At 43.9% G+C, this 60,948-nt stretch overlaps 4 protein-coding genes across 7 annotated transcripts in view; 2 read left to right on the forward strand and 2 right to left on the reverse strand.

The window, feature by feature from the left end:
* rtn4ip1 (reticulon 4 interacting protein 1) overlaps positions 1-2,006 on the reverse strand; it is a 23,799-nt gene extending 21,793 nt beyond the window's left edge. Inside the window, exons 1-2 of the mRNA XM_030044065.1 lie at positions 1,481-2,006; positions 494-645 (exon numbers count right to left, since the gene is read on the reverse strand). Of these exons, the coding sequence (XP_029899925.1) occupies positions 494-645; positions 1,481-1,763 (435 nt within the window). The 5' untranslated portion in view covers positions 1,764-2,006. The remainder of the gene's footprint in view (positions 1-493; positions 646-1,480) is intronic.
* A 54-nt stretch (positions 2,007-2,060) lies between these two features.
* Positions 2,061-7,722, forward strand: qrsl1 (glutaminyl-tRNA amidotransferase subunit QRSL1). Its single transcript, XM_030044064.1, has 11 exons — positions 2,061-2,200; positions 2,595-2,754; positions 3,125-3,223; positions 3,308-3,404; positions 3,601-3,762; positions 4,049-4,224; positions 4,540-4,652; positions 5,054-5,246; positions 6,230-6,347; positions 6,576-6,781; positions 7,263-7,722. The coding sequence occupies exons 1-11, from the start codon at positions 2,177-2,179 to the stop codon at positions 7,478-7,480; spliced, it is 1,566 nt and encodes a 521-aa protein (XP_029899924.1). The 5' UTR covers positions 2,061-2,176; the 3' UTR covers positions 7,481-7,722.
* A 17,104-nt stretch (positions 7,723-24,826) lies between these two features.
* On the forward strand, positions 24,827-36,043 carry iars2 (isoleucyl-tRNA synthetase 2, mitochondrial). Of its 3 annotated transcripts, XR_003930364.1 has the most exons (24): positions 24,827-25,234; positions 25,795-25,917; positions 26,188-26,341; positions 26,428-26,576; positions 26,804-26,853; positions 27,000-27,106; positions 27,220-27,307; positions 27,444-27,559; positions 27,656-27,825; positions 28,148-28,238; positions 28,479-28,630; positions 28,754-28,914; positions 29,042-29,144; positions 29,486-29,579; positions 31,100-31,180; positions 32,273-32,381; positions 33,008-33,110; positions 33,376-33,498; positions 33,702-33,833; positions 33,949-34,055; positions 34,144-34,289; positions 34,502-34,691; positions 35,138-35,282; positions 35,476-35,617. XR_003930364.1 is itself a non-coding variant. In XM_030082023.1 (23 exons), the coding sequence occupies exons 1-23, from the start codon at positions 24,968-24,970 to the stop codon at positions 35,616-35,618; spliced, it is 3,027 nt and encodes a 1,008-aa protein (XP_029937883.1). In that variant the 5' UTR covers positions 24,827-24,967; the 3' UTR covers positions 35,619-36,043. The 3 variants fall into 3 exon arrangements, 1 of the variants encoding a protein (XP_029937883.1); XR_003930366.1 differs by lacking the exon at positions 31,100-31,180; XM_030082023.1 differs by lacking the exon at positions 31,100-31,180 and having other exon boundaries at positions 34,144-34,293; positions 35,476-36,043.
* Positions 36,044-36,464: 421 nt separating this feature from the next.
* On the reverse strand, positions 36,465-59,133 carry rab3gap2 (RAB3 GTPase activating protein subunit 2 (non-catalytic)). 2 transcript variants are annotated; one of them, XM_030082020.1, is made up of 36 exons: positions 58,731-59,133; positions 56,947-57,032; positions 55,716-55,833; positions 55,547-55,628; positions 55,096-55,143; positions 54,902-54,977; positions 54,083-54,184; positions 53,872-53,971; positions 53,710-53,730; positions 53,239-53,337; positions 51,640-51,788; positions 51,445-51,524; positions 50,952-51,041; positions 50,220-50,359; positions 49,135-49,330; positions 48,652-48,795; positions 47,708-47,790; positions 47,553-47,617; positions 47,335-47,425; positions 46,924-47,045; positions 46,432-46,645; positions 46,196-46,293; positions 45,741-45,849; positions 45,416-45,576; positions 43,386-43,560; positions 42,915-43,115; positions 42,658-42,764; positions 41,840-41,906; positions 41,577-41,647; positions 41,452-41,487; positions 41,239-41,313; positions 39,822-40,037; positions 39,224-39,313; positions 38,767-38,991; positions 37,766-37,930; positions 36,465-37,635 (listed from the first exon to the last, which is right to left on the reverse strand). In XM_030082020.1, the coding sequence occupies exons 1-36, from the start codon at positions 58,837-58,839 to the stop codon at positions 37,483-37,485; spliced, it is 4,164 nt and encodes a 1,387-aa protein (XP_029937880.1). In that variant the 5' UTR covers positions 58,840-59,133; the 3' UTR covers positions 36,465-37,482. The 2 variants fall into 2 exon arrangements, with proteins under 2 accessions (XP_029937880.1, XP_029937881.1); XM_030082021.1 differs by lacking the exon at positions 53,710-53,730 and having other exon boundaries at positions 37,483-37,635.
* Positions 59,134-60,948: the final 1,815 nt, after the last annotated feature.

Below are 60,948 nucleotides of genomic sequence, written 5' to 3' on the forward strand. Positions count from 1 at the left end.
ATCCATTTTGCCACAAATGGCAGTGTTTGTAATGACATGCATTACTGGAAAGGCTCAGGTGCACTTAAGTGGAGCTGAACATTTTGTTAATCTCATCAGTAACACGTGTGTCCGCCCTGCTGTTTCATGTCAGGACGGCTTACGAGTTTTGCTGCACTTCAAAAGTTTTGATGTTTCTAAATGCACTTCTGCACGCCACTGTTGCACTGAGATATTCGCCTGTTTGCCTGAACAAGTCTCACCATCCTCCTCCAAGCTCTCTTTATCGACGAGGCGTCCTCGCCTACTGTTTGTGCCACTAGATGTGTTTTTTTTTTTTTTTTTTTTTTTTTTGTTAATCTCCTCATACTTTATTCATACATGACTCACTGTCTGAAAGAACAAGCTGTTTACTTGCTCCTGCAGGGACGTGTATCTAATAAAGTGGGTGCTGAGAGTACACATCGCAACTCTGCTGCTGCTTTTTTTTCCTTCTCTCTCTCTCTTTCTGTACCTCGTCGCCCTCTTTGAAGTACTTCACATCCAGGCCACACTCCATGATGACCCCGGACACGTCCCGGCCCAGGATGAGAGGGAACTCGCTGCCCGTCTGATTGATATTCAGCGGGTCTCTCTTCATGGACAGAGTGGCAGCCCCATACCCACCTGCGTGGACAGACAGCCAAAGCCTCAGAGGTCTACTACTACCACAGCATGTGCCAGTCAGTTTCTATAGCAACAACAGGCCCAAAACAAGTGGGTTTCATCTGTGATCATCTCCCACCTGCTCGGTTACCTTGATCTCACTGCTGAGAATCATTTAGGAAACCGGGCCCTGGAAAGTGTGAATGGCACGTAGGTCAACTGAACACAAGTGAGACGCAGATACGACGACACAAGCCGCAGCTATTTATTGCAACCGGGACTTTCATCTTCACGTTGTGTCAGCGTGAGCTCCAACGCAATATCAAGGCCAAACATCGCTGCTGCTGCTGCCCCACGCCACCCAGCTCTGGCCTCGCCGACGAGCCTCTCGATGATTTCGGTGCGGTTTAACAGACGCTGGCTGTGTGGGAGGGAGTGAGAGTCTGTGTGATTCATTTTGAATCTCATCAAACCACGAGAAACATCAGCCTTCCTTACAAATGAACTAAATTTGTACTTTCGCCATACAGTGTCACAACGTTTTGCTCACAGAATGGAAAGTTATAGCCTTTCAACATTAATGGGATCCCACTTGTTTTTTAATTTTTTTTTAAATCTTAGCTCTTCAGTCACGTGTCAGACTTCATTTCCAAACAGCGTCATTATTACCATTAGAAATGATTTTAATTGTTCTTGACCTCAGCCTGCATGCCTTTCTTACTCTCCAGAGCTAAATCTCAACAGTGAGATCAAGGTAGTGGATGAAGATGAAGATGATTTTGGATGTTTCCCCGTGCAGCAGCAGTGTAAAGGCCACCCCCAGTGTGCAGATGCAGACACGTGACCTGTCACTCACCTCTCATGCTGACATCAATCGGGTTCAGCGCTGCAGCATGCACTTTGACGATGACCTCATTGGGGTAGTGGATGATGGGGAAGCTGGCGTTTTTGGTGAACCGCAGGACGTCACTGCCTCCGTATTTGTCAATGACCCAGGCAGGCATGACTGTCATGTTGCTGCTGGTGGTGCTGAGCTGTCTCCTCCGGCAGCCATGCCTGGACACTGATGGGTTTCCAGTGAGTGTCTTACTGACATGAGGCAGCCACCTGCTGCACACGAGCTGTCTCACTGAATTCATTACTCACGTCTATAAACTGTTATAATAAAACACTGGAGCTGAAGATCAACATTTGCCTCTAGTTTTCTGCAGGGCAGCCAAGCTGCAACACTCCAGCCAGTCACGTCAAAGGAAGTGCATCTGTCTGCTGTGTGCTGACATTGTCTCCTCTGTATTAAGTCATTTCAAAAACCAAAGGATAAATGACAACTTAGCTCCGTTCCCTCGCATGCCGCTTCCTCGACTGACGCTCGCCACCGGGGGCTCCGGCGTCTCCACCAATCAGAGCGCTGCTTCCTCAGCCGTCATCCAATCACAGTCCGCGATGCTCGACGCGGATTATGGAAACAAACATGGCAGCTTACTAGTGCCGCTCACACCGCTCCAAGGTTGTGGTCAGTTTGAGAGGCTCGGCAACGAAAAATAGAATAAATATGCTCAGCCTGACAATAAGGGAGGTTAGTACGAATGGTACTTGCTTTACGGCATGAACGTGGCTTTTTAATATTGTTTAATAAATATATTAAACCTCATTTCATGATTCATGCTTGCTAACTTTAGCTTAATAAATTTAAATGAGAACAGCTTTCAGTGAGCTATAGCCACATTTTATCAGGTGACAATACAAAATAATAATAACTATTATTATTAATAATACAGTTGACGTCTTGTCCTTTCCTCAGTGCAGTCAGTAAAACTCTGTGTGTATCTAGTTGAAGATATGTATTTTATAAGATAAGGGCATGACAGTATGGCTGAACTGCTTGTCTGCTGGTGTTGTCATACACCCATCAGTCCAGAGTGCACAGGTCCCAGTATGATGGCTGAGCTGTGTGTGTTTGGACCCTGCAGGTGTCCCTGGCCCTCCGAGAGGGGAGGATCTCAGCCACCGAGCTGTGCAGGAGGTGTCTGAACCGCATCAGGAGGACCCAGCACCTCAACGCTTACATCTCTGTGACCGAGGAGCTGGCACTGAGGCAGGCGCAGGAGGCCGACAGCAGGCTGCTCCAAGGTGCAGGCATGGGTCTATTTCCACCCACTCAGAGTAGAGTCACAGCTGAACTGTTAATCCAAATATGATCGAAATAGCAATAGCTGCAACCTTTTGAGAAGTAAGGTAAAATAGAGGTAAAATATGTAACAAAACATTGTTTAGATGAAGTATTATGATGTTACAGACATGCCCTGGTGTGCAAATTGTGCTCTGTAGACTTAAAACAAGAAAAAATGTTTGGTATAGACCTTACTAAAAATGTCAGTATCACTGTATCATCAATTTAATATTTTTTTTTTCTTCAACAAAAATGAAAATCATGATGCATTTTTTTTTTTACTATATCATTAAATCACAGGTGTTCCTACCTGATCTGTGTCATCCTCAGGTGCTCCCAAAGGTCCTCTAGATGGAATCCCTTTTGCTGTCAAGGACAACTTCTGCACTGAGAGCGTCAGGACCACGTGTGCTTCCAGGATGCTCAAAGGTCTGTGCAAAAGGCGTCATGTCTCACTTTTCCCTGTGTGCCACTAGAACTGATGGTGACACTCATCCCTGACTTGTGTTGCAGATTACACTCCACCATTCAACGCCACGGTGGTCCAGAAGCTCCTCGATCAGGGGGCTGTTCTCATGGGAAAGACCAACATGGATGAGTTTGCTATGGGGTAAGGCCGTCGGCATGAAGGTCGGGATAACTGTCACTCACCTCTCATGCAGGAATTATTTTAGTAACATCCACTAAGTTTCAAATCCAGCTTTGAGTTAGTGAAGTTGCTTTATAAAGCTGTCACAACTACTGATAACACATCTGTAGGATTTCTGGCTGTCACTACATTCCTCTTTCCCTGTTCCCCCCTCCAGTGCGGGCAGTACAGACGGGGCCTTCGGTCCGGTGAGGAACCCCTGGAGCTACGCTGCTCCCTACCGAGACCGGACGGGGGCGGATCCAGACTCTGATTGGGTCATCACTGGAGGAAGTTCAGGAGGAAGTGCTGCAGCTGTGGCATCGCTCACCAGCTATCTGTAAGTGAAAAAAATACAGAGATGGGGTCAGATCCCAGAATGCTGATGAGAAACTCGAAAAGAGATTGTTTGATAGATTGGATTCAACAACGTATAGCAACTGGAAAGCACAGTATAATATGCAATATTGCCACATCATTTATTTAATTTATTTTGCTTATTTGACCTTGATTTAATCAGGTAAGTAAACTAGACTGTTGCAGTAGCACAAGTCATAAATTAGGCATCATGTCTGTCCATTCATGCCCGAAGTAAAATCATTTCACCCTCGGTGTCCCCCTGGCAGAGCTCTGGGCTCGGACACCGGTGGTTCCACGCGGAACCCAGGAGCTCTGTGTGGTGTTGTGGCGCTGAAGCCCTCCTACGGCCTGGTGTCCAGGCACGGCCTCATCCCGCTGGTCAACTCCATGGACGTCCCCGGCATCATAACCCGCAGTGCCAGTGACGCAGCCATTGTCTTGGGTACGAAACTGGTGGCCGGCTGCCATGTCTCCACCATGTCTTGTTTCAGAGTTGTGCTTTTACAAAGACAGAAAAAGAACCGTTTCTTGTCTTTGTCTTTTTTTTCCTTTGAATAGTCAGTATTATATAAGGTCTATTTTTCCTCAACCTCTTTGAACCTACTATGTGCTCACCCACATAGCCTAAAGGCTAACCACGTCAGAAGTTGTGCATTGATCAAACTTGTGATATTGAGTCAGTGATGCATCATTGGGGCGTAATATGTCTGCCGTCAAATAGAGATCTCACGGTGGATTTTGTTGAAATGTCACACAGGTGTCCTCCAAGGCCGAGATGTCAGAGATTCAACAACAGTGCCTAGTCCCTCGTCGCTGACAGAGCTACCTGAAGACTTTGACATCAAGAACATCTGTGTAGGCATCCCAAAGGTGAGCTTCGCTTTATACTGAGTCATTATTGTCTGATCGCTCACTGTGGCTGCTGTTGTTTCCCTGCCAGTTTGTCATAATGAAACTCTTCATAGACCCCAAGCATCTCATATATCATGGCATGCTATAGACCTTTGTCTGAAGAATTTTACACTAGAATGATTAAAAAAAGTGAAAATATAGAAGTTAAAAATGCTGTACCATCATTACTTTATTTGGAGAACAAAGTGAAGACGAATATTTGTATTCCTGCTTTTAGCACTGTGCAGACTCGTCTTGCTGATAAATTGCATATAGTTTCTTAATAATATACCTGTATGTGGTTGTTTGAATAAGCAAACATGGAACGAAAATGCATTCGGTTTGTAAAGCTGCGCGTCTGATTTCCCTATGCGGCTCAGGAGTACCACGCCCCGGGACTGTCCCAGGAGACGCTGGCACAGTGGAGTCGTGTTGCCGACATGTTTGAGAGAGCGGGTGCGAGAGTGGAGCAGGTGTCCCTCCCCCACACCCAGCACTCCATTGTCTGTTACCACGTCCTGTGCCATGCTGAGGTGGCATCTAACATGGCCCGTTTCGACGGCCTGCAATACGGTACGGGCCAGTCTGCCTCTTGCACAATTACACAATGTAAATTCTAGCTGTATGTTGCCTGAGAGAGAAACCATAATTGCCCCGACCACTCTTCAGGCCTTCAGAAATTAACAATATGAGAATGAAGTACACATACCAGCCAAACTAGTCAACAAAAGCCAAAATACACTCTTGCATGCTAGATGTTATGTTGGGGTGTGCAGGTCGTCCTGGACAGCAAATCCCAGTTCGTGACATAAAACAGTTTAAAGCTGCCTGACCATCACTCGCAAATATCACATACAACGCCGGAAATTTATCAGCCACATCAAAAATGTATCAAAACTGACTCCGGCACAGGAGATGTAGCAGTTTACATTGTGTGCCACTCCAATTTTGCAGGATATCTGCTGAGTTACTTCATAATGCATAAACAGGAAGATGATGAGCTCAGGCTTCAAGAGCTTCCTGCAGCTGCAAATGGTGGCATAAGCAAAAGGCTGATGGAAAAAAACACTTTGGCACTTATCAGCTCTCATCCTCGTTTCCTTCTTACTGTTAAAAACAAACGCGTGCAGAGAAACATTAGTGACTAGCAACAGAAAAAAAATATGGTTTATGAAAAATGCAGTACTAATTTTTTGGTAGCAGTAGCACTACGAATGCCACTGGCGAGAGATAGAAGTTACCTTAATGGTACTTAAACTAAGTTGCCACAATTAATTCTGCATTGATAAATCGGTGTTTAGAAATGCTAGATATAGGACACTACATGTCTCTCATTTACAGTGTCCAAGAGGCATGTAAATATAAACAAAATAATGCTTTATAGCTTTCTTGGATCCACTGAACTGAATTAGATCCAAGCTGCAGACCCTGTCCAGCATGTAACCCACACAGACTAGAGCAAACTAAAAAAAACTCTAATGATGATGAGGGGATGTTTGGATGTCAGAGGATGATGATGACACTGGCGTTGCGGTCTCGTGTCCCATGTCTCTCAGGCCACCGCAGTGAGGTGGACAGCTCGACGGAGGCCATGTACGCCTCCACCCGCCACGAGGGCTTCAACGATGTGGTGAGAGGCAGGATACTGTCAGGGAACTACTTCCTGCTCAAACAGTAAGACGGCTCATTCATTTTTCTCACGGTGTTCATATCACCCAGGGCTTCGATTCAAAGCGCTGCGCTATTAAGGGCTGTTGTGTCACTTTATAGCTTTAACCTTTCCTCTGTTGTCAGGTGGCTATTGTCACGGGATGAGCTTGCCAAGTGGCCTTTCTTGAGATTAAAAAAGTGTGGTGGCAGGGCAAGAATAAACTATTGAGACAGTCATAATCCTTGTTCCAGGAACTACCAGCACTACTTTGTGAAGGCCCAGCAGGTCCGCCGGCTGATCGCAGACGATTTCAGGCACGTGTTTGAATCGGGTGTGGACGTGCTGCTGACGCCCACCACCCTGGCTGACGCGTCGCGCTACTCTGACTTCATGCAGGAAGACAACCGAACACGCAGCGCCCAGGAAGACATCTTCACCCAGCCTGTCAACATGGCAGGTACACAGAGAGAGAGAGGCCCTGGTGTATGTCGCATGTGTATACAGGAAGTGAAAGTGTGTGTGTGTGTGTGTGTGTGCCTTAATTTACTTATACATGTGTTCTCTGTATTGGTGCAGATCTGCGCCATCACACACCCATTTCATTTCCAAACAACATTTGGAAATGAAATGGGTGTTTTCCTTCCCCCATATGACTACAAAGGCCTGTTGATCAAACGTTATCATGAGAGCAAATGGAGAGATTCGTGCTTCTGTGAGCAAAGGCACTTCATTAAAAGCTGTGCAAACTTTGTTTTGAAGTTTCCCTCAAAACTGATCCTTAAGCAGCGCTGTTAAAGTTTGAACACGGTTAAAGTTTCACCCTCCTCTTATCTCTCTGCAAACTGGCCTTTAAATAACCTTGAGATTCTTTTCTTTTCTTTTCTTTGAACTTTCTCTCAACCTGCTTTTTTCCCCGTTGTTGTTGTTGTTTGCTCCAGGTCTGCCTGCTGTCTCCGTGCCAACATCTTTATCAAGCCGAGGCCTTCCCATTGGTCTACAGCTCATAGGCCCCGCCCTGCAAGACAGAAAGTTGCTTTCTGTAACCCAATGGATTGAGCAGAGGGTTGGATTTCCCACCATCAGTGACCATGGAGACGACAGTGAGGGAAGAGGTGACACCGAGGTGACTAAAAGGGAGCACAGCTCATCTGTGTGAGGAGAGCTGCGGGCACGAGTAGCCAACTATTGACCAAGTCACGAAACACAGACCCACTTAATGGTCTTCTGAAAGCATAATAGACATTTATTCTCTGTAAAATGCCTTTTCAGCGGCAGGCTTTCATCCACCGACCATTAGAATCATGCAGCACATTTTTAAGATAAGGGTGATTATCCTCAATCCATTGCAGTGTTTGTTACCCTGGGATGATGATGGTAAATAAATTAAGCTTATCTTGATGTGTGATGGTTATTTTTTAACAAGGTGTCTTTCTTCTAAAATTCCTGCTGCAATGTCTTATCTGTTCTTGTGCAGCCTGAACCTGATCATAAATGCCAAACCAAACACAGGAGCACCGCTGGTTCTGTTCACCGCTGTAAACCTGCTACCCACCTGTTTGTTTTACTCTCTATAGACGACTTTAATGATTAAAGATCTGTGGCAGCTGAAAAACTAAAATAGATTTCATGCAAATGCTTGTCAACCAAGGATGTAAATTTTTGTTTATATCCTCCTAACCACAATGACGCACACCAGTGCCAACACTGATCTCAATTTTTGTAAAAACTGGAATACAGGTTTAGTTTTTTCAAACAGACATAGCCTAAAATAATTATATGTTTTGTAAATAAAACTCCATGTTAGTTTTATTATGTTGCCATTTTGACAGTTGTTTTAAAGACACACTCCCAGAGGATAAAGGGTTGCAACATTGGCAAATTCCATTCCATCATCGCCAGTAAAAATAATTTTTAGATCAATGCCAATATTGCTTTTGAAGCCGATATCAGCCGATACCAACAGTTTGCTGTTATATCAGACAAACCCTATTGTCAGCAGAAGGATTATGCTCTGCTCCAACTTTGTGGCACAATTATGGCTCTCCAGCTTAGAAGTTTAAAATGACTTTTCACATCTTCAACCATATTCGCATGCATGTATTATTTATTATTTCAACTCGAAAACTGATCTCCAAAACATCTCATTCTGGTAAAGATCTTTGTATGAATATTTTATGCGGACATAAAATGTCATTAGAACAAATGCATATTTTATGTGTTTGTGTGTGTGTATGTGAGAGAGTGAGAGAGAGACTCAAATGAGAGAATTAGATAACTACTTTGCATCTTTCAAACACAGGCGCACAAATATCTTGGCTCCAGCAAACACTTTCCCTGAAATACTAAGATTGTGCGCATTAAAGCCTCAAGTGAAATTAATCCACTCAACCAATTAGCGTGTTGGACACAAGCCTAAACTAAGGCGCCACACGGTGTGCTTACAGAGCCCACAATAACTTCTGCTTTCCAGTGACTTCGTCTAATCCCGACCCATTTCTCTATAACTGTCACGCTACCGGCCCTGATGATGCAGCAGAGTTCTCAAGAAGTGACCACAAGCATTTAAATCATCAGCTGTCTCACGTAAGGCGGTGTGGCCCTGCGTGGCTGGTGAATTCTTGATTAAATAACACCGTATGTTGATAAGAGACAAGGAATGGCTGCCTAGAATTGGAATTGATAGCAACACTTGTAGCCTTCAGCAGAATATTGGAGGTTTGGCTTGCGGCCCGTTGAAACTTCCACTGATAAGATGACAAAATGCCAAATGAAAATGGCCGCCTCGATTTTATTGCTGTGACTATGTGTTCTTCATCCTCCCTATTGCTTTTTGAACAGTGTGCTCAAATAAAACTCGCAGCCATACCACAAACAAGGGACATCAGCATCTATACAGACATAAATGGTGCCTGAAAGTTGGTGAACCCTTTGCAGTTTTCTCAGTTTCTGCATAAATATGACCTAAAACGCATTCAGATTTTCCTAAAGTCTTAAATCTAGATAAAGGAAACCACATTTAAAAAATGACACAAAAAACATTAAACTTAATTCCTTTATTTATTTATTTAGGAAAATTATCCAATCTTACATACACCAATGGCTTCTGTACATTTCTCATGATTGACTGGCGTACGTCCCACAACAACCCCATGCAGACAGGTTGGTGATGTCTTGGATACACAAATCCAATCTGATCACTTGCAAATAACGGTGCGGGCTGTCTGTCTCAAATATCTGATTTGAGAAACAAATCTGATTTGCCTGCAGTCTGAGCAAGACCAAAGTCTGATCTTCTCAAGGACATTGTGTTGGTGTGCCCACTATTTACACATGGTGAAAATTCAAGCATCCCTATAGATTTGTGTCTCATTTCTTTATTCCAGTTCCACTTATCTAGTTTTAGGACCTCTGATCACTTTGTAGGTCATATTTATGCAGAAACAGAGAACATTTTTAAAGGGTTCATTTGGGTGTATTGGCAACATAAGTCAACATCAAAATTGATGTGTTATTATTGTTATTACAATGAAAAGTAGCCTACATTGTCTATTATGAATATACTGTGAGTCAGTGCCTGCTGTGCATTTCCTGCTATAACATCATCTGTTCTTTATTTTCTCTTTTTTCCTTGGTATTTTAGTGCCAAAGAAAGAACAGCTGCTCGGTGATTCATGATTGTATTGTGAGATATGGTGACTCTTAAGTGATATACTGGCCTCCCATCGCACACTCTGATCACAGGAAGACAGATGGAGAGAGATACTGAGAGATTGTGATCGATAAGTCGGAAATGATTCATGCGTAACCATCACACATTTGATCGGCTCCATATTAGGCTGCAAGGGAATAACATTTTTAGTATTGTTAGAGATAATAAAGTTTTCAGCTGGTTAACGTCCCGTCAGAATAAAATGTCTAACCCATAAAGAGGCAAAGAAATGTCAACATCTGATGCTCCAGTGGGTTAAGAAGTTGTCCTCATGGCACCAGGGTCCCGTCCTTCAACATGTTACCTAAATACACAGCTTTCACCCCACTTGATCACCAGTCACCATCATCCTCTCTCTGTGACCTGAGGGAGCCTTTGTTGAGCGAATGGGGTCAGCGATGAGGACAAAGCACTGCAGCCGGCGTGTTTGGTGGTATTGTGTCAGCACACCGTTCAAGGTGGAACTAGGCTGCTTCTAATTCCAGCAGGAGCCTTGCTTTACTGTGTTGGAAAGAGGGCTAAAGGGAGAGAGTGGAGAATGGCACCGTGCGTCTTCCCAAGGGTTGAAAATAGTTCTGCGTCCAGTGACAAGCATGGCAGGCCGAATTAAAGCCTGTAATAGCAACATTTACATAAGGATCCTCATGATCCTGCCCATCCATGACAAACAGAGGTCAGTCCACTGGTTGATGTCGCTCTCTGTGGTTCCAAGAATGAAGGAAAAGTTGCAAAATCACCAATAACAGCCTGACTGTATCATCAAAATGAAATTGCAAAGGAGCAGTTCAGTGAATTGGCGCTAATGACGTTGAGTGCAGCATTAAGATAAATCCCCTCTGCTGGTACTTGTTTTGGAAGTCTTATTTCTCACACACACAACACAGAGAGCCCGTAATAGGCTCTTGTTTCCCTTGACATTCTCTCTCCCGGATGTGTGGATTTGTGTTTTATCCCCCTCTCCTCTCTTTCATCCTCAGCCCTCCCTCCTGTCCACCAGGCTCTTTCCATTGCCTCCCATTTGATCCTGACCCCCCGGGTTCATTACGCAAATGTCGCCCATGCTCGCACCGCTGACAGCTGAGGGAGAAGGACGTGCTAATGAAATCTCGGCAAAGCGAGGACTCGTCCGCACATACCTAAAGCCTTGTCTCACACACACACACACACACACACACATACACACACACACAAGTACACATACTGCAAAGGCTCTTGTATATGTATGTGTGTGCCCAATATCTGGGTGGCACTCACAAACATGCATCCACCACCTTCCTCTGTCCCTGTCACACTCAAGGAAAGACAGCAGGATTCCTGTGCACACGCCCTCTGGCTGAGTCAACTGTATGTTCCATAACGGGAATACAAACCTATTTGGTTGATGTGACCTGGGTCATGGCCTCGCTTTTACAGCATGCTGATATATGATGCACATAACAGGATGCTGTGAATCAGCCCCATTCATAGTAGTTTTTGCATATTGTAAACAGTAAGGGCTAACATATGATTATTGCTTGTGTTTTTCCTACATCAGTGCCTTCAACTGAAAAGCCTTTGTGTTACAAGCACCCTTCTCTGAAGTGGACACAGGTGCCTTGTTGCAAATACCTGAGCGGGCGGCTATGCATTTGACGCACAGTGTTCCAGTGCAACGAAGGACTTTGAGAGGACTTTGAGCCTGACATAACACATCAGCTGTCGGCCATGTTGGAGCTCCTCAGCTCCTGGCCAACAGTGGCTCATGGCTTTCTCTAAATTAAGAATTTAAAGAATCTGACAGAAACCAATTTCATCACTGATTGCTACATCTGATGGATTCCATTTTGTGTTTTGATAAGCTCATAAGCGAGCCACCATACCATCTGGTTTAGCTAGCTGTCACTGTCTGGTTGTGAACGCATTTTAATTAAAGAGTTGCTAATGTCATTGGTAGAGGCTAACAGTGACAAATAAGAACATTAAGTCATTTTCTCGCAAGCATTTCTTAGCCCTAGGCAAAGGTTAGCCCCAGCTCACACTCATGCTTATTAACCCTGGCCTCACAGTAAAGGATTGACCTTTGAAAATCACAGCCTGCTGAGCATCTCAGGCCAGCTGTCGCCACAGCATCCAAATGCTGTCTCATCGAATTGATTGAACAACATCATCCTGATGCTTTTGTTCTAACCCTGACTCACACTGCAGACCAGAAGACTGACTTTTTGGGCTTATCCCTGAAAAGCTGGTGTTCATCGACTTTTAGTGAGTCCTGGGCAAAGTGTGGGGATATTCAACATTCAGAGTTGCAAGTGTGAAATAACTGTAATCCCAGGCCTAATGGGGGTCTTAGCCCAGGTCTATGCTTCTGTGGGGTTCATTTGCTTTGCTAAATTAGCCTCACTTTCATAACATTAGTAAATGTTATGAACCATCACATGATATGTTTTTTATTATTATTATTACAATGTAAAGTTCGTAATCTACTATGAATATGTTGTGAGCCAGTGCCTGCTGTGCATTTCCTGCTGATATCCGCTGTTTCTTAGTGTTTATAGTGCAGAAGAAGTACAGCTGCTCAGTGATTCATGATTGTATGAGAGATATGCTGACTCTTAGGTGGCACACTGGCCTCCCATCACACACTCTGGTCGCAGGAAGACAGATAGAGAGAGAGAGACTGAGAGATTGTGATTGAAAAGTCAGATTGGATTCATGCCTAACCGTCACACATTTGCCCGTAATCTTTACCCTGACCACGCTCATGAACACAAATGTACACTAAAATAAAAATCAAATATGTTTTGTACATTTCAAAAAGGCCTTTGACTGTATGTGGCATGACAGGCTCTTTTATCAGTTAATAGGGAGTGGCATAGGGGGTAAAAGTTGTGATTCAGTTGAAACAAAGTATTTGAATAACAGATGTGCAATTAAAATTGGAAGCGAAGGGACAGATTACATTGAGAAATGGAGCATACAAAATGTTATACATATTTAGGCCTGATTATCAGTTCCACTGGGCATTTTGGCATGGGTGTTGATGAGCTGAAGGAGAAGGCAAGACGGGCTTTTTAGGCCATCAAAAGAAACATTTCCATTGACATTCCAAGTAGTACCTGGCTCAAAATTCTAAATTCATTAGTACACCCAGTAATACATCATGGTAGTGATGTGTGGGGAATCTGCATGCAGAAGTGTGCAAAAACATACTTAAAGTTCACAGACACATGGACAATGCAGGCAGGACAGAACTCAACCAGAACTTGCCCTTTAATAATTAAAGACCCTCTCCACTCAAAAAGCGTGTTTTTTTATGTTTATGTCCTCTAAAATGTCTGACTTTGACAATACTGATGTTTATCTGTGCACTGTTTTTCACTACTGGCGTGCCCACACACCTCTGAAGGTGGTGGTGTCTGTGCACTTACCTAAAACCTGAGATTCAGACAAACCCCAGGCCAGCTAGACTTGGTACGTCACAAATCCAGCAGCCAATCCCATCAACTGACAGGATGAGGCTTTACAAATCATGAGCACCAGCCCCGGTGATGTTGTTTCATTTTCAAAAAAAAAAACAAGACCAACTGAAAATGGCTGCTTCACATGGACAGTATAACCAAGAGATTCGCTGAAAAATATTTATTTTTTAATGGCTAGATTATGAAATATGGCACAATTTTCATAAGTGCAGCAGAACAGGTCTTCCACATTCTGTGAACCGAGCTCTGGTTATGAGATGGGGGCATTTACATATTCACTGATTTGCACATTTTTAATGAGGGCAAGATTTAAAGTTCCATTTAGGGAACTAAGGGATGTTTTTTTTTTTTTTTTTCATGGAAAAAAACTTTTAAATATGTAATATTGATGAACCAAGATTATTTTTTAGGGACATTTTAGGGGCTTAATAAAAGACTGGAGGGAGACTTTGAAATTCAAAAGGGAATCATCAAATCCTATGAAGCCCTCCAATCTAGTGACCCACAACCCAACCAGAACAAAGGCCTTCAGTGCTAGAAGGTGAACAAAGATACACACACACACACACACACACACACACCGGGGCTTCAGGACAGACACTAATCAATATGGCCCAACCAAATCATCTCACAATAAAAACAAAAAAGAAAATTATACAGTCAAGCCCAAAATTATTCATACCCCTGGCAAATTTTGACTTAAAGTTACTTTTATTCAACCAGAAAGTTTTTTATTAATTGGAAATGACACAGGCATCTCCCAGAATATAATAAGAGGCATCTTTTTTGAAAGAAATATTTCTCAGCTTTTATTTACATTTGAACAAAAAGTGGCATGTCCAAAATTATTCATACCCTTCTCAATAATCAACAGAAAAGCCTTTATTGGCTATTACAGCAATCAAGCACTTCCTGTAATTGCTGACCAGCTTTTTGCATGTCTCCACTGGTATTTTCTCCCATTCATCTTTAGCAATGAGCTCCAGCTCTTTCAGTTTGGAGGGTCTCCTTGCCATCACCCTGATCTTAAGCTCCCTCCACAGATTCTTTATTGGATTCAAGTCACTCTGGCTGGGCCACTGCAAAATGTTAATGTTTTTGTCCACTAACCATTTCTTTACCACTTTTGCTGTGTGTTTTTGGGTCGTTGTCGTGCTGAAATGTCCACTGGTGCCCAAGGCCAAGTTTCTCTGCAGACTGTTCGATGTTGTTGTTGAGAATCTTGATGTATTGCTCTTTTTTCATGGTGTAATTTACTGTGATTAGGTTCCCTGGTCCATTGGCTGAAAAACACCCCCAAAGCATTAGGTTCCCACCACCATGTTTGACAGTGGGGATGGTGTTCTTAGGGTTGAAGGCTTTTCCTTTTTTACGCCAAATGAAGGATACATCATTGTGGCCAAACAAGTCAATTTTTGTTTCACCTGACCACAGAACAGAGGACCAGAAGTCGTCTTCTTTGTCCAGATGAGCCAGATGAGGTCCTCAGTGAGCTCCTTTGTCTTAGCCATGACTGTCCAAAAACCAACTGCAGAGAGCTGCTGTTTTTCACCTGTTGCTGTCTCACAGCTGTTCCCAATGAATCAGGGTAATTAGGATGCTTTAGAACAGCTTGGACTATTTGGAATGGTATAGAACTTTGGATTCTCCCATAGAGTGTGACAGTTTGCAAAGGGTGTGAATAATTTTGGACACGCCACTTTTTGTTCAAATGTAAATAAAAGCTTAGAAATATATCTTTCAACAATGATGCCTCTTGTACATCGTCTTATTATCTTCTGGGAGATGCCTGTGCCATTTCCAATTAATAAAAAACTTGCTGGTTGAATAAAAGTAACTTTAAATCAAAATTTGCCAGGGGTATGAATAATTTTGGGCTTGACTGTATGTCAAATGTTGGAATGAGACCTCCAAGTCAAATAGAAAATTAGAGTTCTGTTTGACCCTAAACAGATGGTACGTGGTGCCAGAGTACCTGACTGCTGTGACTGATGGAAAACAAAGGTAAACAAAGGAGTACAGACTGAGTGGACTACCCACAGAGGCCACACTGTGTTCACCTTCATATGGACTGTGACAAATATAAGATAAGATAAGATAAGATACAAATATAATGCATCTTAGGGTTAGGGTTAGTGGACTTATTATTGGGTTATATAGATATGACTGTCGATATTTGCATATTACTGTAAACTTTATTATTATATAATTGAGAGAGAGAGAGAGAGAGAGAGGGAGAGAGAGATAGAAAGAAGAAATGGCCATGAATAATCCAAACTAATGTAATATTTTCTTGATTTAAGATTAGGGAATTTGCATTGCAAAACACAAGATACATTTTCCTGGTGCACCTTGTCAAAAAACAAGGGAGGAAAGGGGTGTGTGTGTGTGTGTGTGTGTGTGTGTGTGTGTGTGTGTGTGTGTGTGTGTACGTGCATGTGTGCGTGTGTGTGTGTGAGTGTGTGTGTGTGTGTGTGTGTGTGTGCATGTGTATGTGTGCATGTGTGTGTCCAGAGCCTGTTCCATTTAAACCAGGGGATTACCGGCACAGCTGGGTGGGGGCCAGGTGAGGGGATTTTCAGATGTAGAGTTTGGTTTCTTCAGCTTACTGCTCCCTCCAAAGATAAACTTCTCGTTGCATCAGGCAGATTTGTCATCTTGTTCTAGGTCAAACATGAATTCTTGTTGGGTTTCTTTTCCAGTTTCTGTACCGAGATTCTTACGCCTGTTGGTTTGAAATGTGTCCATGCTGGAGAGACTTTACTTTTTGCCTCCAACAACAACAAAACCATCAGAGCACTATTATAGACCAATAATGCACTTCAAAAGCCGCATTATGGGTAAAGTGGCCATCACATCTGTCGTTATAGCTTGGCAAATTGTGTTAGATTACTTCCTGTTGAGTTTGACCACATTTCAGTGGAAGTTTTCATGATAATGACAAATTAAACGTCGATAATGGAAAGCTAATTCCATTGTGTGTGTTGTGACTGCCAGCGAAAAAGCAGGGCATTTGATTTGTCTGTGTGTCTGTGCCTAACAGGATGGGTCTAATAGCTATGTAAAAATGCTTTGGTGTGCCAACCTGAGATAAATTTTATATCAAAGTTGCTTCAAAACCAGATGAACCCAAAATGAGATTTAAAGAAGCACTTTGGCTTGTGCAGTATGTTTATCCACACTGCGCAGTAGCTATCCGACCAGCTATGCGTAACAAATCCAGCGTTGTGCCCCTCTCATTTCCATGTCCCGCTTAACAGTGACATCAGTGTGGTCAAAGTGTGGCGCACTGTGGTAAAGCCATTCCCACTTGGCTCAAAAACCCATAACCCTTCATGCAAAGGAGGCCACGCAGGCCACTCCACAGCGAGCTGCAGAATGTAGCAAGGAAATGGCAAAGGCTCAGATGAGGTTATCACTGCGATCTAGTCACAGCGTAGCCTATCGTGCGCTGCAATCACAGTGCTGTGTTGGCTAAAATGTATTCAGAGGGGCAGTCGGTAGATTTGGGTTTGCAAAGTTGACAAACGCATCTTCGTGTAACTGTGTCGTGGTCTGTTTGTACATGCATATCACTCCTGTGTCGGAGAGGCTGTTCACACATGGTTAAATGGCAAAAGGTAACCATAGTGACTTGCAAATGGTTGCCTGTGACAACTGGCAAGAGCAGATAATTGGATGATAGCCCTGTCATTAGCAGCTTGGTGTCCCTTCTTCATTTTTGAAGAGGTTTTTCGTCAGGGATGTTTTTCTTGCCCCTGTTTGGTGTTTAACAGACAGGGGGGGAACAGTGGCTCGCGACACCGTCCCGGACCTGAAAGTGTGCTTGGGCCAGACTCTACACGCCTGCCGCCTTATCATGTCTGTATTTCACTCTGCATGGGAGCATCAATGTGTAAAACAGAAAGAGGGAGGTAAAAGGCCTTCATGATGTTTCAGCTGGTGACTCACAGACTCACTCAGCTGAGGCTCCCACGGTATTAAGATGATTGAAAAGATTATTAACCTGCGCTCAGGAACTGTTCAATGATTTTTCTCAGGGTTCAATAGCTCAAGTTCCTCATTTAAACAGGATATACTGACAAAGATCATATCAGAATGTGCACGAGGCTGTTTTGCTCACCACAATGCCCCTGTCAGTGTTGGTATAATAATTTACAGGAATGTAAATAATTATATTATAAAAGGAAGAACATGGTGCAGTCAGTATGACTATACAACCTCTGGAAGAAGGACAACATCCTCACAGGTATGACGGATAAGGCCGCAGTGATGAGAGTTTGTGTCAAGGCGAGCATCATAAATGTGCCGCTAATGCGATCATAAAAAGAAATGTGTACACATTGTGTGACATGTCCTAAACATAGGTCACATCCAGTGCAATGCGCGCTGATGCCGGCTCTCTCTCCCCAGTGCGCTCATGCTCTGGATCTCAGGGGTTGTCACGCATCAGCTGGTTTCAGTGGAGGGAGACAGAGTTGCTTTCGAAACGCAGGAAAGTCAACAGGGAGTTTCATTTCTTGGTCTCCCCCCCTGTACTTTTCTGTGCTGCCACTAAGCTTTCAGCAGGCTTTGAAATTAGACCTCTCTCACTCTGGCTTTGATGCACACACATACACACACACACACACACACACACAAATGCACACTCACTGTGGATGGATAATGAGCTACTCACTACTAAGGCACCCCCTGCCCGTATTTCTCTCTCACAGGGGCTGTAGGAGAGCGGAAATCTTATGCCCCATGCACATGCACAGTTCTCAGTATATACATCCATTTCAAATACATGTAGCATGTTTGTTTGGCTCTCTTTCTCTCTCTAATTTCCAACAGACCACCAGACCTAGGTCAAGCTACACCACGCACTTTTGACCAACCGCATATTTAAATTCATATTTTATTAAAATATTTTCAAAGTCTTCTTCTTGTTCCACCAGGAAATATGACTATACAAGTGCAAGTACAAGTGCCTCCACCTGAATTTGCAAAGCAAACAATGCTGATTTCATTGGAAGATGTCCATCCTGGCAACACCATAAAATGCCAGATAGAATGAAATAAACATCATAATTCACAAATATACAGTATGTAATAAGAGGGGCAGAAATGGAAATGGCTGCATTATTAATTCAGAGATAAGATATGCAAAGCCTGCAACTTTGGCCTCTGAGTTAAAAAATAATGAATTAATAAGAACAACGTAGTTGAATTTATTGTTATTTACTGTTTATTGTTGTCCATTTGTAATTAGTTTTATTCCCTGCAAAAAAAAAAACAAAAAAAAACCTCAAATACATGACACATCCATGACTACATGGTTCCAGTGTCAGTATTCCAGTTCCCTCAGTGTTGTCCAAGCTGGGAGTGTAAATGCAATCCTAGCCTCAACCATAAAGGATGAAAAAAAAAAAAAAACATCAACGGCCGCGACATCAGTTCCTGGAAGCTGCCCGGTGCTAAGCAACATGGGGGAAGCCACAGAGATGGTGTGAAGAGATCTGTTTCCACTGCATGACAGTCTCTGACTTATTGATGAGCAAACAAACACCGGAGAAATGTGGCGAGGCCGAGGCTGAATCAGTGTGGTGGGAAAAAGCTCAGGAGCTGTTATGCCATAAGATTATTGACAAGATTGTATTAATCAGAAATAAAATAGAGAGTTCAGTGAAATTGGTGGGACTATTGCAAGCTTCAACAACAGTTTTGTCTGTTTTTTTTTTTTTTTTTTTTGGAAAACTGATTCCTGCTTCAGTGACTGTTGATGGAGGGGCTGCATGGCTCAGTGGTGAGAGCTGCAGAGTGTCTTTCACCTTTCTGTCCTACAACCAACCCCCCTGCCTTTCCCTGCTCCCCCTCCCTCTCAGGCTCTCCTCTGTGTTTTTACAGACACACACACACACCTGAACTCAGGTTTCTCCTTACATTTCAGCTGGCCGGCAGGAGATGGGTGGAGTGGCTGGAAGGAGGAGGAGGAGACTTGAGAAGTCACGCTTTGACGGCCAACTAAAGGAGAACCCTTCTCTCACTCACCCAAGTCCACTCCACCTGCATTAAAGTTTCATTTCCACATTGCATAAATGTAGCGAGCACGATGCCGAGCCTCTTTAACTGTGGATTATATGAAGTAGTGAAAGAGGGGAGAAAGAGATTGTGGCACTGAAGCGGTGGAGGGAAGATGAACTTCCTCTACAAAACAGAAACTTTTTTAAGTAATGAATGTTTATGACGAGGGGCGCAGAGAGGGACGCAGGGGAGTCGGGACAGAGGTGGAGCAAAGGTCCTGAGCCGGGCCCTGCTCTGGAACAGATGAGATGAGCCGGACAATAAAGCCATTGTCATGTGATCAGGGCGGGATGCAATTCCCACACTGATCAAGGGTGCATGAGTGTTTGCACGGGGGTTATATGTGTGTATGTGTGTGTGAGTGTGTGTGTGGAGCTGGGGTAATGGTGGGTGGGGGGAGGCAACAACAGGTGAATTCCACCATTCAGCCACAGATAAGGCCCTTGTGCTGGCAAAGGGTGCAGGGGCCCTTAAATTATTTACCTGCTCTTAATGAATAATTGAGGTGTTTTTATTTGTCTGCTACTCACACCGTCTGTGTGTAGTAAGAAAGTTACTGGTTAGTTTTTTTGCATTTTGAAGTGAGCAATCACTAACTTTCATGCTTACTGTTGTAACTTCAGCATTAGCTGGCCGTTTATGGGAAATGGATTACATTTCCAGTATCACCAGAATAGGGTTGCTCATGCCGTCTGAAAATTGAGCAAGCAGTGCAGAGAATTTTGAAAGATTGGTTCATCCAAAACATGCGCTGTGGCAGAGATTATATCTCTTGTGGAATTTAACGGAAGCATGTCTTTAAAATGTGTTTCCTGTGAAGGCGTTTTGATATATATTTTACACTGATTTCAAACACTTTGTTGTTAGATCAACTTTCCTTGTTTGACCAGTATAAAAAAAAATAGCACAAAATCTGGCATTTGAATTTTGGAGGCCATCACATGACCTTTTTGCCTGGGTGTCCTCTTTCTTCAATGGACTGATTGTCACCCAAGTATAAAAACTGGCTTACACACCAGAGAGCTTTTTGTGTGGAGGTGATTGAGAGTCTTGAATGTTCTGCTTTTGAGTGGCTCCATTAACATGTTTGGCAAGCTGGATATTGTGCCCAGTGGACCTGCAAAGTCCATCAGAAAACAACCGCTGTATGTAACGGCTGTTTATATCCGATCACAATGCAAGATATTTAAACTACTTAGTGGACCTTATCTAAAGCCTTAACACTACACCAGGAAGCTGTGAGAGCTTCATGGAAACAAGTTAAGGAAGCAAATTAGCAGCAAAGTTCTGTGAGCAGCTGCATGCTACAGTGGACATTTTTACTGGGTGTTTGCCGAAATAGCCTTTTTCTAGTCTTGATTCTAAAAATGCTGAAGACGAGGGCCATCAAGCCTCAAGGTTCTTCAGTTTGAAGAAAAGGGGGACAGCTCATCTTGGGTGTGCACTCATTAACCATGCATTGCATGCAAGTTACTCATTATACATAATTAGTGGTGCTGACTAGCCTATTTAACCTCAAATTAACTCTGACCAGATTAGAATAACCAAAGATTAACCTTAGTTGAGCCAAACAGCCTAAGACACTAGATTGGACTTCTTAAGAGGCAGCTATTCTAGACACCCTGGCCATCAAAATAAACCCACTAACGCTTACTCAGCAGCTCTGGCACAAGTCCAGTATCTAGAGCCAATGGCATTGTTTAATCAGCTTTATGTAGTAGTTTCAGGCCAGGTTGGTAGCTTTCGCCACATTAAGTTTTGATATCAAGTTCGTGATTTAAGTCAGTGCATGGTGCCCAAACTAAAAGCAGAGGGTCACATCCCGTGTATATACACATCCTGAGATCAATGCCAGTCTTGATGGCTACTGACAAAACTGAGGCGCTACTGGCTTGAAGCAAGTCATCTACGTGTAGGCCTACTATGAAGTGCCTGTTGACTTTATACCCCCTCTGAAAACCAGCTAAGTTTCACATTAGTTCTTTGGACCAAGAGCCGAACAACTGAAGGAGGTTTAATTTTTTTATTGTCAACTTTAACTGTCACACATTTAAAGCTTTATTCAACTTAGAAAATAAAAATCTAAAAGCATAATCACATTTACAATCACACTGATGTCGGTAATTTGTATTACAAAATTTTCAACTTTTACAATCACTTCTTTTAGGCCGATCAAGCCTCTGACATCAAGTAGGCTATCCATCGCGTGTTTTTAGAGCGCACAGTGAGTGGGAACATGTGCCACAGAAATATTAAGTTCTCCTTACAGAGATGCTCCAGAAAGTTACGGCGGTGATTTCCCGGTCACGGGGCAAAATTTAGACTTCTCCAGAAGTAGAGTCCAAACGAACCCAGCAGGGAACAGCGGGACACGACGAGCCGAGAGCAAAGCGCGTCCCCGGTGGCCTGTGCGCGACAGGGGAAGCCAGTCCTCCGGTGTACCTGAGGCTTGGGGAGAACCCGCTCCTTCAAAATTAACCCCGTTGAGGTCCACAAGTAAAGACTACTCAGTAAACCTCCCCGCAACATCCCGGGGGTGCGCGCACTGATAGCCTGTTGGAGAAATGCTCTTAGAAAACGCTTTGCCCCCCCTCACCACCCCAGCACAGCCGCCGGTTGTTACAGTCTTGACGGTGTGTGAGATCCACTGCCCGGCCATCAGAAGCGACCGTGCACGACAGAGGCCACCAGTGCCACCGGGAACAGCAGCGCGCAGGAGTCGGCTCTCAGGGACGCGCTCGCTCCTTTAGCCGTGACGTTCGCGGAGGTGCCGCCCGACACCGTGGGCGCCATGGTGTAGTTTGTCATCATAGTCGAGTTCATAGGGCTGTCTGTGGAGTTCTGAGTCTGAGCCTGGACCTGGGGCACACAAAACAAAATGAGCTGCAAAGATCTCGGACTCCGGTTCGAGTGCCCCTCCCCACACTGAGCAGTCATGCTTTACAAAAAGTCTAACTGTCAAATGAACAGCTAAAAAAGATAAAGTAATTCAATTTTAACAAACAGAACCTCCATTCCAAAAGACCAAAATAGTTTAAGTTAGGCTACTGAAATTGTGAATAAACTCATTTTAGGAGACTCGCTGGCTCAGATGACATTAATGCGGCATCGCTGCAAGTCTGATACACTAAACCCAGCACTGAGTGGGAAGAAATCCCCAAAGAAATTCCTAGAATACACGGAGGCCAGATTCACTGGCGGATGAGAATAGTTTGCGGTAAATTAGGTCCTACTGCGTCTTAAGTTCTGCGTAAGGGTGGCGGAGGAGGGCTTCGCCTCTTACTACCTAGGGCAGGGATCTTAGTGAGTCTGGTGCAATGCACTTTTATCCTAGCCTACATATAGGCTATAAGTTACCTCTTGGCACCTCAACTCTGTAGGAAATTAACATTAATTTGGTTTAATGTGTAGGATATTCTACAGCATTATGAGGGCAAATTAGTGTGGGAATTTGGAGGAAAAAAGCGTGCCCTAATTAGTCATAATGAGGCGCAGCTGTGACTTGGCACTTTTCTCACCGGGTAATCTGAAGCCACTGAAGACTTATGTTAGTCTATTCCTTAAATCACCAGAAAACATGTTTACAAGTCAGCGTTATTCCAATTTACAGCAGATATTAAGACTGCCGCTCTGAACTGAGTCATAATTGAAATAACAGAGTAAAGCAGAGGGACCAACGCACCTGTGATGACAAATGCAGAGCCAGCAGTAGAAGTCCAATGAAAGCGGTAAACATCTTATTCATGTTGGCGTCGCTTTTTTTTCCTCCTGCGAGACTTAACAAACTTCGGGCTGGCTGCACCGTGCGGGTCCTCTGGAGGTGAATGAATGAAACGGGAGAAGCAAAGAGACACTTTATATGCCCATCAGGCTGACGTCACCAGCGGCAATCTCCACCAGCTTGCGGTGTCTGAAGCTGCTTTCAAGGCTGTCGGAAATGTTTATTGATTATTTGAGCGTCCAGGAACGAGTAAACAGCGGTCAGTAGGCCTACGACTGGGAAAGTCAGATGAGCAGTGATGTTTATGGGATGTAATGCATGGAAGCTGTTTCACTAAGTAAGGAGAAAAAAAAGTGTAGGTAGCCTATGTTATGTCAATTTTATGATTATGAAGTACCAATCACATGCTTGGGGCGTGTTTTTTCCACTCATGTTGTTTTATTTATATGTCATCTTTATTCGATTAATTTCGAAACTAAAACAATCAGCCATCAGGCTGGTATAAGGTCCAGAAGTAGGCTACGTGCATTTGCGCCAGGACATTTGATCACGTCTGTACGAGGAGAGCATGAAGGGAACATTCTTAAAACCCTGTGGAAACTTACCATGTCCCACTTATTTTTCTACAGTGATATCAATTTACAGAAGTGGAGATACAGCGCTGTTTGCCAGGCTGTCCACCATGGTATCTCACCAGTCGGATTACCCTCTGGTTTAAAGGAGCTGGCATGAAGGCAAAAAAAAACAATCAATAGTTAGATATCCAAAGCATCGTGATAAGACGCCAGATTGCAATTTCTAAATCCTATGAACTCAGATTTTAGTGTAACTAATAATTTGAACTCTTTAGTCACTATAATGTATCCTGTCAGAGGACTTTTTGTTCAAAAAGTATACTGAAACACATTAACTTAAACTGTGATGATATTAATCATACTATTCTATTAGTCCTACATGCAAATTATACTGTAATGATCCGATTCCTTAATGTATCCACAGAGAGTTGTGGGTAGTAGATGTGCATGTTTTCTCTTATAACACTGACTTTTCTAATTTGTTATGAAGCTGAACGTCTCTGATTGATCCTCTTACACAATATCCCCATTTGCTATATGAGGGTAAGAATATTGCAGGTCTAATGTAGATTTAGCTTGTTATTTAGCCAGTCACAGTTCACAGATCATTCATCTTTCCTGCAGCATTCCTCTAACTTAATGGTTCCTGAAGATAAAGAGGTTCCACACATGAATACACCTGAAGGACCCTCATGCTGCTGGGTGGGATCAGCTGAGTGACTGCTGACACTGTTGGGAAACACAGGCATGCAGAGTGAGAGAGCCATCTTAAGAATAATCTAAAATACTCGTGTGTCCTTATCTCAAAATAAAAAGTGACATTAATCTTCTGACTTTCTCACAATGAACTCTGCGTGTAGATGTTGTGTAGATGTGGTTGGTTTATATTGACCCCTTGTGGCAAATGAGTGGCACAAATAGCAAAACGCCGAACACGGTAACATTTTGTCCTCTTTGCGTTTCCGTAGTTGTCCTCTCTCATTTCTTCCGGGAGAAACATAGCGTTAGCCGGAGTTTGGAAATACATAACACTTGAGCTATTAAAGCAAGCACAACATAGAAACAAGTAGGTAGTGTTTTTTACTTTTGGTACTTTAGGTCCCCTCGCCTCTCCATGCTGCTTTGCCGAGTTTCGACAGTTACTCAGGCGGTAGCGAGATGGGGACGGAGGTCACACCGGGGAAGCGGCCTCCTCCACCCCGCTCTCTCCTTCAGCTCCAGCCGCTGTCACGGTGTCAGTTCAGGTGAGGGCAATGCCCAGCCTGCAGAAGCGGGACCTGCCCAGGGACAGTACCGAGACAGTGTGCTCCTCCCCCGGACTGACTTCCCCATGAAACTGACGGGACAGAAGCTGCTGGACCGGGAACTGGAGGTCCAGCGGGTAAGAAGAATCTAGTAAACAGGCAAGGGCGACGTAGCCCCAGCAGAGCGTCATACGAAACTCCGTTGAAATATCTGACTTTTTAAGTTTGTCTAGTGTGTTTTTAGCTGAACACAAAGCGTAAAACTTGACTCAAGATCTTAATTAAATCGTTAAACCACACTCTTTTAATCGGCATACATCCAATACGTCAAACAGTAGAAAATGGATTAAAATAGCAACTTTTAAAATCGTCAGGGCTGTTACTCCAACACGCCCCTTCCACCTAAATAACGACCGCTGTGTAAGTACTTGATTAGGGATAGCGCCACACACACCACCTAGCATTTGTGGGGTGAAAGCTATCTTTAATGTTTTAACGAGAAATATCTCTGGATAATAGCCAAGTGAGTGCCACACCCTCTAGCCCTGTGTGTCTGTCAGTGTCAAGTTATTTGCACCGAGCAAATGCTAAACTAACAAGTGAGCATTAAGGTCAGACAGCGAGCTCAGTGTGCATGATGTGTTTTGTGTTGTGTGGATTTACAGCGGTTCCCTTTCAATTCACTGTGTGAATGTAGGAGTGTGGATTTGCAGAGCTGTACTCCTGGCAAAGGCAAAGAAAAGCCAAAAAGGAGTTCTGCCTTCATGATGGACCCCCATATGCCAACGGAGATCCTCATGTTGGGCATGCACTCAATAAGGTGATCTATGATATTATTAACAGTTTCAGTTATATCTTACCAGTATGGAAATTACTGCAGTGCAATTGCTAACCTAACCTGTGATTTAATGGATGTTGTAATTGTTGAAAAGAGGCTGAGTGGTGATGTACCTGTAAATAGGTTTATGCTAACTGGTGGTAGTTGCAGATAAACATCAGCAAAGCTTCAAAATTGTCCTTAAGCTACTTCTGCAGTTACTCAATTCTTAGACCCTGTGATTAAATTGTGCTGCTGCTTTGGTCCATCCAGATCCTGAAAGACATTCGTAATCGTTTTGAGATGCTGAGGGGGAGGCAGGTGCACTACATCCCGGGATGGGACTGTCATGGCCTTCCCATCGAGCTGAAAGCCCTGGGAGAGCTGGGAACCAGTGGCCTCACTCCTCTACAGATCAGACAGAAAGGTGAACAGGAACGGAAAACGGGATCAACATTAGTACCTGTCAGGCGTGGGTTTTAGTTGTTTTTTTAATGCATTGTCTTCCTCCAGCCCGGGAGTTTGCGGAGCGGGCCATAGCCCGTCAGAGAGCTGCTTTCCAGCGCTGGGGTGTGATGGCTGACTGGGACAACTGCTACTACACCTTCGATGGAACGTATGAGGCTGCACAGCTCAAAGTCTTCCAGGAGATGCACAGCAAGGTGCACAGTGTTCATGTACTGCCTTTGTAGTATTTTTTGCACTGGTACTGACTCAGTTGCTGTTTTCCTCCCTGGTTCATGAAGAGTATTTATTTGTTCATGTGGCTAACATTAACATTGTGTCATAAATGTTAGTTGGAGCTGGACTGTATGCTCGGATATATGCAGCTGCTGGACAGAGCAGTGTAGGTGTGCTAACATGTTGATCCCATTGTGTTGTTGTTCAGGGACTCATCTACCAGGACTACAAGCCAGTCTTCTGGTCTCCTTCATCAAGGTACTGAGTTTCCACACCTATATTATGTCTGAGTTTGAATAGCTTCTCTTCCCTTCTCTTCCCTTCTCTTCTCTTCTCTTCTCTTCTCTTCTCTTCTCTTCTGTTTTCACTGTGTACTTCAGTCCCATCTTTCTGTATTTTTCCAGAACGGCCCTAGCAGAGGCAGAGCTGGAGTACAACCCTGAGCACCTCAGCACGGCCATCTACGCAACATTCCCCCTGGGCACACTGCCGCCTAAACTGGCAGAAGCAGGTAACACATAGGCATAATCCAGATTATTTTAATGCACAGTTTACCTTGCACAGGATAACACATTTCTAACTGTTATTGGGTTCGTTTTTCTCTTGATTTGTGTATCTGGGCAGACGTGGGCAGTATCTCTGTGTTGGTGTGGACCACGCAGCCTTGGACCATCCCTGCCAACCAGGCTGTCTGCTACATGCCCAATGCCCAGTAAGTACCTTTGCCACAAAATGGCATTTAATCTGTGCTAACCACCAAACCTCTTCTGTGATGTAGTGCGGTGGTGCTGTCATGTGCCGCGTTGCTTGTGGTAGGTGTCTGTCAGCTCTGTGGTTATTGTCTGCAGGTACTCGGTGGTGAAGAGGGCAGACAACTCTCAGCTCCTCTTGGTGGCCACCGAGCGTGCAGCCAGCCTGGCAGTGTTACTGGGCACGGAGTTGGAGAGTGTTGGCACTGTCACAGGTTGGCGCTCACCCCCTCGCACGATACAACGTCACACATGTTCTCTCTGTTTGGCCTTGTTAAATCCACATTTAACTCTTGTCTTCCCCTCTGAAGGCTCCCAGCTTGAGGGCGGGATCTGCAAACATCCCACCATTCCTGACAAGGAAGTGCCCCTGTTGCCGGCCAATCATGTGACTATGGGAAAGGGAACAGGGTTGGTCCACACAGCGCCAGCACATGGCATGGAGGACTACAGTGTTGCTTCACAGTTTAAACTTTCTGTGGTACGTTCCATGCGTTATTTTCAAAATAAATGACCCTATGTTGTGGAGCCATGGGAAAAACTTTTCAGGAATCAAGAAAAAAAAAAAAAACAGTTATTTGCAGCAGTCATGCATTTTTCACTAGATCGTTTATAATGTACATTTAAAATATCTGCCAAGTCCCATTGTTATGAAATTAATTTATCATGGAAGCAAATGTCAAAAGTGGTGGCACAATTCAAGATCCAAAGTGTTCTGTTTGTGTTGGACACTGAATTTGTTGTTCTGCAGTTGTTTTACTCTTGTTGAAGTAAAGAGTGTGTGTGTGATGCTTTTTGCACAGGAGTGTATGGTGGATGGGGAGGGCAAGTTCAATGAACTGGCTGGCCCTGAGCTGCAAAATCTGTTTGTGATGGGAGAAGGGACAGATAAAGGTACAAACAGTGTGTGTGAAACAAACTGTGTGTGTGTGTGTGTGTCACTATGTGAAAGGGTGGAAATCACATATGAAAAGTCCATTAGCCCGATAGAGTCCATGCATATGTGTGTGTAGGTATGTTTAACGTTTGTGGTGCGGCATATCTGAAATACATTCATCTTTTGTTTGGTCTGTGTCTGTTTGAGCTCTGTTTCTGGACTCTCTGCTTATTTATGTGTGGAATTGCTTGCTCTAGTCATTTCCATGCTGAAGGCGTGCGGGGCGCTGGTGAAGGAGGAGCATTGTGTGCACAGCTACCCGTACGACTGGAGGACCAAGCAGCCCGTCGTCATCAGGCCCAGTAAACAGTGGTTCATCAACACCGCCTCGCTCAAAGACAAGGCCAAGGTAAAATGTCGTTATGGAATAAGCAGAAGAAGAGCTGTGCTTTCCCTCACTCATTTTTTTTTTTTTATCTCTTTAAAGCTGCGACATCATTTTGCTTGTGTGTGTGTGTGTGTGTGTTTCCAGGAGGTGCTGCAGAAGGTGCGTGTGCTGCCGGAGTCGGCGAGGAGCAGCCTGCTGGCCATGCTGGACAGAAGGACGTACTGGTGCATCTCCAGACAGAGAAGCTGGGGCGTTCCCATCCCCGTCTTCTACCATAAAGAGAGCGGAGAGCCGCTCATCAACAAGTGAGCAGAACCAGAACACACACTGGCACGCACTAACGGGCTTACATGCATAGCAGCGCACACAAACGCATGCACCCGCACATTTTGAGAGAGATTTTCGATGCTGTCTCTCTTCTGCCCTCTGCAGACATACAGTGTCCCATATAGCACAGCTGTTCAAAGAGAAGGGCAGTGACTGTTGGTGGGAGCTGCCTGTGGAGACTCTGCTGCCACCAGAGGTGCTCAAAAAGGTAAGTGTGTGGTCGCCTTTGGGAATCCCTTAATTACAGCTGATGCAAATATGACATTTTGCTCTTGAATATTTATCATTACGTCTGCGATCCGTACTCTTTCACAGGCTAGTCAAGGATGCAGTGCTTTTGGAAACACTGAATATTGGTGGTTTTGTTGGCAGAAATACAGTGAAATTTTTAAGCTACTGAGTGTCAGCGCAAAAGTTTGGGGTAGTTTCAGTCCAAATACAATTGTTGCAGCCTTCTAAAACCTGTCAGCTGAAGTGTAGTTTGAACATGCGGTTCATAAATCCACTCTCGCTCTGTGGCTGACGTGTCCCTCTGTATGTCCCCGTCAGAGTAAAGCAGGTCCGGTGACAGACTACGTTCGTGGAGAGGACGTGCTGGACATCTGGTTTGACAGCGGAGCGTCGTGGGCTGCCGTGTTAGAAGGTAAACCTGAAATCTGTCAGGCTGTCCTAACTTTCCGTGTTGAGACGGCTTTATTAGAAATCCAGTCCTTTGTTTCATTGGCTGTCACAGCTCCTGCATCCCCTTTAGCACAGATTCAGTTTAATTTATCGGCTAAATGCAACCCATGGTGTTCTGTATCTATATTAAGGAAACTTTACCGTGCATTTGCATTAAATTGTTGAATTCCTTTAAGGTATGTTGGCGCATGAACAATAGAATAGAGCACGAACAGATTCTGCCCGGTCCGATGGTAGTTTAAATAAGGATACAGAGTTGGCCATTTGTGACTAAAGTTGTTCCCAAGTTTCAACACACAGTCAGCGTTTGACTTCAGTCTTGAGCTGGAGACGCCCTGAAGGTGTTGCTTTGTCTGTGGATCTTTTTGCTTATTGGGGAATGAAGCTCTGCAAAAAAGACAGCCAAGAAATCATTTGCTTCAAATGTAATAAAACCTTAAGTTGAACAACAGATGTTAATTGTTATTTTCAAGCTACTGTAATGATGCTGATGAAGTTTGATTGCTCCCGGGTTAGAGGAGACAAGCGTACAGTCTACAGGAAAGTGACCACTTTGTTGTTGGACTTTTGTAAATCCTTCTCACACCGCTGAGCAAACGCTGCCACTCAATCTCCTCAATGCCACTGATGTTGTTCAGGGTTGTTTTTGAAGCAATAGTGATTAGCTCTCTATCTTGCAAAAGGTCTTTAATTAAGTCTCTTTTCATTAGTGTTACATAAGAGAAAGCCACTTAAACATGTCGTATGCAGTCTGCAACGCCAATTCAGCTGCCTCGCAAAGTGTATTGTAAGCAACAGCAGCAGCTGGATTAGCACGCAGAGCTACGTCAGCAGAGCTGACTCATTTGCTGAGGGTTTTCATTAGCAAAATGGCTATTGCTGTTTCAACATTATAAAAGCAATGACAACAAGCTGGAAGAAGCTATTTTTATGCCCACTGTTAAAATTGTCCATCTTAACAGGGCTTTTGTTTATCACTGAGTCTTAAAAGTCTTGTTTTCCTTGAAAAAGTTGAAAAATGTAGCCATGGGTTGTATTAAAGTCCCCTGTTTCCAGTGCAGTTTCACCTGGTTTTAATTTTCTAGAAACACATCTAATTATCCTAAAACATGGCATGATAAGGCAGACGATTAGTTTGTAAGATAATGGCACTTAAGATAATGGCTTATTACAGCTTATTTTTCACTTATTTTAATAGTAACAGCTTTAAAACACAACGCAAAGCCAATAATTTGTTAAGATGGATACTTTACTTCACTTTGATAATTGCACTTTTTGTTTCTGTCTCAAAAGAAAGAAACAAGTGGAATACTCTCAGCCTAGTGTCACAATTTGTTACTTATTTGAATAAAAAGGACTTGATAAGAGAGAGAATGACCTGCTAAATTGGATATGTTTTTATATATATTTCCAGTGTATTTTTTTGGAAGTGTGTGTTCTGGTGTAAAGCACAGCAGTGTGTGGTTGTGTTGTCATTTCCAGAGGAGGAGGAGGGAGACGCTGAGGGGGTGGAGTCGCGTCTCAGCTGGCTCCCCGCTCCGCTCCGCAAACCCCTGGTCACAGGTTACTGAAGTATCCACCTACTGGCCCACACACCTCCCTCTGTCCTCGACTGCCTCTCATTTTCCCTCTCAGTCTCAGTCTGCCTACACTGCTGCCTTTAAATGCTCTTGGAAGTATCAGAAGAACAAGTTGAGTTGAATCGCCCATGTTTGCCCTTTGGTTAGTTAATAAATGAATAAAAACCTTAATTAGATGCTCAAAGCAGCTCTGTGCAGCTTGGTTTCTAAAATAAACCAGCAGCCACCAAACACTGCTTTTGTTACAGGCTCCATTTCCAGCGTAAAGCATTTCAGTGTGCAGTGAGAAGTATTGACAACTAAATTATTACTCAGACGTGGGAGATCACCAGGAGCACCTGAAAGCAGCGATAAATCTCTCCTCCTCATCCTCCACTCTCTCCCTCTCTCTCGTTGGCATGCAGGGTTTTGGCTGAGCACCGTGGCAGTTTGTCTCTTTCTTTCTCCAGGATCGGCACAAACTCTGCACTCCTTTCCTTTGCGCTGAGTCCGGGTGGTGACGGGCAAGGCAGGGAGGCTGTTGTGCTTCCCTGCGACGTCACATCTGCAGCACATCTGGCCTGTCTGTCGAACAACTATCTACACAGAAAACCTAACCTAACCATCTTCACATGAATACAACTCAGTGTCTCTCTGTCCCTCTCTCCTCTTATTCTCAGATTATGGAATGTTTATGCATCTGGTTTCCCAAAGGCATCTTCAGTTCCACTTTGCTGCCCAGTGTTTGAACACGATAAGATGCTCAGATTTTGCTTTAGGGAAACCCCTTCTCAGTGTCCAAGTGACTGGCTGTGCTGGAATGTCTCTTGTTCTTTAGCTGTTTTTCACAGTGCATGGTTACAAAGTCTTTGGAGCTGAGCAGTGGTCAGTTTCAGATCTGTGAAACGTTTCTTGATCAGTGCGGCTCCCCACTCACTAACGTCAGCTCTGGTCTTTTCTGAACTTTTCCATCCTCTGTGGATAACGTCGCCTGAACTGTCGGGCCACCTCAGATACTAACTGCTTTTGTTTCTCAGTTCTTCTAGCCTCAGCGTAGAAGTGACTAAATTTCTGTTTTCTTTCTTCACCATTCCAGAGTCTGACTCCAGGGCAGATGTGTACGTGGAGGGGAAGGACCAGATCGGAGGCTGGTTCCAGTCCTCGCTGCTCACGAGCGTGGCCGCCAGGAACAAGGCGCCATACAAGTCAGTATCCCATCCACTGCTGCTTTATATGACTGTTGGGGAAGGGTGAAGCAAAGTCTGCAACAGATGTGATTTGGACCAAACAGCATCCTATCTGGCCCTAATCCTAGCGAGGGACTAGATTTTGGTATCGGAAGTGTTCTGGTTTCCATTTCCATTTCTCTTTTACCTTGAGTAGTTGCTGTTTGTAGTCCAAGTGGTTTTATGAAGGTAAATAGTCTGTGTGGGGAGTGAAAGAGGTGGAACACATCGGCAGAAATGTCCTGGACCTAAAACACCTACAAAAAGTATCAGTCTTGTGTTGGGGAACATTTGACTTGTGCAATAAAAGAAATGGAAAACGAAAACGGAACAAAAGTGAGCAGCCAGCATCTTCTCTGGAAACCCAGAACATGTTGTCAGCTGATGGGCTCTGAGAAGCTCTTTAAAGAATTCTGTTCCAGATTCAAATTGACTTTGTTGCTGCTTTCATGGCCAGGATTCCTCTGGAAGAGAGAATCTTAACCTCAGTGGGACTAACCTGTTGAAATAAAAGTTAAAATAAATGTTTAAATGGCACAATCCAGATCATCACACTGTGCAAGCTCATCCTGCTTTATCCACATGATGATAATGTTTGTGTGTAGGTCTCTGGTGGTCCATGGCTTTGCCGTCAGCGAGAAGGGAGAGAAGATGTCCAAGTCTCTGGGCAACGTTGTGGATCCTGATACTGTCATCAACGGAGGGAAGGTAAGATGGGATGTAGACAAACTGCCCAGGTCTGGGTGAAGAATCTTGATAATTTTGTCATTTTTGGTTGTGAAAATTTTAGGGTTAGGGTTAGAACAAAACTTTTTACTTAAGAGTTGAACGTTACAAGGTTGTATTAGTAAAAAATAGTGCTGCTAAATCTCTTTAAAGCCCTCAGCTTGCTCTTTTAAATGTCAGGTGTTATTGCTCACAACCCATCTTCTCTCTCTCCTCTGTAATCCCCTCTTTTGGACTTCTCTGTCAGGACCCTGGTGCTCCGGCGTACGGCGCAGACGTGTTGCGCTGGTGGGTGGCAGAGTCCAACGTCTTCTCTGAGGTTCAGATCGGCCCCACTGCACTCAACTCAGCCAGAGACAGCATCAACAAGGTGCCAGCACTGCAGCCACATACTGAGTGGCTTTGCTGTCCTTGTGCATTACAGTCAGTTGAGAAGGACATTTCTGAGTGTGGTGTACAGTCCTCATGTTGTGAGCATTTAATCACATTCACTGTTCCAACTGTTACAGTAATTATTAGGGAATAGGGAGGACTCGCTGCTGTCTTCTTCCTCATTGTCTCTCTCTCATCCAGTTGAGGAACACTCTGAAGTTCCTGCTGGGCAACCTGCAGGGCTTTGACCCGCGCACTCAGGCTGTGGACCCCAAAGAGATGCACTACATCGACCAGTACATGTTGCACCAGCTCCGCGACTTCAGCATCAAGGTGTGTGTATGTCTTGTGCATCTCACAGAGCCTTGTTTGACGCCGAGATGTTGGCAGCTTTAAAATACACAACAAACCTTGTATATGTGTGTGTGTATTTGTGTGTATTTTGCAGGTGACCGATGCCTACAGTGAGTTTGACGCCAGCAGGGCCATCCGCCTCCTCCAAGCCTTCATTGCCAGAGATCTCTCCAGCTTTTACTTCAGCATCATCAAAGACAGGTGAAGGATCGCTGCTGCACCAAAAACATGCAGCCACCACACGGAACGGTCAGTTTTTCATTGCTCTCTGTCTCCTCCGCCCCTCCAGGCTCTACTGTGATCCAGAAGAGTCTCTGGCTCGGAGGTCGTGTCAGACGGTCCTCGAGGAAATCCTGGATGGCGTGACCAGAGCCATCGCTCCCATCCTTCCACATCTAGCTGAAGAGGTTTACCTGCACGCACCTGGGCATGACCGTGGGTGTCTTAGTTCATTTTTAGAAGTGTATCATTCCATATGAGTGGTCATGGTTGTCAGCTACAGTCTGTTAGTAATAGATCCTTGAAATGCATGGTAAACACAAATGTTACCAGTGACATTAATTACTGTAAAATGGAGCTTATTTAATGCCATTAGGAACAGCAGTGTTTACCTGCTATTTCATGTCAAAATGACTCTGTCTCTGCAGAGGGGAGACTTTGTTCAAGAGCGGCTGGATCAAAAGCAGCTCGGTGTGGCGGCGGCCGGGACTGGAGGAGGCGGTGGAGGGGGCGTGCGCCATCAGGGATTCCTTCCTGTCGTCCATCCCGGGCAAGAACGCAGCGCAGTACAACCTCACCATCGCCATCGAGCCCGGCTTACTGTTTGAGCTCATGGAGGTGAGGTCACGGCGTGAAATGAGCTGCTCATAGGCTTTAAGTAAATGCAACAACTGTACAATGCCTTTAAGTAATTACATTTAATGACTTTCTATGATTACAATTGTATGACAATGGAAGGATATATATGGACATATCCAGTCATGGTTCTGCAAAAGTGATAACAACTGGATAAAGGAATAAAATGTAATAGTACTAATTCAGGTAATACTAGGTTTTACTGCATTTTCAGTCAATTTTAATTACACTTAAACACATGATTAGATTCTGCAGCAGTTATTACATTATCATTTGCTACAAAGCATCCACCAAATGGCATATTGCTTCAGCCTTGTCTCTACAATTTTAGTTATTTTTTTATTCATTTATTTTTCAAACTTCACATGCATGGTGTCCTAGTTTTTCTTAGCTGTTGAAAAGTTGACAGTTGGCCCTCCACCCCCCAGTCTCTGCAGGAGGAGCCCACCTCCACCTCCTCCCAGCTGACCGAGCTGATGATGGCGGCGCAGACCACCCTGACCAGCCAGCTGCCCCGTGACCTGCCGCCCGACGCCCTGCGCAGCAGCGGCAACTTCCTCATCAACCTGGAGGGTGAGCTAACAATACGATGGCAGTGTTAGGGATGCGGGGAGGAGAGGGAGGTAGCCTTTGTGTGGGAGCATGTTGTAATACCATAGAAGAAGGGATTGCATCTGTTTCGGCAAATTAAAAGATGGCCGAGTTGAGCCATCTGTCTATCTGGGATGTGAGCAGGGCCCCGGTGACTGTGTGTTTCTGTTGCCAGGTGGTGTTATCCGTGAGGACAGCACCTACAGTATAGCGGCGGTGCCCACCTCCGCTGCCCGGTGCCCACGGTGTCGACGCTACACAGCAGAGTCACCAGACTGCCTGTGCCCACGCTGTCACTCCATCCTCTCTGCGCCATAATGACACGCCCGTCACCCTGTTGCCATGACAACCAACCAACGATGCCCTGGCCGTTTTGTTTTCTCTGCTCGGGGGTGAAGGGCTGGATAGAGATCAGCTTTCCCATGCCTAATTCAAACACTTGTAATCAGTGGGGGGAGGTAAAACTGACCCCAGACCAGTGCTTAACAACTAACAGCCAGCTCGGAGAAGCTGCTTCTGCTTGGCAAAGTGCCGGGTGAGGACAGACAGATACAGTTTCTTGCACTATGAGGGAATGGCAAAGCATACTGTTTTTATTATTTATTTGGTTCAGGTGTCACTGTTTTTCTGCACAGTGAGTGTGAGTCATCAGTGAATCTGAGGGAAAAAAAAAAAAAACTGTCTGCATGTACCCGGGTCACTTGACTGAGGCGTTAATGTGCTGGTGATTGTATCAAAACACGCACCTGCAAGCAGTTTGAGACAAGCAAGGAGGTGAACTTTGTATGAGGTTCCTATGAGTGAACTGAGGAGTTTGGTTTTGATTCTGAACCTGAGCAGTATGTCACTCTGAGGGTTTATCTGTGTTTTATTATTTATGTGTATTGGTGTGGAAAAGGAAGTCACTACATGAAGTGTCACTATGTGATGAGGAGAGTGGTTAGAAAATACTGAGAGAAGTATTGTAGTAGTGAGAAGTATCAGGCTGATGTGGGTGATGTTCATTCATTCCTTTCTATGTATAATACATCCTGTTCCTTGTACACTATGTCCAATACAATAACAGATATGAAAGAAATTCTTGTTTGAATTATAAATAAATGGAGATATGGCTCAAAAGATCCTTTGTATGTCAGGAGAATGAGTAAAGACGTGTCCAGCCACTTGAGAAGCATCAAACCTCTTTATTCTGCATTACATTGGCCCAGTGGGGGCAGTCAGACAGAGCACTACAGAATAGGAGGTCTACAGGCACAGCTAGTACAGTACTGTCTGCTTATATAAATAAAAAATAAGGTCTGTATTTCTTTATGATACATCACTCTAGTCTGTGAGGGGGACAGTGGAGGGAGAGATGTCAAACAGAACTGTGATATGGCACACAACAGTTAGGAAACCCAGAGGGTGAAATCTGTTCAAATCTGATGGATGTGAGGGGGCGGGGCTAGTCACAAACCAGAAAAAAAAAACAAAAAACAGTGAGTTGAAAAATGACATGTAAATGACAGTAAAGAAAAGATATGCCCAGTTCCATCATGACCGTCTCACTTAACACATCCTCCTAACGATAACTCTTCACAATACTCTTCAATAACATAAACACGGGTATTAAATATAATTTATGTTACATACTTGAGCAAAAATACAAGGATGGATTGAATAAAAATCATTTAAAAGCCCACCATATCCATTCTCTCTTTACATCTCTGCCTGTCCTTTCATTTACACTTAACTCGGTTTTAGGATATTTATCAGGCTACCATGAGCTGAATCATAAAACACAAATCCTGTCCTCTCCTGTCTTCTCCACAACGAGAAACAAAGCTTATTAGGCTTATCTTAGTCTCTTATTAGTTTTATCTTCCTAGTTGCTGAAAATGCCCCCCTGCCTCAGGTAGGAGCAGTTTTCTGGACTCAATGGTATAAAATGAAATGGCTTTTCCAGCGAAGGTGGGTCAGTGTGAGTGGACTGAGCTACGCAGCGTGTAATGAGTCTTTCACTGCATCGAGGCCTTCCTCTAGTCACCGTGTAGCCCTTCAAGAAACCCACTATCTCTCTGTCCCTGGCCATCTCCATCCTGCTGCCTCCCTCTTTACACATCATCCCTCCCTCCTTCTGTCCACCTTGGTCGGGGCTTTCGAAGCGGCTCCCTCTCCCTCTCCTCCCTCCGCCCGTCCCAGGTCAGTCCTCGGTAGTGAGGGCCTCCACGGCCTCCAGGAGGTGCAGGGCCAGGCTGTACTGGCCGTGGTTCTCTGGCAGGATCTCGATCAGACGGCTCACCAGCCTGCTGCTCTGGGACAGTGGCACCATGGGGCACCGCAGCTCACTGGGGTCCTGGGAGACGGAACAAAACATCAGCGTTATGGGACACAAAACTGAAGCGTTGAAATGCTCTGTAAATTCTAACTAGCATGGTTTGTAATTTGGACATTTGCGCTACACAGGGGAGTGTTGGGAGTCTCACCATAGCCTTGAGCCATGTGCAGAGGGTGGGGGGCAGGCGGGCCAGCAGCTCCATGGCGGGCTGTGTCTGGCTCTGGCTGTGCAGCAGCGAGTAGCTCAGCCTCTGGCCGGTCAGCACAAGCAGCTGGGAGCCCAACACGTCCTTGTCCTCCACCTCCAACATGGCCTGTGAAGGAACACAGACTCAGGGTGACGGCTCCTCACAAGCAATCATATCACCCAGCAAGCCGCGTGTGATGAGTCTTTCATTGCATCGAGGCACTGATCATAAATTCTGACCATTAAACTGAATGGATCTGCTAAAAATAAATAAATAAATACTTTGACTTTGGCCTGAAGCAATATGAAATGCTTTCAAATGATTCATTGATGATTCTTCAAATAACCCAAAACAACATAAAACAATAATAGAGTGATATAACAATACTATAAGCTGCTACATTTTTTGTCAATATTTTTTTTATTAAGTAATTCTGTTGTCTGATTTTTTTCACATTTCAGAAGAAAATGACAATCTTCCAAACAAGGTTGGCTAAAATCCAACAACTGGCTCATTAAATCATGCAGTACAAGCTCAAACTGAATGGAATCACTCCAAAAAAGAAAATATTATATCAAATCGCCAACTAGTGACTCACAGACTGAACTCAATCTCTGGTATTTCACAGCCCTGCATGTAACATGTTCATGAAAAGTGAAACATTTTCCCAATTTTCTGTTCAGTGCCTGCCACTGAGTTTTAGAATCAATTTCAAAGTTTTACTGGTTACCTTTGAAAGCATGGCACCGTTCAACCCCTGCTACATTACAGACCTCACAAAACCTCTAAAAGTCAGATTATATAGTGGAGACCTGAATTTTCTTGGAGTTTGTGCAAGTGCAAAAATCATGGATATACATGTCTGTATCAAGCAATGCTGAAAGAATGAAGCAAGCCGCCACAGCCAATCAGCTGTCACTCTGCTGCTCCACAGAGGACAGGGACATGTGTGGCTTCCCTACCTCCTCTGCCCTGAGGTCCAGGCCCTGGCTGTAGAGCTCACACACCAGGTGTCGTCGGAGGATGTCGGGGTTGACCTGCAGCAGGGAGCCCAGCTCCAGACACATCGAGGGCCACCAGTCGGCTCTGGGGCCCGTGCTGGGGAGAGGGGGGGACCCGGGCCCGGTCGCTGAGCTGGGATTATCATCTATGGCCTGCACCCAGCCAGTTAGCACCCGCAGGAGGTACTGAGGCAGAGCAGGAATGATGCAAATAGAGGGGAGATGGACAATGTTGACGAGGAAGAGGAAATAAAAGGAGGTGAGAATCCATTTTCCACCATGAACAAGTCCACATCGTGAACAGAGGAAGGAAACTGGGTCTGCTGCTCGGTCTTTAGTTGCAGCTGTATTTCAATTATCTGCTGTTTATGCTCTGTGTATTATTCAACCCTGTTTGGTGTGTTTCCTCTTTTCTCACCTCCTTTCGTAGCAAGACCAGCCCGGGGTCCATGTCGCCGCTGGGCATCAGCTGGATGGACGTCAGATCTCTGAAGAAAGCATTCTTACCCTGTACAAGCAGACACGCACACACATGCACACACACACACACACACACACACACACACACAAAGGAAAAGTAGTGCACAACATTTAATTTCGCCACTGTTTTATCTACAAAAACAGGCCTCTAAAATGAATAATATTAAAGTGAGAGACAAAATTTGTGGTAAATTGGTGGTATCATACATCATGACAGCATTACAAATATTTGTGAACTCAAGACACACAAACTACATTATCAGTCAAATCAAAAAGCTAACAGTATTAAAATATCTACATGCTTCATGATCTGGCAATAAATAAATTATTCTGCAACCAGTTCTAAAGGCTGCTATTTTACTTTGACCCTAAGGGTTTGCTGGCTTGAGGTCAATTTAATGAGCAGAGCAGGCTGCTTCCGATTTTGAGCCTTGATGTATAAAGAAGAGCACTGTTCACATTTGGTTCCAGATTTAGTTGAAACAGGCTGACAAGGCTCGTAGCTTGAAAGTTGACACGTGCATTCCACTCCTCACCTTGCTGTCGAACAGGCTGAGAGGTTTGACCCTCAGACTGAAGGTCATTGCAGCATACAGCAGCGAGGCCAGCAGACAGTGGTGCTGCACCAGGGGGTAGTGGACGCCCCTCTGCTCCAGGGCCAGCTCAGCTATGGAGGCCGGGCCCTCCGCCCCGCACCACACCTCCTCCACACACAGCTCCGGAGGGGGAACCTCCTCCACCCCCGAGTCCGCCTGGAAGAGCAGGGAAGGGGTTTGTGGTTTTGAAAAAGAGATTCAGGGCTTTACCGTTCACATTAACACTGAGGTGCAGAAAAAACTACAGCACGTGCAAAATTGTGAGCCAGCAGGCCAGCTAATAAATATAAAGCTGATCTGGCGCTTATCTGTTCACTATTCAGTTCACTAGACCTGAAACAAGTTGGTAGATGTTTATCAGTAGTAGTGGTAGGACTAATAAATTAGTTGTAGTAGTAATAGTAATAGTAGTAGTGGTAGTAGTAGTAGTAGTAGTCATTGTATTAGAAGAATTAGTCGTTGTGGGAGAGTAGTAAAAAGGTACTTCTACAAGTTAGAAAATGCTAATGAAGGAACATACATTTGAAATATTAAATAACTGATAGTAAAATTTCAGGGTGTCTACAGGTGAAGACATTAAGAAAGAGAAATTAAGATTTTTTTTTTTGCTGAATTTAAGACTGATTTTTGGATGAATCATCTTTAAATTATTAAAATAACCACTGCTGGTAAGTATAAAGGTAAGTATGTATTTGGTCCAGGGCAGATGTAAGTTTAGACAGGAATATAGTTGGTTATTAATTAGATGATTCTACTAATATATTTAAGAAAAAAGTGAGTTGAGTTTATCAACAGGAAGTATTTTCCCGACAGGTATGGTATTAGGTTCAGCAGCAGGCCTAAGAGTGATGTGATGTGATGCAGTAAAACTTTAGTAATTTTAACACAGAAATAAATGGACAAATTAAATTAGTTAAAATGTCAAGATGTCACAGGAAATTTAAGACTTTCAGGGGCATGTTGATAACCCGCATTATTAGATACAGAAATTGAGATTTTAAAGTTGTGGTCAGACTCTTGTAATAGATGTAATAGAGTGACAGATTACATAAAGGCTTAAGTAGGGATACTCCCACACTGTATCAGAGGTGTAAAAGCCACAGCATATGATAATGTATTCGCCATGGAGAGTCTCAAAAGGCAAACAGGCACAAAAGGAGACGCGAGAAAGGGACATATCAACTGCGTCACGTTCAAACAGCTCTGTGGCTGACGGCTTTCATTCAGTATTCATGCTCTGTGCTGGATTTAAGCGAGGCACTGGCCATTCTCCATGCTTTGGCTCTGGGTTCTCTTTACTTACGTAGTGATTGATAAAAGATAAAGGGCACTGATTGTAAGCCAATAGGCCAGTCACCTCCATGAGGATCTGCAGCAGCTGGACACAGGAGCCCAGGAAAGACGTCATGGCTTTGTCTCCCATTCCCACGTCCTGCACACACAAACACACAGGTACACTCATTGCTACACTTTTCTCACTTTCATCAACCAATCAATCTATCAAAGCAAATAAATCATAAATGGTGTCACGTATTTGCATTTCAATCTACAGTGACAAAAACACACTTACCCGTCGACATAAGCGATCTTTGGGTGCCTTCCCCACCTGAGCGGTGAACATTCAGACAAGGTTTTAGATTATAAAATGCCTCCAACGACTAACATCACCCTCCATATATGTGCACAGCAACTCACCTTCTCCATGAGGAAGGCTGCGGCTGAGAAGCGTTTGACGATGAACGTGCTCCACATCATGGAGGAGATGCCTGTTAGGACAATCGAGTCCCATGATAAATTATAGTCACTTCAAGAATGTCTCAACTGCATCAACGAGTAAAGATCAGTTGAAAAGGATAGACTGTAAAGTCAGATCGAGCCATTTACATGCATATGTACAAACATAAGGCAATAATAAAAACATTTGTGTGCAGGTACATAGAAGTCAGTGTCCTACTCACCTAGCTGGATATGTGGACTAGAGACCAACTTCAAATGTTCCACCGCCCAACACAGATATCGACCCTCCTAGGAACAGAAAGCAGGAGTGACTCTAGGCAAAAATATTTTGGGCAAAATAGCCTTTTTTCCAACTTATCCAGACTGAGACAAGATGCATGATACCATTTTCACCTCTGTACGTCCAGTGATTCAGTTCCTATGGGTAGCATTTCATGTTAGCTTAGCATAAAGACTTGAAGTCAATGGATGTCATTAGCCCAGCTCTGTCAAAGTGAAAAAAGAAACGTTACAGCAACTCTAAAGCCATCTGATTTACACAGTGTATCATGTTTATTTGAAATTCACATCTTGGGATTTTATTTTTAAAAAACGAGAGACGAGTGTTTAGGAGAAGTTAGATGGTGAAACTGTAACACTACACATTTATCCTCCCTCCCCAGAGATCCGCACACCGCTGAATAAAGGGGTAGATCTGGCACAAATTAACTTTTCCTAAAACAACTTTAATTTTTCTGGACGTACAGAGGTGACAATGGCATAGAACATCTTGTCTCAGTCTGGGTAAGTCAGAAAAATGCTATTTTGCCCAAAATGTTGGAGTATTCCTGTAAAGAGCTTAAGCCAGCAAAAATCCATTCTCAAAACACTTTGCAAGCAATATTTTATGTAATAGGATTTTATGTAATTTGCTCCGGTCAGTCTCACTCTGGCCCTGCCTGTCACTGGAAACTGCTATGCAGAAACATGTTTATTACATCTGCAGAGTAAATGAGTGAACACTGTGCGTCACATGATCTATGCATGTGTGTATCTGCACCTCGGGGTCTTTGTTCCACTGCACCACGTATTCCCAGCAGCAGTGGGCGAAGAGCAAGTCAGGGGAGAGGGAGTCCGGGAACCGCCGACACACTGCCACCAGCAGCTCTGCAACAGCAGCGGACAAAGGATTTGATTTCAAAGTGTTCAGAGGTGCAAGAAACAGGCATCCAGCTAGACGAAAGTGACTATTGTCTTAAAGGAGAGTATTTTTATTCAATTAAGAGCCCACTACATGTTGTAGACCAAAAACGCCACCTGCTGTATTGTCTGCATCCTCCTGTTTCTTCTCATTTTCCTCTTGTCCCTCTTTTCCTCCTCCTCCCGCTCTTCTCTGCTCTGACTGCTCAGAGTTGTCATCTCCCTCCTTCTCCTCTCTCCTCTGGAGAATCTCCTTCAGTCGCTCGGGGGCCAAGTCCTGCCTGAACACCCACTTTGCGATGCTGTCAGCTATGCCACCTGGGGAATGGCATGGATGTAAGTACGAAACATTTTAAAAATTAACAGGTTAAACACGTCTGTAGGACTGACAAAAAAAAGTAACTTTCTAGGCCTTTTGTAAGGCGAAGTATGGATTTTTTCTTAGTGTTGCCAAGTACCTAGGGACTAGGGAAGATGGGTATGGGAGAAAGAATAAAGAAAGGGAGAGAGGAGGGGAGGACAAAGAAAGAAAGAAAGAGCGAGCACACAACATTCCTCAGGACAAGAGGCTGATTCTCCGTGGTTTACCTCTGCCTCCCTCCAGCAGGGTTTTGACGGAGCACTGTGCTGTAGCGCCTCCTGCTGTTCCCTGGGGTGGAGGCACCCACAGCAGCGTCTGCAGCACCAGCACATCCTCCAGCTGGCGAACACACACCGCCCACTGCTCAAGCTCCAGGGACACCGCCTCCCACTCCGACTGCAGCTGCCATGGACACACACACACACACACACAAAATACAGACAAACATAGTAGGTATGTATTTCACTGCATTATCCTTAAAATTTGTAGGAGTGTATTCCAGTAACACAGGATACAGCATCTGTGTATTTGGGAGTGGAGATTTTTGTGGCTGCACTTGTTTGAAGGTGCTCAGTTCCCGTCACCTGACAGATGCACGCCGGCGAGGGGGGGGGGCGTTGTACTGCCATGATCAAGTGCACTTTTCTGCAGCCGCTGACCACAGCAGAAAAACAAACATGTCCCTAAATATGATGGCTCAGCTGCAAAGAAAATCAGCCGCTGAACGCAGTTTCATTTAACCTACAGTGTTTTATCTACAGGGCTCGCACCACTGGAGCCCGTCATGAGCTAAAAAATGTCATTCCTTTCTGGTTTGTTCATGTTGTTTTTTCTAAAAGGTCTGGTTTCATCAAAAGCTGGATTTGCTGAGAAACACAACTGAGAACCACAACAAGCTGTAAATCATACTGTAGAATGTGGTAAAATAAGCCTTTTGAAAAAAAATCCTGATTATTCCCAACATCCTCAGTTGAACACATTTATTTGCCTGCTTGAAATACACTTTTTTTAAAAAAAAAAAATTCCATGATATTCCAGTAATTGCACACACAGTGGGAACCCAGTTAAGGTAGCCAATGACTTTATCCATTAAGTATAAAGTAGCCTAGCTGACATGCTGCCCAGTAAAACATTATTATCTAGCTTTGCATGGCTATGAGCTCTTAGGATAAAACATCTAACAATAACTGTTAATTATTTATTCATGGCATAAAATGCAGCTCAAAGTGCTTTACAAAAATGTATTGAAAACAAAAAAGATATATATTTGAAATAGTAAACAGGAAAACAATAAAAAGCAATAAAACTATAATACAGAGAATTAAAAAGAGGTAGGTAGGTACAAAAAGATAAAGGATTACTACTGGTAGCAAATACAAGAGATTTTAAAAGGACTAAATTCAGGATATAAAAACCATAATATAAAAATATCAGAGGATAAATTAATTAAAAGCAAGACTATAAAAATAAGGTTTTTTTTTTTGCTGCTTTTTAAAATGATCAAAAGGGGTTGCCTGTCTAATATGCGGTGGAAGTACGCTGCAACTCCTCGATGCAGAGCTACAAAAAGCTTCACTAAACTTTGTGTTATTTATTTGCAGACCAGGGCTTTAAAAACAAGTTAAAGAATTACACAGTCTATCGTCAGTGCTACTGGAAGCCCAGGGTGAAGATGCTAAAACTGGTGCAATGTGTTCTCCTTTATAAGTTTTCATTAAAACTGTAGCTGCTAGATTTTGAGTGGGTTGCAACCAATCAATTTTTTTTTGTTTTGTTTTGTCTTTATAAACCAGAATAGAGTGCACTACAATAATGCAGGTGTGAAAAAACAAAAGCACAAATCAGTTTCTTAGCATCTTCTAACAAGAGGTAGGGTCTGACTCTTTTTTTTTCTTAAATGATAAAAGACTCTTTGTAGCGCTGCTGATGTGTCTTTTAAAATTTAACTCAGAGTCTGGGTAACACCATCTTTTTTTTTTTTTTTTACTTCCAGCATAATCATAACTAATGATGTCAGGAAATGGGCCTGAATGTTTCTTCTTCTGATATATGTAGCCACTGAATCTTAGATCCCTTACTCCTCAGTTTGTGGTTTCTGTTTTGCCTTTGGGTGATTTTTATTGCTGATTCAGAGAAAGCAGGTCGCAAGCCTGTACAAAGTGAGAACAAAGTCCACCCAACAAGAGCCCTTAGGCGCACCTGCTCTTACACACCTTATCTGGGCTGACATGCGTATATGTGTGTGTGTTGTCTCTACCTTGCTGTCAGCCCGACTGGTGATGCTGGCTTTGACAGCGTAGTGAGCCACCAAGGCAGCCAGCAGGGCGGCGGCAGCGCTGTGGGACTGGACACACGCAGTGCGCACCTGCTGCCACCAGGGGGAAACAGACTGGGGGTCCCACGACTCTTCCACCGCACCTGAAGACAACACGGGAGGAAGGTCAGGTATGTACTGAGTGTTTCATCAGTTTTTCACCAGTAATGCAAATTTTGAAATTACGGCCTCAGTATTCAACATTTGAGGTATCCTCCTTTCTCCACCAAAGAAACAGACGAGCGAACAGGCCTCAGAACAAGCATACCTTTCATGTTGCTCAGGGTGATGAGCAGCGTGTGCAGGTTTCTGACAGTTTCCTCTGGCTTCTTCAGCACGTCCTTCTCCCTGTGCAGCCACACACTCAGCAACAGAGACTGACACAACGAGAGAAACAGGGAGACAAACATTAGAAAAATCCATTAGAAAACTTGTAGCACTGCAAAAGACTTTCTACAAATGGCTAGGACAGCTGCCACTGACAAGTTTTTAGGACACTTTCTTTTATGAGTCAGTCCATTGCTGTGGGCCACTAAGCCAAGAAAACTGCACTTTACTTTACATAAAATAGCATCATTTCTACTCTCCATTCATTGGACATCATTTCTCTGTATTTCACATCTCTCCTTCAAGACATTTTTCCATTTTCTACCAGCCTCTCCCACACTTTTGCCATCCATTTAAAAAAAGTAACTTCAATCCATCCATCTCTCTCCATCTTACCAGCAGCTGCTGTGGGCTGACGCCAGTCTGCTGTAGTGTGTCACACACCCTGCGGAGCGGGCTTTCTCCGGACAGACAGCCCCAGAACAGGAAGCTCCCTACACAGGATACACAGGTGCACACCATTACCGCGTGTAGGATGTTGACATCAATACTTATTCCACTTAACCATCCATTTGGAGGTACATGCAGCATTAAAGCGAGGGCGTGTGTGTTTGTGTTCATGCCGGCATTACCCAGCTGGTTCCATTCGGTGTCGGCCCCGCGGACCACCCTAACCTCCCCGTCCTCAGTGCACTCCAGCTGGGAGAGGAAGGCGCGGGCAGGCAGGGGCGAGTCAGGGGAGTCCTGGGCGAAGGAGACGCTGGGCCTCGAGGTGAGCTGGGCGTAGCGCTGCAGGGTGGGGCCCAAGCGAGACAAATCCTCCTCTATGCCTTCTAGGGAGTCCAGCTGGGGCAGAGGAGGGATACGGTAGAAATCAACCAGACAGAGAGAATGTTTAGCATGGGATTATGGGGGATAATGATAAGGTTTGTGGTGATTATCAAGCAACAGCACAGATTTTACTGGCATATAGATCTAAAACACTCAGCAACCCCCAAATATCATACATCATGTTCAGTATATATGTGTGTGTGTGTGTGGTACTAATAGCTTCAGTGGGTGTGTACACTGGACTGCAGTTATGTGTGTGTGTGTGTGTGTGTGTGTGTGTGTGTGTGACTCACAGCTTCGGAGGAGGTGTCAGTGTCTGCGGCAGAGTGCAGCTGCTGGATGTCTGTGTAAAGCTGAAGCAGTTTGAGCTGGGAGGAGCAGAGCTGGAGTAACGCTTCGTCCACAGCCTCAGGGTCTACAAGGGAAAACACACACACACACACACACACACACACACACACACACACACACAATCACAGAAATGTGAAACATGTAGCCAAACACACAGCATACAAGCTATATTTTATAGGTACCTTACGTTGTTCCCCTACACTGTGGTATAATCTTTTCTCCATCTCCATGCATCAAAAGCCTTCTTAAGAATGTACATTAGTGAAATACTTGTTGTTTGCCTGATCTTTGATGTCATACCTTAGATAACGCTAACCAATAGGAATTCACTTACAAACGGACTGATACTCTACCTCGTTCCTTCAGACTGTCATGTAAGGCTCGGGTGATGTTGGTCAGACAGGAAACAGGAGCGTTCTTATTTGACAGAAGAGATTCCAAAGCCTGCACATAACGTAAACACATTAACAAAACAAACATGGGGCTGAGAACCTGAAAATCAGCCTTTTGGCTATCGCACTCATACAGTATATCTGTGTGAGTGGAAAACTGTGCCTAACGTCGTCTTCACCTGTTTCTTAATGGCGGGGTGTTTGATATCCAGCAGCACGCTCTTAGCTTCACTCTCCAAAATATCTGCAAAGAAGAGATGAAATCAAAGCCTATCCTTATACACCTTTACAGGTAGATACCTCTAACCAGCCTCCACTCTATTCTCTCTCTCACCTGGCTCCACATCTCTGCTCCTCAGAATGGTGGTCAGTTTCTTCAGCAGGTGCATGTCTTTGGCTCGCTCACTCTTTTTGTCACTAGACCAGAGAAGACATAGAAACATGAGGTCTGGGTTACGTGCAACGACACTTCCATGAAAAACACATTTCATAGACAGCTTGTAGATTAATTAACAGAAGAAAATATTAGAGAAATATAGAGATAGAGAAAGATAGAGAAAATGTGGGTATGCACTGTCAAGATCTCCTAAACAGGGCTCATAAGTTAAAGACTGTAGCTGCTGCATGAAAATGTGTGTAGCCATAAGAATGCGGTAAAGATCATTTGTATGCGGCAGACCTTCCATGAGTAAATAAATGCTTTAAAAAATTATTGTAGCAAGTGATGCATATCTTTAGGTCATCGTGGCACTTAAACAAAACATCTTATTTGTTTTTGTTGTACAACTATGTCAGCATTTGACTGTAAATGAGACGTGATAACTTTGTAGTGTTAACAGCCATAAAGAGAAACTGGCAGCAGCCCAAGCCATCTAACTGTACCCGACCAAACGTTTGTGGCATATATACAGAATTAATGACATATATTTTATTAGTTCTATGGTTTCATATTAGTTCTTTCTTCTATGGTCAGTTGCCTATGATGCCATACAGGACCACAACCCCTTTAAATTAAAAAATAATATAAAACAAATTACAATTATAACACAGTTATCCATATATCATGATATAAACATCCAATTATTAGACATTATTATGCACTGGAGCTGATTTTTGAATGTGTGCAGGAGCAAATCTGAGTCTCACTTGATTCCACATTTGCTAAAAAAGTCTACAGGAAATACTCATGTGTCCAAAAAAAAATGCTTACATGACTACCAGCTGATCTGTTAGATCATGTGAAAGCACATGTGTGTTCACGTCTGTGTATGTACCCACCTGAGGGCCAAATGAAAGGGCACAGTCACTGTCCTCAGGGCTCCGGTGGTGGGATCCAGCAGACACACCTGCTGGGTGTGGAGCTGCCAGCCCTGACTGGTCACACTGTTCACCCCCATGAGACGGTAGCCGGCGTACAGCAACCTGGGAGCGCACACACACACACACACACACACACACACACACACACACACACACACACACACACACACACACACACACACACACACACACACACACACACACACACACACACACACACACACACATATACACACACACAGATAAGGAAAGAAAAAATAGCATTGTTTTATTATAAGAGTATCGCTTGAACTTCTAGTTTCTGTTGGTTTCTCTTTGATTCACAGTGTTTACAGACCAGCCTCCAGTGAGCACCTCTCCATTTAAAGCAAAGGCCATCTATGTTTCTGACTTGTTTGCTGTAGACTGAGTGTGTGTGTGTGTGTCTGTGTGTGTGTGTACCTGCAGTGCTTGCCGACAGTGAAGGCTCCCACTCTGGGCCCCTGCTGTGTTCCCCAGACCTCCAGGATTCCCCTGCGGGGGGCGTAGATGACCAGGAACTGGGCATGGCGTCGGGGGAGGGGAGCGGAGGGCGAGGACTCCCGTTCACCCCGCCCCTCGGAGACCTGCACCCAACCCAGCTGGGCGTCACGGTAACCTGGGGTTGAGACATAAAAATGAGTGAGGAATCAAATCACAGCTGTATGTCATGAAAGTTGGGAAAACACAAAATGTCTCAGACGCTGATTATTGCCACAATTTGGCAACACGACTGATTTTCAAGACTGCACCGGTTTGGGGTGCAGCTGTGTGTGAAAATTAAGGACTTTAATCTCTTTCCCCCCGAGGACCTCGTGAATATTTCAGACAGCTTCGACTTTTACCACTAAATTATGTACAAGTCTTGAGGTTTCTCCTCCTGGTGGGAGCTGGTCAACAGATCAAATCTGAGTGGAGGCAGTCAACCCTGATATGCCAGTAACTAAGGGTGTCATGTAAACATGCCTTTGGAGGGGATTATGACTGTGTTCTACCTTTTTAAACGTTCTGCGTTATCTCTATTTCACCTGCATATTTTTCCCTTTCTTTAAGCTCCATAATTTTTCACCCCTTTTAACCATCACACAGCAAATATTACATCAACTATAATGAACAGTTGGGCAATAAAGACAAAATGAAATACCATGTTATCTTCTCCCAAAAACCTCAACCCTCAACAGGATGAGGCAAATAATAAGTTCAGAAATTTGTATTGCTTTACTGTAATGCAGCCTTTGAAACCAGAAAAATACTAATTTCCAAAGTCCCAGCCAATGACTAGTCACATAGCACAGTAGAAATATACGGTAATATCAATATATTACCCAGCCCCAGGGATAGCAGTAGAGCAGGCTACAAATTCATAAGAGGTGCTCAGCCTTTAATATTAGCCAAACCTGTCAAATTCTATATGCAGACCTTTAGGCTAAGCTGCTATATCATTCTCTCCTTTTTTTTTAAACCATTCTCTCCTTAGTTCTTCATCTATTTCTCTCCTTTCCACTCACCCTTCCACATGCGGATGGCGATGCCTCGGGCCAAGTCCAACAGAGTGACCCGGCCAAAGTCGTCTGTCACTCCGGCCAGCGTGTTGCAGGGGGACAAACAGATGGATTCGCCGTGGCGACGAGAGTCTGGGAGACCAAATCTGGAGGAGAAAGATGAAGAATGAGCTTAGAGTGAAAAAGAAGCTGCCTTTGGCCTGTAAGTATAGCGCCTTCCTATGACCAATCAGTGTAATTTTGAAAATACTGAAATACAGCAGTGAGGTGCATCATTTCACCAAGTTGTGTCAGACTCCAGCAGATATAATGTGTGAAAAAATGAACAAATGAATAACCAAAAGGAAAACTGATCCAGTAAAAGATGTTGATAAGCCTGACAACAACACATCTTGCTCATGTCTGATTCTGTACATGGCTACATGCAATCCATGAGCTTGTCTACTAGTCACATCTACACTAATTAAAATGATAATGCTTAATGTTGTGATGTGTAGTTCCTCTATTTTTACTGATGTTTAAATGGAGGATTTGTAAAGGACGATAAAAGAAATCTAAAATTTTACAAGTAAAAAGAGAAATAAATTGCTAAAAACTCTATGAAATTAATTGAATGTGGAAAAAAGAAATTAAAGTGGCCTTGATATATCTAATTTTTTTTTTCCTTGGTGGCCACTCTGCAGCTTCACAGCTCGGGTGATTGAAATGCATTTTTGTTGAGAGACTGTGATTGGTTACCTGACTGCCAACGGTGTTGCTGGCTCCACTTTGGGCTTCTGTTTCTGAGCAGGATCCTCTTCATTCTTGTTTTTCCACCCCAACCACCCACTGAGAGAAGGGGGAGAACGAGAGAGAGAGAGAGAGAGAGGGAGAGAGAGAGAGAGAGTCAATATAAAAGAGAAATGATTAAGGGAAGCAGAGTGCATGAAAAAGTAATAAAGGAGAGAGAGCAAGAGCGAGTAGGAGGGTAGTGAGGTCCATCAGGAATACAGTGAAAGGAGTGTGATGGAAAACACCATACAAACATCCTAGTATGGATGAATTTGGCAAGAAGAGGGGAGTGGGCTACAATTCAGACTATCAATTGAGCTGCTTTGTACAGCCGGTGCTGTTGTGGTGGCTGTTGGCTGTCAATAAAGCAGCATTCAGCCCCCACATGTCTCCACTGTGTGATTGACAGGGAGCAAGTGCTGTCTGGTTGGCTCTCACACACACTCACACAAACACACACCTAGCAGCGCTGAAGAGGGCTGAAGTGAGTTTGCTGGCCACAGCAAGAGCCACATGAGAGAGGAGAGGCTGAGAGCTTCCCTAAGGAGGAACAAAGAGAAAAAATACAGTTATAGTCTACAACAGAGACACAAGTCAGACAGACAAATGCCTGTACATGTATTATTCTGCTGAAGTGAATGAAGGGCCTACATACCTCGACGGCATAGTAAAAGCCTGTGTAAGGCCCTCCGCCCACGGCGATGTACTGGCTCATGGCGGGGGGGCTGCCCTTGACGGAAGCATGAAACCCCCCCAGGATAGAAGCGTTCTTCATCTGGTCAAACACACACAGTGTCATAATGCCTAACAGAGGGAGGGATGGAGGGAGAGAGCGTGGGTGACCGAGAGGTTTGGCAGGGGGGAGACAGCAGAGGATGAGACAGAAATTGTGAATCAGCTTTGAGCAACAGAAAGTCAGCTTTACACTAATATTTCTGTCTTTTCCCATCACTAGTAGTATCCTCTCCTCTTTCCTTACATTTCCTCCCTTCCTCTTGGCATCCCTTCAGCTGCGATCAGATTTACTGCAATGAATGCGTTTTTTTTTAGAAGCTCATTAATTTCAAATGACAGAATCTATTTCCAGCATGTTATTCTGACTCAGATGCACTGTGTTGCAATGAAGGCATTTTTGGACTAATGTAGTAATCATGCCTGCGTAAACAAAAACAAATGTTGTTATGTTTGGTTTTTGCCAACTCTCAAACACGTTTTTGCGGCAAGAGCATTTTGTCAGTGAGTCAGAGTTGCAATAAAAATTCATGTGATACCATCTTGTAATCAGTTTTAGCCAGTAACGTGGCTGAACACGTAAAGGTGGCTGAGCTAAGAGCCCAGCTGGTGATGATAATCAGGCACCTCGACCACATATATGAACAAAAGTCAAATTATTTTTTTATAAAAAAAAACAACAACATTCATTTATGTTTTTTTCCTCTGAAACCTATGAGACAGAAACCTAGACTTGTCATACAAAATTCCCTTTATTTATTCTCATAAATGCTTCTGATTTGCCACTTTGGCCAATGAAGATGTGACTTAGTTAGTAAGACCGGCAAATAATGAGTTGCAGTAATCGATCCTGGATGTAGTACAAGCATGAATGACAACTTCAAAACCATTTCAATTTCAGCTATTGATCTGAGATGGAAGAAACAAGTTTGAACCAATTTATTTATGGATTAATTAATTAAATCTTAACTGGAAGTCAAAAATAAAACCAAGATTTCTGCAACAGGATTTAATATTGTTAGCAAGAGGACCAACAGAAGTGCAAGTGTATCTTGCAGTGGGAACCAGACCAGGAACCCTCAGTTTTGTCATTGCTGAGCTGGAGGAAGTTTGAAGCCATCCAGCCTTTTATTACAACCATTCAAGCTGAATTTCAGCCTGAAAACTTGGATAAGGTTGGTTCAGCGAATAAAAATTTGGTTAACTGAATTTAAGTGGGTTTACCCTCCCTTACATCTCAGGTTTTATCTCAATATATTTAGACAATTCATGATGTCATACCATATTCATCCCTTTTGCTCTTATACACCACTTCTTGCCCTCCTGCCCTCCATCCATTTGCCCCTTCACCCACAATGCTTTGGGTCTTTTGGGTCGACATCCTCCATACTACTGCTCCCTCCATCCATCCTTCCTGCTTTCCCTCCCTTACAACTGTCTATATCCTTTCATCGCCTGCCCATCGACCCCTCCTGCCTTTCCTCTCTCCATTCTTTCCTCCTTTCATCCCCCCGTGTCTCACCCACGCTGCTGTGATCCACAATGGTGTCCATGTCCTGCAGACCCCACTTCTTATAGGCCAGGGGAGGAGGCTGGATCGCATCACTGCCTGCTGCCGCCGCTGGATACACGGGGACAGACAGATGAAGAGAGTGAGGAAAGAGTAAAAAGCTGAAAATGGACATTAGTTAAATTAACAAATTAAGAAGGACAGTAACAGGAGGGATTTCATCTTTCCTTGGTCATTTTTCGGTGATTTTACAAATGGATGCTCTGTCCTTTTAATGATAACATTAAATGTTTTAGGCTGCAAGCAACATACAAGAACAGGCGGATCTACACACACATACACTACCATAGCATCAGAGGCACAGAGAAATCCTGATGAAGCTTAGGTGCTATCCTCTAGAGACATGTAAGCGCTGCGCCTGTGCAAGAGCAAAAGTGTGTGTGTCTACATGAGTGTGTATTCATATCTAGATCTCCTCAGTACCTGAATCTCTTGTGGCAACCGCTATCCACCCAGTCGGAAAACAAAGAAGATTCTGTTAACGCACTGTAACGACACTACAGAGGCCATGCAAGCATGCACACGAGTAACCCCCACCCCCCTACAAATACACACACACACACACACACACGCAAGTATCAATACCTCGAGCCACTTGGTTCCTGCAGGCACGCAGAGACTGAAAGAGGCTGAAGCCATCGATGGTGACCAGGGCAGACGGGTAGAGGATGCTCAACTCCTCGTGCTGTGGTTGGATAAATTGATCATCATACGATTAAATCAAAATATACTACGCATTTTCTAGCCATGCATATCTATACACAGCACTGACATGAGTGTACTGTGTGTGTGTTACCTGCTCAGTTACTCCTGGGTGACGGGGGATCTCATATGTGCGACACTTGAGCCTCAATACAGGGTCTTCATTCAGTAACTGGGCTAAGAGCAGAACCCCATTCTGACAAGATATAAATAATTTTGCATTAAAAACTGGTATTACTGACTATTTAAAGCCCATAGTGAAACTGAATCATACTTTCTTGATTTGACGTATTTCCTGGTAGGATCATTTCCATGTGTAAACCGATAGGACAGACCAACGAGATACTGTATCACAATTTTATTTGAAGGGGATAGGTGGATGAAAGAGGATGTTTGAAGATTTGTGAAGATTTTATTAGTTGGAATTTCACTTTACACCCACTAGTGAAGGATAACGTCACTATTTAAGATACTCAGTTTTACATCAGGTGGAGGTCATGTGAGGTCATTTCACAGAGACTTTAATGTTTTGCTTCCAATATAAATTTACTGCAATTCTGAAAAAGTTTTGGCTTGCAGATGAACAATAAGCTTTTTTTTTTTTTTTGCAAGTTTCTGAACCAACTACAGATCAAATTGCATATCTGTTTAACTCCACTGTTAAGCAGCACTGCAAACATTAACTGTTTTACAGCTTCAAGATGCATTAAATACTTGCATTAAACTTGCTACTTGTTCGCTACCCGTTATACCAAGAGCAATTTTACTTACTTTGTGTGTGAATAATAAAAAAAATACTTGGTACTTGGGCCATCAGCAGGGTGACAGAAACACTGGTTCATGTCACTAGCCTACAAAGGAAGTGCTTTACAGAGCAACAAAGTTAAAACTGTATTGTACATCGATGAGGTACCTCTGTATAGAAGCGCACATATCCAGAAGAGAAACCCACTACAACACACGTCCAGTCAGGCCGGCCTGTTGAGCTCCTACACACACACACACACACAAAATAAACACACTCTGGCCAAAACCTACTATTATCACAGATAAGCAATTTTGCACTTTTGCTTGCAATAGCTCTCATACACGTGCTAAATATCTTACCTCTTCTGGCTCGCCAAGGGCACACAGATGACGCTGCTCACACACTCTCTGGAGAGAAAAACAACACACACACACACACACACACACACACACACACACACACACACACACACACACACACACACACAGCAGGAAGTAAGGTCTGAGTGACTGAGTTCACATTACATCTGACTGCTTAAAGGACACTGTACACACTCACTGTCTCAGCCCTCAAATTCTTACATTCTTTTGTTTCTCCACCGCTGAGCTACTTTCTTATTTCAAAGTCATTCTGCTCTGTTCTCCGCTCAGTTTTCTTCCCGTTCTGCGGTTAATTTTCATACTCGCCTTCCGGTTTCACCTTCATACTTTTTTCTCCATTACATTACCTCCTCCCTACTCAATTCTCTTCATCATATCCTCTCTTGTACTTTCAGCATCATCATTCCAGCTGCTCTGGTTGTTCTCTTACCCTTCCTCGGTGCTGAGGGTCCCACTCCAGGACACAGCCAGGGTCATTTCCTCTCTGCCACTGTCATCTGTACGCCACTTGGCTGAAAGGTGCAATAATAACCACTATATAAACTCTTTGTGTACTTAAGAGAAGAGTGTGTGTTTTTTTGATATATCTGTCATCATACCTGAGAGAAAGACAGCCTTCTGTTCGCGGGCCACCACAAGCAGGTCAGAGCAGGGCGACAGGGACACCACGCAGTCCTGCATCCAGGTGATGCTCTGCCCCGCACCCTCTTCCTCCACCTGCAGAGCAAAGGGAAGTAATAATGATAGCAAACCAGATATATTTAAATATTTATGGGAGCACACCTCGTTATGATCAGCGCTGTGTTGCTGTGGGGATCTCCCTGCTACACACACACACCATTCTGATTGTTCATTTGCCTAATTTCATTGGCTATTCCCAACTCATTATGCCCAAGTAACACTGTTTTAGTGCATTCCATTTAAATCATCATGATCTGGGGAACAGGTTATTTAAATAACCATACCATTGTTTCTGTATGTCTGAGCCAGTTTACTACACTGTCCTCATGCCTTAAAGACAATCTTCCTAGCACATTGTACTATACTATTTCATATTTCTGAATAATGTCTTGATTACCCTATATTTTTAACTTCAATTGTTCTCTGCTGCTCCAACTTACTTTTGTGCCCAGGTTTAGAAGACCTGATTTTTTAAAATTTTACCTGTAATTTAGTTGAAATTTAGGTTCCTCGGGGACTATTTTCTGGCTGGAGACACGCAATACAATCTGCTGAAAATGTGGGTGGACATCTCATTTACTTTACAAGGACCAAATCACTAGAAAAAGTACATTTAAATATGTGTTACATTAAATCTCATAGCACAATAAATTTAAACATTTTTTCCCCTAAACACAAAATAAAGTCATGGAATGCCAACAGAGACAACGAGATGTTATTCACCAGATGAGCTCACTGGACCCTGTCAGCCCTCAGGACCTGGATCTCGACTCATCTTGATGCCAAATTCTCTCTTTGGCTTGGGCTGCTGAGCTTGTCTAACCCTAACCCTATTCCTGTCACTTCATCAGGTCTAATACATCATCCTTTGCAATAGAGAGAAACGTCCAAACTTCAGTTTGCTTGGTAAAATAATGAATGTGACTTAATGAGTCAATTATTGGGCAGACAGGGACGATAGAGAGGAATAGGGAGGCACAAAATAGACAAAATTCCAGCATTTATTGCCAACATTAGTTTTAGTGTTCAACTACCTACTATGGGTTGAAAAAGGCTCTTCTTTAGAAATTTGGATTACAGTATACAGGCTTATGAATTTGTATTATCAGGAGGAGAAACAAAAATTATGATTATAAAGAAGAAACAAACCGTGGCTGTAGTGGCATCGTCCCCTTTGTGGTCATTGTTATCCCATGCTGACTCCCAGTCAGACGTATCCCAAGACAGCTCATTCTCTATTGGGGGAAAAAAGGGAGCAAAGATTGAAATCCACTTAACACTGGGTTTGCCCTCTGAGGTCGAGCTAACAGAGCTCCTTGTGCAGAGATTAGACTTTTTCACACCCAAAATCTCCCTGGCCTAATATCTTGCTTTCCTAATATGGAATCTACCTTGAAGTTAAATAGTTCAGCCAAGTGTTTCTGCAGCCAGCGACCTCAGAATAGGTTTTAACCTGCTTCTAGAAGGCCCACATATATCAGCTATGATTTAATGAATCTAATTTCCAAAATGTGACTAGACTAATTAATCTGCGGTGATGTAACCTATTACTAAGTGATGGATCTGGACAGATCACAGATGGCTGTGAAATAACACACTGAAGCCACAGTGGCTGTGTGAATGGAAGCACCGATGCCAATTACTACAAAAACAAATAAAAAAACAAACACAGCACACGTAAGTCTTACACAGCAAAACAAAAAAAGAGGAGAGAGGCGATAGAAGGGGAAGGGCTGATGAAGGTTGCGCTGAAGGGAGAGAGAGACTAAAAATACCTGAGAGTGGGAGGAAGAGAAAGTGACAGAACTGACAGAAAATCCAAGGAGAAATCCGGTTGCCATGGACTCCTGAAATGCACTCTGACTGTGTGCGGTGGGCACGGGCTTAATGACTGAGATGATGACACATACACCCAAAGAAATCAATAGGAAACGTAGACCTGTGCTGTGTGTGTGTGTGTGTGTGTGTGTGTGTTACTCAAGGGCCACAGGTGAAGTGCGCTGCTTCTGTGTGTGCTGAGCATCATGCAGTGCAGTAATCTTGTTCAGGTGCTCTGTGTGGGATGACTCACTGCACAAAGGGCAGACACATATCTTCCCACACCCACACCCCCCCTCCTCCTTCACCTCCTCTCCTCCTTCTCTGCCCTGCTGCTGGCATTGCAGAGCTCACCTTCACAGTAACCATGTGAAAACTATCTGCTCACTGCCCTGCCTTTGTTTATGCAGCAGGACAGGCAACATCCTTCAAGGAGAACATGAGCCTCCATGATCGATGTGTGCTGAGTATTTTAGGCAGGCAGCTCAGACATGCTTCTTATCTTCTTATATCCTCATCATATCACTACCTAGTTATGCACATGGGTGATATTAATATCTCAAAAGACAACTATATAAACCAAATTTAGGGTTAAGGGAAGTCGCATGGCTGCATTTTCTGCATCCATATGACATTAGTATGCTGTTTTTTAACTTAACGTCACTGTTGCTACACCTAAAACTTTAAATAAGTGTGAACCCATAGTCATATCGCTACAGGGATACTGGGCTAAATATCAATATATGAATTTTTGTCCATATCGTGCATAAATTGTTGCTTGCAATGATGAGTTATAAGAAAGAGAAACTATGAGATGCATCAGCAGGATCTTGCAGAGTGGCCCGCTTCATAATGTTAGCTCCTCTCCCTGTTTAAAGCCCGAGCTGACAGTCAGAGCTGCACAGACCCGTGCACCTGCAAACTGTGGTGAAATTCACCAATAAAATGAACTTTTTCCCTGACTTCTCTCTCTGATACCCGTTAACGTGCTGTTGTTCATACACTTGTGCAACTTAGCAAGCGCAGTTTCGTGTTATGTGGACGCACAACCGGACTGGCAGCCAGGGGGGACATGCTAGCTCCCTGGTCCACACCGATATCATTTGCCTATGTACCTGTTTGATTCTTGTCCTCCGGTGGGTCGGTTTTCTGGCTCTGGAACAAGAAGTCCCGGACCGTTTTGAGCTCTTGGACCCGACAAAACTCCAACAAGCAGCAGGACATCTCTTATCCCGTCCCGTCCGGAGCCCAGTGGACAGGGAATGAGCCAGTTAGCCTGCGAGCTAACCGCAGCAGTCTAGCAGCGCTGCAGTTTAAACCAAGTCGGTTTTCAAGTCCAGCGTATCGTCCCACTCCTTTGACAGCGGCTTCACAAAGTCAGAATTCCCGACTTTTACCAGTCTGACCCCTATAGAGATATTAGTAAGTGGCTGTTGTTCTTATTTTTTCCACAATTTTTGCAGTTCCCACCCTTATCCTGTGGTGTTTTGTTGATGACACATCGTTAGCATAATAACACTGATGCACTTCCGGGTTAAATCTTTAACCCTTGGAAAATAAAAGCAGCTTGGGTGCATATGTTAAGTACTCAGAATGATATGAGACCATGATTTAACGCTAAAATAGTTTTAATTAATGTGTGAAGTGTGTGAAGGTGCCAGTTGAATATCAGCTGTTAGTATGTGTGAAGTTGTATTGGCGTGGTTTGTTCACCAGAGGGCGCCAGATACAAGGCTAGTTTTCAATGAACTTGGTGCATGTCATGTGTCCGTCCCTCTCATATGTATATATATGGATTTTCCACTGCTCAGCTGTACTCATACCAGAACCCTGCTGTGTGTTTTTCCATTGGGTTTTGTGGCCATTTTTTTTTTCTTTTTAAATCAGTTAAGGCAAACCAGAGTCATGTGCTGGAAAGGCACTCAAACATATTTGACCCCAGAAGCTCAAACTCTACATATTTGATTTATATGTTCAAGGTATTTTGTTAGCCTGTCCTTGTCCTTGTCCTTGCCTATAGAGTTCTTTGACATTGTAATAAATGACAATGGAGGTGATCAAGGCCGTTCTGAAAACAACTCATTTATAGATTTCATGCATTTCCATGACACGAATGCAGCCACATAAGCCAATCATATTCACTCATGAATCTGATGTTTTAAAGGTTACTTAATGGACTGGAAGAAAAGATGTGCATGTTGTCACTATGGGCACAAAACTGATCAAGTTTCATCAAAATGAATGCTTGGATCCATCAAAATGGATCCAAGCATTCATTTTTTGTGTGTTTCTCATGGGGTTTGTCAGAGCTAAGTACATTTGTGCTCACTTTGAGATGTGGTGAAAAAAAATGCATATATGCTTTTATAGGCATTTGTGCAGACTGGAGTGCCTCTTATTCAGCTGAGAATAATTTGGAGCCTTAAAAATGTAGGTGAAAAAAATCAGCATCTGACAAGCTAATTTGATTTTGTCAACCAAGCACAGTTCCGGAGGCTTGGGTAAACTGCTAATAGCACAATGTAATTACAGATTTTAAAATAAGCACAAAAAAATCGAATTTGTTCTATTACCGTAGCTGTGTCACACTTGTATTGTGGAGTTCCTGCTTAGCGGCCAAACAGAGGTTAAATTTGCAACTGTCTTGATGAGAAGGATTACATTTGTTGTAAATTGTCATATATTGCTTTATTAAATTAAATGTGCAGTTTACCTTGAATTTTACACAAATGCCCTCATTCAAGATCCTCCAGCCACAATAACAGGAATTGTATTTTGTTGTTTCCTTTAATAGCTTTGTTTCAGTCTTTTGGCTCCATCGAGGGCGTCACATCGATGTAGGCGAACGAGGTCAAAGGTCAAGGTGACCGCCGTCCTTCCTATATGCACTCACTGCCCCCGGCCGGCGTGAGCAGCTGTTTGGAGCATTGTTCAACACCGTCCCCTCCACTCAGCCGCTTTCGTTCCCATCCTTTCTTATACATCACTCTGTAGGCACTGGGCATTTTGCCAACACACTTCCCTCATCTTCACTAACAATCCCAGCCTCCCCCTTCATCCCCTGAGCGCACATAAACACACAAACTCACCTCTGGGGGTGCCCAAAAGTTTCCGCTCCGGAAGGCTGGACACAGAAACTCGGGAAACAATTGGGTGTCAGAGGGGGCCTTGGGCCCGTCCCGAGCCTCGGCTTGTTGACTGCTGTTGTGTCGACTATTTTACGGGCCACAGGAAAAACTCTGGTTCCCCTTCTTCCTTTGTTGACAAGGAAGTGGGCTGGCATCACTGTGTCCCAGGCTGGGCATATTGTTGATGCACAAAGAGAGATGGCAT

Source organism: Myripristis murdjan, chromosome 22 (assembly GCF_902150065.1).
Source record: "Myripristis murdjan chromosome 22, fMyrMur1.1, whole genome shotgun sequence".
Lineage (NCBI taxonomy): Eukaryota > Metazoa > Chordata > Actinopteri > Holocentriformes > Holocentridae > Myripristis > Myripristis murdjan.

Excerpts from the sequence above, each read along its gene's own strand:
- iars2 (XM_030082023.1), top strand. The coding sequence starts at position 24,968 with ATGCTGCTTTGCCGAGTTTCGACAGTTACTCAGGCGGTAGCGAGATGG. Across the intron at positions 28,915-29,041 it reads GGAGAGCCGCTCATCAACAA|ACATACAGTGTCCCATATAG; the intron begins GTGAGCAGAACC and ends TGCCCTCTGCAG. Across the intron at positions 34,294-34,501 it reads GCACCTGGGCATGACCGTGG|AGGGGAGACTTTGTTCAAGA; the intron begins GTGTCTTAGTTC and ends CTGTCTCTGCAG.
- qrsl1 (XM_030044064.1), top strand. The coding sequence starts at position 2,177 with ATGCTCAGCCTGACAATAAGGGAG. Across the intron at positions 3,224-3,307 it reads TGCTTCCAGGATGCTCAAAG|ATTACACTCCACCATTCAAC; the intron begins GTCTGTGCAAAA and ends CTTGTGTTGCAG. Across the intron at positions 4,225-4,539 it reads TGACGCAGCCATTGTCTTGG|GTGTCCTCCAAGGCCGAGAT; the intron begins GTACGAAACTGG and ends AATGTCACACAG.
- rab3gap2 (XM_030082020.1), bottom strand. The coding sequence starts at position 58,839 with ATGTCCTGCTGCTTGTTGGAGTTTTGTCGGGTCCAAGAGCTCAAAACG. Across the intron at positions 47,618-47,707 it reads GAGCAGAGATGTGGAGCCAG|ATATTTTGGAGAGTGAAGCT; the intron begins GTGAGAGAGAGA and ends TCTTCTTTGCAG. Across the intron at positions 46,646-46,923 it reads CTGACACCTCCTCCGAAGCT|CTGGACTCCCTAGAAGGCAT; the intron begins GTGAGTCACACA and ends CCTCTGCCCCAG.